Raw genomic sequence first — 66,445 nt, 5'->3', positions numbered from 1 at the left:
AGGGGGGAGGGGCGAGAGGGGGAGGGGCGAGAGGGGAGGGGGGAGGAGAGAGAGACAGAGGGAAGGAGAGAGAGAGGGTGAGTGGGTCACGGCCGCAATGGAGCCAAGCCCCGGGAACGGGCGTGAGCCGGCTTGAGGCTGTGAGAGATGGCCGGGCCTGGTTGCCGGGGTAACCCTTCCCCCCCTTCCCGAGACCCGGCCCCCGCCCTCCCGAGCCCCACTCTCCACCCTCCCGAGCCCCGCCCTCCCGAGTTGGCTTCAAAACCGCCGATTGCGGCTGGGTCTGCGCTGGATCCAAACCCCGGGAACGGGCGTGAGGCGGCTTGAGGCTGTGAGAGAGGGCCGGGCCCGGTTGCCGGGTAACCCTGCCCCCCTTCCCGCCCTCCCGAGCCCCGCCCCCCGCCCGAGCCGGCTTCAAGACAGCCGATTCACTTGCGCTCCGGGCCGACGTTGACACGCGCGCTGACTCCCGCCCCGCCTGCCTTTACAAAGATGGCGGTGATGGCTACGCTTGCCTCTGTCCTGCGCCGCCAGCCTTTAGAAAGATGGCGCCGATCGCGGGCCACTTGTTGAGCGATGGGAGGTGCGTAGCTCGGGCGTGGCTGGGTAACAGAGGCCCAGGCTTCGAGGCCTGCCTGCAAAAACGGTGAAAGGTAGGAAAATTATAGAGGTTAGAGAAAAGATTTACAAATTAATTAACTTTTTAAAAAACAATTTGTGTTTTAAAAGCAACTTTATTTTTTGCTGGAAATCTAGATTTGAAAAGAAACACGCAGAAAGTGGGAAAAAGAAATGAAGAGTTTGGAATCAAGGTGGCGGCCACTCACCTCAACTCAGAAGCATTAGGCCCGCCCACACACGCTATACAATCAAAAGTTATAGAGCGTACCTACACATATGTTATATCAAAAGAAAGCTTATGCTCAACCGTCAGGTCACTGAACTGTTGGATTGGTCAATCGTCACGTCACTCGACTCTAGGATGGCCCACCTGCACACGCAATGAACCTGCCCCATGATGCAGCAATTGGTCGACCGTCGGGTCACTCGACTGTACGATTGGTCAACCTTCACGTCACTCGATGCTAATGAGCGGATAATGAGCGGAATTTTGAACATTTTTTGGATACCGTCGGCACAATTTTTGTCCGACCAAAAAGTAAATATGCCTATGAGAGTCCCCTAATGATAAGCTTTCTTTTGATATAACATATGTGTAGGTACACTCTATAACTTTTGATTCTATAGCCGGACAGACAGAGAGACAGACAGAGAGACAGACAGACAGACAGACAGAGAGACAGACAGAGAGGCAGACAGAGAGACATACCAGTTTATATGTATAGATAAGTTGGTAAGCCCTATTAAATAGTGGTGTGATATTCATCATCTATATCAGGGCAGAGGGTCTTCATAACTAATAATAAGAAATTTATTTAATTATATAGAATGGGTGAGCAGGTGATGTGTTACTGCTGCGAAATGTGGGAGCTGGTGGACACCATTGATGCTCATGGTGATTACATTTGCAGTAAGTGTTTGATCACAACTGCTCTACACTCGGCACTGAATCACTTAGATGGTAAAGAGACCTACATCAGAATGCTGTTCATAGACTACAGCTCAGCATTCAACACTATCATCCCCAACAAGCTGGCCACCAAACTCCAAACTATTGGCCTGAACACTTCCCTCTGCAACTGGACCCTGGACTTCCTAACAAACAGACCCCAGTCTGTCAAATTAGGTAACCACACCTCCCCCCGCCTGACCCTGAACACGGGGGCCCCACAAGGATGTGTGCTGAGCCCCCTCCTCTACTCCCTCTTCACCCATGACTGTGTGGCTGTTCATGGTTCCAACACCATCATCAAGTTTGCGGATGATACTACGGCAGTAGGCCAGATCACCAACAACGATGAGTCAGCCTACAGGGAGGAGGTCCAGCATCTCGTGAAGTGGTGCGCCGATAACAACCTGGCCCTTAACATCAAGAAAACCAAAGAAATCATTGTGGACTTCAGGAAGTCTAAAGGCGGAAGTCACACCCCCATCCACATCAATGGGGCTGTGGTGGAAAGGGTGGACAGCTTTAAGTTCCTCGGAGTCCACATCACGGAAGACCTCTCCTGGTCCCTCAATACCTCCTCTCTGGTGAAGAAGGCCCAGCAGCGCCTATATTTCCTAAGGAGGCTGAAGGGATGTAACCTGTCACCCCTGATCCTCTCTAACTTTTACCGCTGCACAATAGAGAGCATCCTGACAAACTGTATCACAGTATGGTATGGCAGCTGTAGCTACTATGACCGGAAAGCCCTGCAGCGGGTAGTCAAAACTGCCCAACGCATTACCGGCACCCGGCTACCGACCATAGAGCACATATACCAGAAACGCTGTTTACGGAGGTCACGGTCCATCATCAAAGACCCTACCCACCCCAGCCACAGTCTGTTCGCCCTCCTGCCATCTGGGAGACGCTACAGATGCATTCGCACCCGTACGACCAGATTTAGGAACAGCTTCTTTCCCAGGGCTGTCATCCTACTGAACTCCACAAATAAACTCTAAAGCCTGCACATCTGCCAATGCACTTTATTATGGTTATGTTTATGTTAATGTATTACAAGCCAAATGTATGTTGAATGTTTAAATGTCTTAATCTAAATGTACACTCTCGGGAGCCGCAAGCCTACATTTTGTTGTACTGTACTTGTGCACTAACAATGACAATAAAAGTTGATTTGATTTGATTTTGATTTGATGCTAGAGGAACTCCGGCTCCGTGTTGAAGTGCTTGAGACCGAGCTTCAGATACTGCGACACATCAGGGAGGGGGAGAAGTATCTGGACTCTATGTTTCAGGAGGTAGTCACACCTGTGAAATTAATTAATTCAGATGTAGTCCGTGGTCAGGGACAGGACAGTGTGACTATGACTGAGGCAGGTACGGGGATCCAGGAGGTAGTGTTGGAGGAGCCGCAGCCCTTGCTCTTGTCAAACAGGTTTGAGGATCTTACTCCCTGTGGGGGCGGAAGCGGGGACTGCATGGAGGATGAGCAACCTGGCCACAGCACCATGGAATGGGGGGCCATTCAAGAGGGGGGAGTAAATAGAAATGTTGTAGTGGTAGGGGATAGTATCATTAGGGGGATAGATAGGGTTCTCTGCAGTCGAGAGCGGGAGCCCCGAAGGCTATGTTGCCTGCCCGGTGCCAGGGTTAAGGACATCTCTTCTGGGTTGGAGAGAAACTTGGAGTGGGAGGGGTAGGATCCAGTTGTCGTGGTCCATGTTGGTACCAATGACATAGATAGGACAAGGAAGAAGGTTCTGTTAAAGGAGTATGAGCAGCTGGGGGTCAAATTAAAAAACAGAACCTCAAGGGTAATAATCTTTGGATTATTACCTGAGCCACGAGCGAATTTGGCTAGGATAAATAAAATAAGAGAGTTAAATGCGTGGCTCAAAGACTGGTGTGGGAGAAATGGGTTTTGCTTCTTGGGACACTGGCACCAGTACTGGGGCAGGAGAGAGCTGTTCCGTTGGGACGGACTTCACTTGGCCAGTGCTGGGACTAGAGTCCTGGCGAGTCACATAACTAGGGCTGTAGAGAGAGCTTGAAACTAATTAGTTGGGTGGAGGTTTCTAGAGAGCAAATAATAAAAATGACAATGGAGAAGGTCATAGACCTAGGTAGCAGTGGGGGAATTAAAAACCAGAGAGTGTCAGGAAGGGACAGAATGTATGGAGTAAAAGGTAAAGTAGTAAAAGGGGAAAAAGCAGGAACTAAGTGTCATAAAACATATTTGAAAGTTCTTTATCTGAATGCACGTAGCATTCGTAACAAAATGGACGAGTTGACGGCACAAATAACTACATATGGGTATGATCTTGTGGCCATTACAGAAACATGACTGCAGGGTGACCATGACTGGGAATTAAACATACGAGGGTATTTAACAATCAGGAAGGACAGGCAGGAAGGAAGGGGAGGTGGGGTGGCTATGTTAATAAAGGAAGGAATCACTGCAATACAGAAAAATGATATTGGGTCAAAGGATCAGGATAGTGAAACAGTTTGGGTGGAGATAAGGAATAATAAGGGGAAAAAAACACTAGTGGGCGTAGTCTATAGGCCTCCTAACAGTTGCAACTCTGTTGGATGGAGTATTAATCAGGAAATAGTTGGGGCTTGTAATAAGGGAACAGCTATAATTATGGGGGACTTTAACCTTCATATTAACTGGACAAATCAAATTGGGCAGGGCAGCCTTGAGGAAGAGTTCATTGAGTGTATTAGGGATGGGTTCCTTGAGCAGTATGTAACTGAACCGACCAGGGGGCAAGCAACCTTAGATCTGGTCCTGTGTAATGAGACAGGATTAATTAAAAATGTCCTAGTAAAGGATCCCCTTGGAATGAGTGACCATAACATGGTTGAATTCCATATTCAATTAGAGGGTGAGAAGGTTGGATCTCAAACAAATGTACTGAGCTTGAATAAAGGAGATTTTGAAGGTATGAGAGCAGAATTGATTAGAGTGGACTGGGAAAATAGATTAAAGGGTAAGACGGTACATGATCAGTGGTGTACATTCAAGGAATTATTTTACAACTTTCAAAAAATATATTCCACTGAGGAAAAAAGGGTGTAAAAGAAAAGACAGCCATCCGTGGCTAAGTAAAGTAATAAAGGATAGTATCCGACTAAAAATAAGGGCATATGAGGTAGCCAAATCTAGTGGGAGGATAGAAGATTGGGAAGTCTTTAAAAGACAGCAAAAAATTACTGAAAGATTGATTAAGAAAGAGAAGATAGATTATGAAAGTAAATTAGCAAAAAATATAAAAACAGATAGCAAGAGTTTCTATAGTTATATAAAAAGAAAAAGGGTGGCTAAAGTAAATGTTGGTCCCTTAGAGGATGAGACCGGCAACTTAATGGTGGGAGACATGGAGATGGCAAAAACGCTGAACAAATATTTTGTATCAGGCTTTACAGTAGAGGACACTAAGAATATCCCAACACTGGACAAACAGGGGGCTCTAGGGGGGGAGGAGCTAAATACGATTAAAATCACTAATGAAGAGGTACTCGGTAAAATAATGGGACTTAAGGCGAATAAATCCCCTGGACCTGATGGCTTACATCCTAGGGTCTTGCGGGAAGTGGCTGTAGGGATTGTGGATGCATTGGTAATAATTTTCCAAAACTCCCTGGACTCAGCAAAGGTCCCAGCAGATTGGAAAACTGTTAATGTTACACCCTTATTTAAAAAGAGTAGTAGACAGAAGGCTGGAAACTATAGATCAGTTAGCCTAACATCTGTGGTTGGTAAAATTTTAGAATCCATTATTAAGGAGACAGTAACGGGACATTTGGATAAACATAATTTAATAGGACAAAGTCAGCATGGTTTTACGAAGGGGAAGTCATGTTTGACAAATTTGCTTGAGTTCTTTGAGGACGTAACATACAGGGTGGATAAAGGGGAACCAGTAGACGTAGTGTATTTAGACTTCCAAAAGGCATTTGACAAGGTGCCACACAAAAGATTATTGCTCAAGATAAAAATCACGGGATTGGGGGTAATATTCTGGCATGGGTGGAGGATTGGCTATCTAACAGAAAGCAGAGAGTTGGGATAAATGGTTCATTCTCAGACTGGCAATCAGTAACTAGTGGTGTTCCACAGGGGTCAGTGCTGGGGCCCCAACTCTTTACTATCTATATTAACGATTTGGCGGAAGGGGCCAAGTGTAACATATCAAAGTTTGTAGATGATACAAAGATGGGAGGGAAAGTAGTGAGTGAGGAGGACATAAAAAACCTGCAAAGGGACATAGACAGGCTAAGTAAGTGGGCAGAGATTTGGCAGGTTATGCACTTTGGCAGGAAAAATCATAGAGCAAGTTATTATCTTAATGGCAAGAAACTGGAAAGTACTGCAGTACAAAGGGATCTGGGGGTCCTGGTGCACGAAACTCAAAAAGTTAGTATGCAGGTGCAGCAGGTGATCAAGAAGGCCAATGGAATGTTGGCTTTTATTGCTAGGGGGATGGAATATAAAAACAGGGAGGTATTGCTGCAGTTGTACAAGGTATTGGTGAGACCACACCTGGAATACTGCATACAGTTTTGGTGTCCATACTTAAGAAAAGACATACTTGCTCTCGAGGCAATACAAAGAAGGTTCACTCGGTTAATCCCGGGGATGAGGGGGTTGACATATGAGGAGAGGTTGAGGAGATTGGGACTCTACTCATTGGAGTTCAGAAAAATGAGAGGCGATCTTATTGAAACATATAAGATAGTGAAGGGGCTTGATCGGGTGGATGCGGTGAGGATGTTCCCAATGATGGGTGAAACTAGAACTAGGGGGCATAATCTTAGAATAAGGGGCTGCTCTTTCAAAACTGAGATGAGGAGAAACTTCTTCACTCAGAGGGTGGTAGGTCTGTGGAATTTGCTGCCCCAGAGAGCTGTGGAAGCTACATCATTAAATAAATTTTAAACAGAAATAGACAGTTCCCTAGAAGTAAAGGGAATTAGGGGTTACGGGGAACGGGCAGGAAATCGGACATGAGTCTAGGTTTGGATCGGTCATGGTACTGTGGGTGGCGGAGCAGGCCCAGGGGCCGTGTAGCCTGCTCCTGCTCCTGCTTCTTGTGTTCTAATTCTGTGTTAGATTTCAGGAGATGGTTCTATTCACAGGGATTAGTGGAGACCTCGGGAACAGGCTGCCAGCTAGGAGTCCTTCAAGAGTAAATTGGGCCTGTTCCTGGCTGGGGTGGAGATCACCGCTTACAGAAGGTAAGTACTGCAGGAAATACAGGGACAGAGTGATCTCCTGGACGAGTTTCGATCGCCTAGATGGGTCGGAGAGGAATTTCCCAGATTTTTTCTCCCAAATTGGCCATTGGGTTTTTTATCTGGTTTTTCGCCTCTCCCGGGAGATCACGTGGGTTCGGGTGGGATGGAGAGTGAAAGTAGATTTGAGGTTAGGATCAGATCAGCCATGATCTTACTGAATGGCGGAGCAGGCTCGAGGGGCCAATTGGCCTACTCCTGCTCCTATTTGTTATGTTCTTATGTTCATCTGCAACACGGCAGTCCGAGACTCTCCGCATAGACACCGACTGAAGCCTGCAGGGAGAAACAAAGGTAAGTACACTTTTACTAACACTTTGCACTTACCTCAGATACTCACCTCTACATTCTTGCACCCATCACTTGCGGGTTTTGGAGCCTTCGGGAAGCCGGCACTTGTGAGGGCAAAAAGGGGATAATCCTATTTACTGCCTGTTAACAGGCAGTTAATAGGCTTTAATCCCTCCGCCACCCACAGGGCCATGACCGATCCAAACCTAGACTCATGTCCGATTTCCTGCCCGCTCCCCGTAACCCCTAATTCCCTTTACTTCTAGGAAACTGTCTATTTCTGTTTTAAATTTATTTAATGATGTAGCTTCCACAGCTCTCTGGGGCAGCAAATTCCACAGACCTACCACCCTCTGAGTGAAGAAGTTTCTCCTCATCTCAGTTTTGAAAGAGCAGCCCCTTATTTGGGGGCACCCGCTCCCAAATTCTGCTATGTTCCTGGCAGTCCCGCCTCCATGCCCGCCTCCCCAGGCCTTGTAAAATCACCCCCAAAGATTCTGCAAATGTTCTGATGAAGGGTCCCAGACCTGAAACGTTAACCCTGTTTCTCTCTCCACAGATGCTGCCTGGCCTGCTGAGTATTTCCAGCATTTTCTGTTGTTATTTCAGATTTCCAGCATCCGCAGTATTTTGCTATTATATTCTGCAAAGGGATATAGATAGGTTAAGTTAGTGGGCAAAAATTTGGCAGATGGAGTATAATGTGGGAAAATGTGAGGTTATCCACTTTGGTAGGAAGAATAGAAAAGCAAAACATTATTTAAATGTAGAGAGACTACAGAATGCTGCGGTACAGAAGGATCTGGGTGTCCTCGTACATGAAACACAAAAAGTACAGCAAGAAATTAGGAAGGCAAATGGAAAGTTGACCTTTATTGCAAGGGGGATGGAATATAAAAGTGGTGAAGTCTTGCTACAACTATACAGACCGTTGGTGAGACCACACCTAGAGTAATGTGTACAATTTTGGTCTCCTTGTTTAAGGAGGGATATACTTGCATTGGAGGCAGTTCAGAGAAGGTTCACTAGATTGATTCCTGAGATGAAAGGGTTGTCTTATGAGGGAAGGTTGAGCAGGTTGGGCCGATGCTCATTGGAATTTAGAAGAATGAGAGGTGATCTTATTGAAAAGTATAAGATTCTGAGGGGACTTGACCGGGTAGAGGCTGAGAGGATGTTTCCCCTCGTGGGTGAATCTAGAACTAGGGGGCATATTTTCAGGATAACGGGTCACTAATTTAAGACGGAGATGAGGAGGAAATTCTTCTCTCAGAGGGTCGTGAGTCTTTGGAATTCTCTACCCCAGAGAACTGTGAAGGCGGAGTCAGTGAATATATTCAAGGTGGAGATAGACAGATATTTGAGCTACAGGGGAGTCAAGGGTTATGGGGAACAGGCAGGAAAGTGGAGTTGAAGCCAAGATCAGATCAGTCCTGAGCAGGCTCGAAGGTCTGTGTGGCCTACACCTGCTCCTATTTCTTATATTCTTATTTTTACAAGTCTCTGTGGAGTTACGTGACAGCACACAATGTTACTCAGCTGGCTCTCAATTAATTGGATAAACACATTGTGGGAGAAATTCGGTATAGCCCTGTTTGGGGCGCCGCTATCGACCGTGCGCAAAATTTAGCGCCTGGCGCTAATTATCGCCTTCGACTGCAAACTTGGCTTTTAGTCGCCCCTGGAGGTGATTGGAGTACTAAATCAGGCGCTACACACCTTTCGTAAGGCGCTAAGGCCGAGGAGCGAGGCGCTACCTCAGAGGGCGGGCGCATCGCAGGTGCTGTCAGTTAGCGATTGAATACAGACACACTGGCGCCAGTCAGTTCTTAAAGGGGAGGGTCAATCTCGCTCTGCAGCCACACCCTGCTCATTGGAGCCTTGAATCTCGGCCTGGGCAGACCTGTGGCTAAATCTTGCAGCCAGGGACTATGGAGAGGGCCAGGGAGCGAGCACAGCGCTTCAGCAAGCGGGCCTTGGAGGCTCTGGTTGGCGCGGTGGAGCGCAGAAGACCTATACTGTACCCAGAGAGTGGCAGGAGGCCTTTGCCACGCGAGTACAGAAGAGTGTGGAAGGAGGTGGCTCAGAGAGTCTCCTCAAGCAGCATGGTGCCTAGGACCCATCTCCAATGTAGGAAAAAGTTCAACGACCTCACTTGGGTCGTCAGGGTGAGTGCCTTTTTTCAAAACCTCTCCATCCCTCCATCTCAACCTCACTTTATGGCCAGAGGGTCTTAAAAGCCCCAATGCCCAACACTCATCCAACACCTATGGCTCTTTCATCAAACACACATGCACATTCCACACTTTGCATACAGTAAGGGCTATTCAACCATGGGAGGCATTTCAGGCAAGACCATGGCTGTATATTTACTCAGACGCCGTCCTTTTTCAAGCTATCTCATAATAGGAGACAGCAGCAACAGACGGGCGGAGGGCGGCCTCAGCTGCAACACCTCAGCGATCTTGAGGTGCGCGTCCAGAGGATAGTGGCAAGCCGGGTGATTGGTCCCATCGCCACTGGAGACACCGACCCCGATCTGGACAGCAATGGTAAGGTCATCATCACCTTTTTGTCCTCTCTCCTTCCACTTGTTCCTCACAACACCAGCCTTTGACATTTTCAATCCAAATTACTAAATCACTGCACTCATGCCTCCCTTGCTGCCACCCTGTCCTCACGCTAAAGCCACTCTTGTACCTCCTTGCTTTCAGATGGTGATTCACCAGGTGAGGAGACGGGCCCTCAAGCTGCCAGTGGGAGTGAAGCTGAAGGCGAGGAGGAAGAGGAAGCCGGAGCATCAGCGCCACCCTCTCTCGAGGAAGCCCATGCCCACATGGGGAACACGCCTTCCCTGGAGGGGAGCAGGGGGGAATGGTCTGATGAGGGTGAAGCTCCAGGACCCAGCGGGCTGCAGCAACGCGATGGGGGTAGGGAAGCTCGGGGGCCTTCTCCCCAGAGGGAGAGTATGCTATCGAGTCCTACTGCACTGTACGCAGAGGAGGAGCGGGTCCTCGCTGAAATGAGCACCCAGACAGAGCACAGGCACACTGAGCTCATGGCTGCAGTGGCAAGGGTGCTCAAATGCATTGAACCACTGGCAAGGAGTGTGGAGCACTTCGTTGTAGCACAGGCGGCTACCACGCAAATGCTTCATGCTGCAATGCAGTCACTGGCTGCTCTCATGCAGGCTCAGATTGAGGCCACGCGAGCACTGACTGCTGCCATCCTCGGTGGTTGGGACACATTTCCCCGGGGCTCGCACTGTGCCGCAGCAGGCCAGCAATCTGTGCTCCATCAGATTGCTCCGGATGCTGAAGTGCTGCCCCATGGGAGTGCCAGTGTGTCGGTCAAGCAGGGAGTTGCTGTCCTCTCTCAAGATGACAGCATTCCTGCTGCCACCACTGTAACTTCTCCACTGCACTTGCCACTGCCTGTAGGACAGACTGCTGCCGCCCATGCAGAGTTGGTGCAGTCTGCAACCGGGCCCTCCAGGCCCAGAGCTGGTCGAGGCCATCCTTCAAGGGCATCTGCAGTCTCAGGTTGTGACAATCAGCAGTCTTCCACCAGCCTTGCTCCAGCCACTGGGGTCCTATTATGGAAGAGCTGCAGGGTGGGAAGAGGGGAATTTCGCAAGGGAAGGAGATCACCCTCGAAGGGCAAAAAGTAGGAGGTGTGACAAAATGTTGTTCATTGTTTTATTAAAGGCCGAGGTACGTGGTCAATTTTTTAAAACTGTTTTGGACCTTGTCTCCAGGTTGTGAGAGCCAGTTATGTTAATGACTGTTTTTTTGTGTTTCTTTCTATTAGTTTGTCATGCGGAAATGAGACACACAGAGTTTGTAAAATAAATAAGTTTCTGTATTCAAAATGTACATGTTTGGTCTTTGCAATCATTGTTGCCTTGACCAGCTTAGGGGTTGCGGGATGGTTTCATTCAGTTTGTTTGAATGGCAGAAGCCATTTCCTCAGAAGGGGCCTAGAAGCGATTTGCTATCAGCCGTTGACGGATGGCCCTTCCAGTTTCTACATTGTGTGCCTCCCTCCTGCCTTGGTGCTGCTGCTGATTATCCTCCTCCTCTTCCTCCTCCTCTGGTGGTGCTCCAAGGCCTGGTGGCATTGGCTGGCTCCTGAGGATTGCAAGGTTATGCAGCATGCAGCACATAACAACGGAGTGGGAGACTCGCTCAGGTGAGTACTAAAGGACTCCTCCAGAATTGTCCAGACAGCAGAACCGTTGCTTGAGCATGCCGATTGTGTGCTCAACGATGTTTCTGGTAGCTTGATGGCTCTTGTTGTATCGCAGCTCAGCAGGGGTGTTGGGCGTACGGAGCGGTGTCATCAGCCAGGTGCACAGAGGATATCCCTTGCCTGGAAAAGGTCTGCCACAGAAGTCTAGTGCAGGATGAAGGCATCGTGGCTGCTGCCAGGAAAGTGGGCATTGACAGCGAGTATCAGCCGTCTGTGGTCACAGACCAACTGAACGTTTAAGGAGTGGAAACCCTTTCAGTTGCGGAAATCCTCGTCATTCTCATGAGGTGCACGCAAAGCCACATGCGTGCAGTCAATGGCGCCCTGCACCAAGGGGAAGCCCGCTATCATCGCAAAGCCCATTGCGCGTTCTTGCTGCTTGTCCGGGGTCATGGGGAAAGAGATGTACTCTCGTCTCCTTTTAAAGAGGGTATTTGTGACCTGATGGATGCAGCAATGCACTGCGAACTGGGAGATATTGGCGATGTCCCCAGTAGCTGATTGAAATGAGCCGGTGGCATAAAAGTTGAGAGCCACTGTTATCTTCACTGCCACTGACAGAGACGTCCTGCTCCTCAGTTGAGGCTGCAGATCTGGCTGAAGCAGGTGGCAGAGCTCAGTGACCACCTCCTTGCTGAAGCGCAGCCTTCGCAAACACTGCTCCTCAGACATATTAATGTAGGAGAACTGTTGGCAAAATACCCTGGGAGGGTAAGGTCTCCTTTACAGAGGCCTGTTGGCCCTCCTCCATCTGGCCATGATTGCCACTCTCTCTCTCTGCATCTCTGTGCCCTCCGAATGTGATGGAGAAGGACGACGCCCCCATCCATTACAGCCCCCATAGTAGCTAGGCAATCAAAGTTATGAAGGTCAAAAAGCAAAGTACCTGCAAAGTTATGGTCAGAAGCCAAAACTACCTCAGACAGCGTTGACTCAATGCAGAAGTCTCTCTTTCTCTCTTTGTCTCTCTCAAAATCTCTATCTCTCTCTCAGAACAAGTGGTGCAAAAATGGCTACCACACAAAAGCCAGGAAGAGGCCCCCCTTTAAATAGCGCCCCCCCCCCCCAGCCCCACAGCGACTGGGAAGCGTTCCAGTCAACCTGTCTTTGGTTGCGCCAGGCGGAAAGGAGGGGGGCGCCACTCAATTTCCGTTCCGGGGCGTCACAAGGGCGTTGCACTCTCGAATGACATCAAGATCTGCGTGCGCAGGAGATCGGCCGATATTGTATAGGGCCACCGCAAAATGTCGGGTTAATTTCGCGAGCGGCGCAAAAATCGCTGCGCCCGGGCGCGAGTTGCTTTGCACCCCATCAGCGCCCTCTTAAGGTGCTAACGGGAGGTGCAACCAACTGAATTTTTCCCCAATTGGTTCTTAGTTTCGCTTCGTATGTTTAGTTCCTATTCACATTCAGGAACAGATTCATAGCACTAACTGGCTGGACAGTATAAATGAGCTGGTAACCAACACAACAAACACTCTTCTCGATCAACTCACCATTGAAAGTACAGTTGAAGCTGAAAAAGGAATTCAACGCGTTTTCCATCCGATCAGCATTATGAGGTAAAGATCATTGGAATTCCTCCTGTATTTAAATTTACGTGTAGACTATTGAACAATGAGCTTGTTTTCACAAATGAAGTTGCACACATTCCAAAACAGGTGAAATGCAGAGAGCTGAGATTATTTGTTCACAGTGAGGACTCAGATAAGGGTATACTGCTGCACCAAGACTGGTGATAGTCAGAAGACATGAGGCAAAGGCAGATCTGTTTATAATATTATATCAGGTAATAATTAGTTTACTCGGGCTTTGTTGAAATTACAAAGTTAAACTTGAATTTTATACTGTCGTGGACAGGCGTATTCTGTAAGTGCCCTCAGGCCGTCTGCAGAGTTTGAAGAAAGAAAATTTTATTTTGTGTTCCATGGGAATCTAGAAGGGATCTACTAATGTAAAACAGTGATTTTCAGCACTTTCATATATCCAAACTAAAGCAATCTGAACTATAAAGCAAAGGGAGAGTACAGCGTGAACTGGGATGGGGGATGAACTTATCATGAAATGCAGGAGGAGAGTGCCAGCTTAAAGTGAGTAGGAGAAGGAAAAGTGCTTACTTAAATTGAGAATGGGTGGTGGGGGGGAGAAGAGAACTCGCATGAATTGGAGGAAAAGGAGAGGTGTACCAGTTTGAACTGAGCAGTAAAGGGAGGAAAGCCACCATGAAATGGGGCAGGGGTAAGAATGACAGCTTGGATTGAGGGGGGAAGGGAGACGAGTGCCAACATGAACAAGAGGCAGGCGGAGTAGAGTGCAAGAATGAGCTGGGATAGCTGGGAGATGAAGTATATTGACGTGAAGTGGGAGATGAACACATCGCCAGATTTAGAGGAACGCAGAATTCTCGGTGGGTTTCAGGGCTGAAGGAGGTTATGGAGATAGGGAGGGTGGGGCCATGAAGAGAATTGAACACCAGGATGAGAATTTTAAATTTGTGATATTGGTGGACCGGGCCCCAATGTAGGTCAGCAAACACAAGGATGGGTGAGCAGGACTTGGTGCAGCTAGTAGATTTTTAGATGAGCTGAAGTTTATGAAGGGTAGAGGATGGGAAGCTGGCCAGGAAAGGATTGGAGTAATCAAGTCTGGTGGTGAAAAAAGCATGGATAAGGTTTCAGCAGCAGCTGGGCTGAGGCAGCGGTGAATCAGGCAGTGTTACAGAGGTGGATGCAGACGGTGTTTGCGATGGAGAGGATATATGCTCAGAAGCTCAGCACACAGCAAGTTCCCAAAAATAGCAACGAGATGAAAGACCACCCAATCTGTTTTTGGTGGTGTTGCTTGAGTGGAGAATGTTGGAAAGTACAACTCCCTGCTTTTCTTCAAATAGTGCGATAGAATCTTTAGCGTCCACCTGAACCACTGGAACAGGCAGATGCTGCCTTGGTTTAACATCTCACCTGGAGGTTGGCATGGTGGAAGGTTTTCAGCAGTGTAAGAGTCAGTTCATGAAACATGGTCTTTCAGAATCCTGAGGATACCTTTGTGATGGGCCTTCTTTTCTGCTCTAAGGATAGGTTCTCCTTCTACATGTTGGAGTGGGGAATGATCTGGCTCACAGTCAGCAGGGTCCCTGTGGAGGATCAGGTTGGTGATCCTGTTCAGCAGAGAGTTACTTGGACTGCCAATATGAGAGGGAGAGTGTTTAAAATTAGCACTGGCCTTTTTAGTGAGGGGACTCCCATTTTGGAATGGAATACAAGAATGAGAAGGAGGTGTAATGAGTGGACCAAAGGGCAGACTGAGTACTTCAATCAATGATCCTGTTCATATCATTGGGGCTGGGGGTGGTTGAGGTGTTGCTGTGCATTGGGTGAGAAGACTAAATGGCCAGGAGCTAGTACATCAGCCAGCATGAAGGAGACCGGTGTAAATTGTAAGATTATCCCAGATTAGTGGACTTTTTTAGAATATTTGTTTTAATATCTTATAATCATCAGTATCTTTTAATCATCAGTAATGCATTTATAATCATGTGTAAGAATTAAATGTAGAAGTTTGTAATCATCAATTGTATGCAATGATAACCTGTAACCCTTTTGCTTATAATTAAAAGTCTGTGAGTGAGCTGTAACCAGACAGCCTGGGGCGAGAAAAAGGATTGCTCTGGTCAAATAGGAAGCTGTGGGTGAAAGTTGGATATTCGCCAACAGTATGGATGCGACAGAGTACAACTAGTCTGGGAAACAAGGTCAGGTGTAACTGCCACTCTGCTGAAATGTTATGATGTCTGCAGTTAATTAAAATCATAGACCTTTCACAGGAACAGCAAGGATGCCATATCTCTACACTATGGAGACATTTCCTTTTATGTTGCCATAACCACCCCAGATATAAGTCTTGATGGTCAAAAACAGATGATCTAAGGGTGTCATAACAGCAGAACCTGCGTAGATAAAGGTGCATCTTTATGATTGGAGTTAGGGTTTTGGGTGTAAACCACTGATTGGTTCAGGAGGACTCCAAAGGTTTTGAAAGAGAGTAAGGGCATAGTAAGGGAATCATTACAGCCACAGTGGGTAGAAGATTTCAGAAAGAGTAGAAGAGTTCAGAAAGAGTAGAAGATTTCAGGTAGAATCAAGGAGACACCCAGGAGACGAAGAGAGATGAGAGACAAGAGACACAGGGTGCAGCTTACTCACGGTGCAGCTTCGACCCAGAGGATAACGGGGTAATATAAGTCTCAATTATTTTCTTTAAACTGCTGCTCGAATTCTGTAATGTATTAAGTTTTGCATGTGTTCAATAAAGTTAAATCACTTCCCTAATACGGGTTAACCTCGAACCATTTGGAACCAGGGTCCCTCTGGGATCTTATAAAGTACAGCCAAGATTTAGCAGACACACCCTTTGCTTTTGCATTGGTTTTTATTGTGTGAACAGAATTTTTATGGTCAATGGATCCAGAAGTCGAGAGAAGGCCTTAGTTAAACAAACCGGAGGGGAGGGCAAGTCTCAGCTAGTCTGAGATGAATTTTGATGAATTTTGTTCTCTTGCAGCAACACACAGAAGGATTTGTTGAAAGAGAAGCTCGATCAGCTTCAATGTCACTTCACGTGGGGCCCACAGAAAGAAAACATTGACTTGGACAACATGAAGCAAAGAATGCAAGATTCAATACAGGCTGGTGTGAAATATCAAGCTAAATCTTACAACCATCTCGCTTTTGTAAACTGTCTGCAAGGCAACTGTGAAGAGGCAATTCAAAACTTAAAGGAAGCTGAAAAGATTCTGAGAGAGAATCATGAACATGAATTTGAAAGAAGAAGTATCATCACCTATGGAAACTATGCCTGGGTATATTATCACATGGGACAACTGACAGAGGCCCAGTCCTACCTCGACAAGCTGGAGATGATCTGTAAACGATTTACTAATGGCTCTCGGTATACAGCACTGATAGCTGAAGTATATGGGGAGAAGGGTTGGTCACTGTTGAGTTCTGCTGCTCAATACTATGAAGAGGCAAAGGAATGTTTTGAGAAGGCTCTGGAGGAAGATCCTGATAACACTGAATGGAATGTTGGTTATGCGACTGTTCTGTTTCGTCTGGAAGGGTTTTCTGGTACCTCAGAGAGCCGTGAATGCAGTCAATCAATGAAGCAGTGGCGACGTGTGCTGGAGCTTGATCCAGATGACTCTGGAGCCATGGTGCAGTTGGCTCTAAAACTACAAGAGTTCAATCAAAAGGAGGAAGCTCTCACATTAGTTGAACAAGCATTGCAGAAGTCCCCTGGCCTTCCATATGTAACACGTTATGCTGCAAAATTTTTGAGAAGAGAAGGAAATGTGGAAAAAGCTGTGGGGCTGTTGAAGAAAGCATTAGAAATTACCCCAAACTCTACCTTCTTACACCACCAAATAGGTCTGTGTTACAGAAAAAAACTACAGCAACTGAACTACAATCCAGGCAGCAAAGACCCTCACAATCCTGCCTTTCAACAGAAAGATGAGTTGATCAATAAATGCAAATACCATTTTGGAAAGGCATTTGAGCACCGCCCACTGACATCGATTAAGCCACAACTGGATTTTGCAGAAATCTGTTCATCAAACAGTGAATATCCCCCAGCAGAGGAGATCTACAGCAATCTACTGAAATTAGAAGGTATTCGTCCAGAAAATAAGCAGGCAATTTGTTTACAGGCTGGGTTATTTGATCTGAATCACAAATTATCTGAATCAAAGGCCATCACCCATTTTCTGGAAGGACTGAAAGTCAAATATGACTCGATAGAACGGAAAAGGTGTCGCGAAAACTTGGAGAAGATAGCAGAAAAACGACTTCGCAGTAATCCAAGAGATAGTGAGGCCTTTGGCGTTCTTGGGTTCATGCACCAGCTGGATGGGAAGAAGTTCAAAGCTATTGAGTGCTTTGAAAAGGCCTTGGAGTTTGATCGTAGCAATGAAGAATATCTAAGTGCTCTTTGTGAATTACGCCTTTCTGTCTAGGCAACGCTGACTTTCCCAGCTAAAACTAAGCATTTGAAGGATGCGGTAATACTCTCTGATCTATGAGCAGATTTGGTCGGGTACTCGCTTCACTTATTATAGTCTGCTGGCACGTTCTTTCGAATGAGCATTTTACTCGTGTGTATAATTTTCAAATGATAATCTTATTGTAATTATTTTAAATTCCTGTGCTTCATTCAAGAATATTGACACCACTGGTGCACTAACCAAACACAATTTGTTATCCTTATACCTTTCCTTAGACCTTTTGCTATGTGTGGAAAGAAACAAAATAATGTGGGTTTTGTGGAATTAGAGTTAATTGAGCCAATGGGCCAGAACCACAATAGTTGTTTATGAATTACAGGAACTATTTTTAAACAATAATATACATTACATGGGCCCGGTTTTAACTCCAGATGGGTTTTGGGTGGGTGAGTGGCGAGGGGAGTGGGAAACTCACCCATTGCTGCAGATATCGGGCCCGAGGGTATTTCAATCCTGAACCTCATTATCGTGCCGCCAGTCCACTTCCCGCCCGTACGGCGTTCAGGTAGGTGCGTTGGGGGAGGTTCTGGGAGGATCCCGGGGGATGGAAGTGGGAACATGGGAAATCTGGGGCAGGGGAGGCCTAAACTTTCCATTTGGTGCCGGGCGGGGCTTTCCTGCACAAAGGAAAGTAAATCACTTACCCTTTGACATCCTGGTTCTGTTCAGAGCTGCTTCGGCCTGTTGGAAAAGCTGCAGCGGCTTCCACCGCTCAGGCCAGAGTTGACATCGCAGCCAGGGCCCGATGACATCATCAGATGTGTGTCAGTGAGGACCCCGCCCATTTTGGGCGAGCAGCTTAGCCCAGTTTCTGCCAAGTGGGTAAGTTTAAAATCACCCCCAGGATGTTCTTATGTAATCTAGTAAATTGGGTAGATAGACGGACACTGATCTCCAAATATATATGAACAATGTGTTTTATTATGATCATCATGTGTTTCGGGTCTTTTAACAGCAATGCATGCAAAACATTATAGCTGGAGATGCCATACGCTTCAGTGCACTCTGAGCATGTGATTTATACTCTTTTTATGGTAATCATGGTGTAAAAAATATACAATCCAGCCCACAGATTGTGTAATAAAACCACTCTGCCGACCTATCTTTCACTTGCTGCCTCTTCACAAAAAGCCCCCCATCAGGTGAAAGGCTTTCCATCTGTGACAGCTGAGAAAGGGCCAACGACCACTGCAGGTCTGTCAAATAGATCATCAGCTTGATTCTGCTGTTCTGAAGCTTTGCTGACAGATGATTGGACTCCCATCCAGAGCGTTCATTCGGATCTCAGCCTCTGTCACTGGGAGCCTCCCTGCCCTGTAACTTGTCAGCTGCACCAGCTCTTCATCAAACCTTCTGAGTCCCTCATTGGCCAACACAGAGCAGCTTGGACAATACCTGGGAAAGTCCATTTTCTCGAGACAGTCACCATCTTGGTGAAGGGAAACGCAGTAGAGGGAGGAAGGCTAAAGGATATAAAAATAGATTAAAATGGGTTAAAAAGAATAAAACACAATGGCTGCAGACACTGATTTTCCAAACTGAGATTTCAATTGTAATTGTAATATCATCAGAGATTGAATATTAAAATAACCAATAAATGAAACTGTGACTAAGATTTAATTTGTGTTGTTGATCTGTGCGAATGCGGACAGTTAGTGCGGTGCAGAACATGATGGGAAAAACCTGCAAGATATTTTCTGGCAGCCGGTAATGTTTATGGCAACTTGCCACCATTTGGTGAACGGCAATTCATACAATTCAACTTGGTCAACACAGAGCAGTGTGTGTAAAAGCTGAGAAGACCATTTCATGGAGACTGTCGTCATTTCAGCTAAAGGAAGGCTCAGTAGAGGGAGGAAAACTAAGAGGATAAAAGAGGTTCAAAATAATTAAAACTTTATCATTATAGAGCCAGATTTTGCCAACAGAAGTCATACACGCCAATGAGACTTGCCTCCTGGAACCCAGACTGGAATGATCCTCTGCCAATGAGGATTGTTTCCAATCCATCATTTATCTAATCAGCAATTTTTAAAGAAAAAGTAAAATTCATTGATACATTCCTCCTAGTAATAGATTCTTTGCTGCTGATGAGAAAAAGAAGTTTTAAAATATAAAAATGTAATCAATTCCCAAAGGGAAATAGGGACTAATTTGCAAAAAAGTTGAACAAAGTTTCCTTCCTCGTTCATCAAAATATTAAATGAAAATCCAATGCCCAAGCTCATAGAATCCAAATACACGAAAATTCACCAAATTAGTTGTTAAAAAACATTTTGGAGTTCTCATCTTTCTTGGGGGCTGTGTCAGATTTTTTTGAAACTTTTGGTCAGTTTTTACTAGTTCTCTAAGTTTGGGAAAGTAGGGGAAGTGCATGTGGTTGGCTGTTGAAGGAAGACAGGATTGGACATTGGTGTGGTGTCCCACATAGTCAAATACCCTGCTACAGTCGATGATCACCACATCAATAATGGACACCTGGGTGAGGCACTGGAGGGAGACCAGTGCCCATGGCACTGTACCCCACTAGGGAGTCAACACCTTTAAGGAGAGGAGGGAAGGGCAACAAATAGCCTTTCTGGTTACTGGGTGCTTCCAGGCCCCAGGATGTATTTTCTGCCACTGGACAGGCATCGTATCCACCTCTAACCCAGAGGTGACTGCTGGGATGTTCTGGGAAAACTTACACATTCACACATTCGCAATAAAGTGCAGAGCAACAGTTGGAGTGAGAGCCACAATGTGATACGATTGTTGACTTCCTCAGTAGGCCATGTATGGTTGACTGGGCAGTGTGATTGTGAGGGTGCCGGTTAGTTCCCTCAGTAACCCCTAGATAGCACCTTCACTTATTTTTTTCCCTTTGCTAATTGTTACTAGTTTCTCCTGTGTTTATTACTTAACTGCCTTTCATCTGGTTTATTGGTTTCACCTGTTTTTGCTTGTATTTAAGTTCTGTGGTTTCTTCCCTCTGTGCTTAGTCTTGACAAGCCATTTGCCTAGTGGTAGCTTGTCTTGAGCTCCTATGTTTGTAACTGTTTACCTGTGTGATTCTAGTAAAGTACTTTTATTTAAGACTGTGTACCTGCTTCTCGCCTCGTCTGTCTGCACTTGGGTCCAGAACCAGCTTCCCTCTGCCAGAGAGACTGCCCAGCTGGTTGTCCAGCATCACTTCCGCCTCCATGGCTTGCCCCTGGATGTCGTCTCTGACCATGGTCCCCAGTTCTCATCCAGGTTCTGGAAGGCTTTTTGTTCCCTCCTGGGTGCTTCCGTCAGTCTCTCCTCTGGGTTCCACCCACAGTCTAACGGCCAGACTGAGAGAACCAACCAAGATCTGGAGAGGGTGCTAAGAAGCTTTGTGTCCTCCCATCCTTCCACCTGGAGCAAGTATCTGGTCTGGGCGGAGTACGCGCACAATACCCTTCAGAGCTCCTCCACTGGCCTCTCACCTTTCAAATGTCAATATGGCTTCCAACTGCCACTCTTCCCTGAACAGGAGAGGGAGGTAGGAGTCCCGGCAGCCCAGGGGTTCGTCCAACGCTGCCGCCGTACCTGGAGGAGGGTCTGATCCGCCTTGCAGCTCGCTTCTTCTCGGCAGAAAGTGCAGGCTGACCGACACCGTCGCCCAGCTCCTCGGTTCCAGACTGGACAGAAGGTCTGGCTGTCTACCCGGAATCTTCCGCTCCATGTGGAGTCCCGCAAGTTGGCTCCCCGGTTCATCGGACCTTTTAGGATTTTGGAAAAAGTAAACCCTGTGGCCTACCGGCTCCTCCTTCCTCGGTCGATGAAGATACATCCCACGTTCCACGTCTCTCACCTCAAGCCGGTACTTACCACTCCCTTGGTTCCTGCTTCCAGACCTCCCCCACCGCCCCGCATGATTGACGGTCAGCAAGCCTACACTGTCCGTCGCCTCCTTGATAGTCGTTGGGTTAGGAGGAGCATTCAATACCTAGTCGACTGGGAGGGTTATGGTCCTGAAGAGCATTCCTGGGTTCCGGCCCGGGACATTTTGGATCCTGAACTCATCAGGGATTTTCGCCGTCGCCACCCTGATCATCCAGGAGGAACATCAGGAGCCGTTCCTAGGGGAGGGGGTCCTGTGAGGGTGCCGGTTAGTTCCCTCAGTAACCCCTAGATGGCACCTTCACTTGTTTTTTTTCCCTTTGCTAATTGTTACTAGTTTCTCCTGTGTTTATTACTTAACTGCCTTTCATCTGGTTTATTGGTTTCACCTGTTTTTGCTTGTATTTAAGTTCTGTGGTTTCTTCCCTCTGTGCTCAGTCTTGACAAGCCATTTGCCTAGTGGTAGTGTGTCTTGAGCTCCTATGTTTGTAACTGTTTACCTGTGTGATTCTAGTAAAGTACTTTCATTTAAGACTGCATACCTGCTTCTCGCCTCGTCTGTCTGCACTTGGGTCCAGAACCAGCCTCGCCCTGACAGTGATTCCCTTGTAGCAGCATTACCCCTGGAGGAAGGAGTCACATAGTCATTCAGTGGGGTCTAGCATTGCCTGCACCCCAAGAGGGAACTACACTCATTCTCAAATTCTGATCCACCATATTGTACATCCAACTAACTGAGGATATCCTACTCTTTCTCTATTACTCTTACCTTGAAGACTGACCTGTTGTTCCTCTGCTGCTACCTTAGTTTGTTGATGACTGGGGCTTTGCTTCTATCTTTACAATTCAGCAATTGGATTGCAAAGAGGCAAAGAGTTTCTGGTGAAGATCCAAACCTTCAACTGATGGAACCCCATTTTCTGGTCGTGTCCTTAGCGTGGTCAGCAGGGTAGTGCCAATGTAGTCACAGATTGTAGGTGAATGGTGCTGCTCACCATTGCTGATACCAGCTGTTCTCTACCAAACAAGGGTTCAAAATTATCATGGGCCAGAAATTCGGGTCCCCACGGGTGAGTACGTGCTGCGTAATTTATTTTAATTTATTTGCAGTTTTACTTAGGTTTTGAAGTTTTACTTAGGTTCCTGTCAAATCTATGAATGGAGATTCCCTGCTCCGATTGGCTCGCCATGGCCCACGTGATCCCAGGGGACGCTGAAAACTAACTTCACCCCTGGGATACGCGAGCACTGCACACCGGCAGCTGGAGGAGGCCCAGGAACGGAATCCCACACGGGCCCACAGCACATCGGCAGGCGCACTATGTAAGTGCAGGTCGGGGGCTTGCGCCCGCGCGAAGCCTCCTACCCGAATTTCTGGCCCGATATGTCAGTTGCCTTATATTTGTCTTGGTAGTTTGTATTATAATAAGTTTAAAATGGCAGAGTGTAGATAGGCTGTATGAGAACAGGGGTATTGTTCTGTTGATCAAGAATTAGTTAAGACAAAAAATTCCTTGGACCCAAAATGTGCAGATAGATGCAACCTGGTATACGTGTCAAAGTTCATGGGGGGGCGGGGTCGGCCACAAATAGCCTGTCTTTAGCACTGGGAGAAGTGGGGGAGGGGTCACACACCTTCAGAAGAAGATATTTAGTGTGGCACAAGTGGCCAGTTAGGGAATGGGAGCTGGACACCCTGAAAAATGTAAAAGCCACCCATGACTCCCTTTGTATGGGGCCATTTTGAAAAAAAAATCTGTTCATCTTCAGGGATGCATGCTTCAGTCTTGGCCTGAACCTGTTCTTCTTTGAAATAGTGCCATGGGGTCTTTTACACCCACCTGAGAGGGCAATCGGGGCCTCGCTTTAACATCTCATCTGAAAGACAGCAACTCGGACAGTGCAGGGATGACAACCTCTGCCTGTATCCATGGGTGTTGAAGTTAGTGGCACAGCCTGTCCAGCCTGGACTCCCTCTGTTGCTCCTCTTCACCCAGGAAGCAGAGGTAGAGTCAAACCTCTGATCAGAAACCCATTCTGTCCTGTCTGAAGGGGCCGGGGGGCATGGAGGGAAAGTTGACTGGACAAGGGCAAATAATGGGCAGGCAGATGGTAAAGTAGTTGGATGTGCAAAGCCCACCCTCCCCCAAACTTCTGTAAAGGCTTTGAAATGTGCGCTTAGCTCTCTAAATGTACCTGTGCCGAAGAATCCTGGATGCTGCTTTATGTGAGACCAATTGCTTTTGAGTGTGGAAGAGGTAGTAAGGACCGAGACTTGACAAATGACATCACCAAGGGTTCGGCATTTTAGACGTCGACAGGAGATGGTGGATAATTGGGTTCTGAAAAGTTCCAACGTAACAGATCCCGCCCCATTTACCACTCACTCTGCCCAATACCAGCCCAAAATTTCTGATCTCCTTAAACAGCAGCATGGACCAGTTGGGCCAAATGGCCTGTTTCTGTGCTGTACTTTCTATATAATTCCAAATAGTGCATTCCACAGCCTCACAACACACTGTGTAAAAAGAACTTCTCCTGCTTCCTGTCCTAAATCTCTTACATTTAACATTAGGTTTATGTCCCCTTGTTCTAGATCCCTCAACCTCTAGATACAGTCAGTTTCAATCTACTCTGTCCCACCCTTTCATAATTCTAAATTCCTCTATCAAATCACCCCGTAATACTCTAATTAATGAAAACAGGCCCAAATTTTTGGTTCATCTGTAGTGCTGACTATACATGAATAGTCTGCTCATTAACCTTTCATAAAGCACCTTCCACGACCTCAAGACATTTTGGGCGGCAGCACTAAACATACCACAGCACATCGGCACTCCGCCCAATTGTCCTCTCCATTGAAGATGGCTAAAGGTTGGCCACATGTCTGTCAATGTGCGTGCTCCTTCAACTGGTTGCACAGGATGGCACAGATCTGAACTGGATTACAGCTCAGGACATTACAAGCTCTGGACACAAGAGTATGGAGGGAATATCGAAGGTGAAGTTGAAGACCACCCCATAGCTCGGGTCTCTTCTGCCTGGTTCCTCTTTTGACACATTGCCACACAGCCATATACCCAACCACGCAAACGTCACACAGTTAATATCATGTGATGCAAAATCCCCAGCGTTAATTTTAACCTGACTTGTCAAACATCGCTGGACTCTGTAGCTTGGACTGCATTGCCTTCTTGTTCACTGAGCACCCAGGCCACTTTGTATTGAATCAGCTCCCTTTTGACATGTTCTTTCCTCCCTCCCCAATCTGTTCTTCTGCGGAAGTCTTGTAGTACAGGTAGTTCACTTACAGTTAATGTCAGTGACTTGGCTGAAAATTGGCTCTATTTAATGGTCATTGAAATAAATTACCTCTTATAACAAAATAACATGGTGCCAAAAAATACATGGAAATGTCAGATGGCCAGGTGGTGAAGGATAGAACACTAGAGCCTAGTCTTTAGTTACTCATAAGCCTTTATTTACAGACACACGATGGCCCGGAATTTGCAGTGGGTATTAATAGTGAACCCCTTTGAAACTGATGGCAACTTTTTTTTTCGTTTATGTGAAGTGGGCGTCGCTGGCAAGGCCAGCATTTATTGCCTATCTCTAGTTGCCCTTGAGAAGGTGGCGGTGAGCCGCCTCCTTGAACCGCTGCAGTCTGTGTGATGAAGGTACTCCCACAGTGCTGTCAGGGAGGGTGTTGCAGGATTATGAACCAGTGACGATGAAGGAATGGCGATGTACTTCTACGTCAGGATGGGGTGTGACTTGTAGGAGAACTTGGAGGTGGTGGTGTTCCCATGCGTCTGCTGCCCTTGTCCTTCTTGGTGGAAGAGGTCGCGGGTTTGGGAGGTGCTGCCGAAGAAACCTTGGCGAGTTGCTGCTGTGCATCTTGTAGATAGTACACGCTGCAGCCACGGTACGCCGGTGGTGGAGGGAGTGAATGTTTAAGGTGGTAGATGGGGTGCCAATCAAGCGGGCTGCTTTGTCCTGGATGGTGTCGAGCTTCTTGAGTGTTGTTGGAGCTGCACTCATCCAGGCAAGTGGAGAGTGTTCCATCACACTCTTTACTTGTGCCTTGTAGATGGTGGAAAAGCTTTGGGGAGTCAGGAGGTGAGAACTCACCGCAGAATACCAAGCCTCTGACCTGCTCTTGTTGCCATAGTATTAAGTTTCTGGTCCATGGTGACCTCCAAGATGCTGATGGTGGGGAATTGGGCGATGGTAATGCCTTTGAATGTCAAGGGGCTGTGGTTAGACTCTCGTTTGTTGGAGATAGTCATTGCCTGGCACTTCTGTGGCACGAATGTTACCTGCCACTTATCAGCCTGAGCCTGAACGTCGTCCAGGTCTTGTTGCATGCGGGCATGGACTGTTTCATTATCTGAGGAGTAGTGAATTGCACTGAACACTGCAGTCATTCATGATGTAGCGCATGATGATCCTAACACAGAAATCCTGAAGTTTCAATCAGTCGTTCAATGCTCCAACACTGGCAGTGCTGTGGAACGCCCACCCCGCTGCTCCCACACACCCCAACTCCCCCACATGCTCTCCTCCATCCCCGCCCCCCCAAACCCCCTGCACCCCCACACCCCAACCCCCCACCACAACCCAACCCTCCCTCCCCCTCCCCATCCACCCCACAGCCGGCAATCAGTGTAATCTGTCAAATTGTGGAAACTGCCACCCTCAACCCTGATCCTCTATCCACCCCCGACGATCGTATGCCCGGCTCGCGATCCTCTCCCCCGCTGAATGTCTACCCGACCCCCTGATTGCCTGCCCGACCCCCGATCCACATGCCTTCCCGATCCTCTCTCTCCACCCCCCCCCCCATGCATTTAACGGCCCGGCCCCCACGTGAACTCTCCCTTCCTCCTCTGTGCAGTTTAAGGCCTACCCACCCGCAGCCAGCCTCGCAATCTGGCCTCCCGGGTTTCCCGCCTTCCTCCACAGAATTCCGGCCTATGTGAGAGAAAAAGATTCCCCAATTAATTCCCACCACCTGAATACAATGAACGCCCAATTGCTAAACACCACTTGAATACAATGAACAATACATACACTAAAAAAGGAAAACTACTAAATATGCACTTTAAAAATAGAAACAAAAAAATGCCTAAAAAGTCATTGCTCCTTTAAGGCTCCATAATGGAGTCATTAAAGGAGCAGCGAGTTTTTCAGAAAACTCCTTTCCTGAGGACCGCCCCAAATAGGCTCACAAAGCAAATAACATGATCCAGGTGAGAGCCAATTGAAAAAGCTGGGAAATTGCACCTTTGCCCTGTTTAAATATTTTAAAGTAATATGTGGCTCTCACCGAGGCTCTCATACACTTTGTTTACGAGCAGCCTTAAGCAGTAAATTCTGAGAGCTGTGTAGGGGTCGCAAAATCCCCTCAGCCCCCGAAGATCGGGAAATATTAATCCACACCGTGGATGAAGACTTGTGTGATTTAAATTGTCTCTGGGTTGGACAATGTTTTAAAACATACCCAGAACCGAAAAAAGGCTGCGTTAAAAGCTCGTGCACTGAGCAGCGCTTGGACACTGGAATCAAGGAACTTTTTGAAAATCGCACACTTTAAGATTGTACATTTTGTTAAAAGATGTACTCTTGAGTTTTGAACTGTTGAAATTGCCCAGGGCATAAAAATGGCTGAACAGACCTCATGGAAACAGAATTTCAAAAGGCAACAGGAAAAAGGACAGACAGGCTGTTAGCATATCAGTAGTTCCGCGCTGCCCTGTAATGGAGCCCGAGCTGTCAGTCACCCTGTGGTATTGGGCGGGTCCGGTAACCTACAAGCTGTTTGTTTACACTGGGGAGTAGCCCGTTTGAATCTGCCAATCAAAGGCAGTTCGGGAAGTTCCCTCCCTGCAGAGATAATCGACGTTTGTTTACAGAAACTGCTACTTTGTGTACACAGAGGATTATCCACTTCAGACTGCGGTTTCGGGTTGACCACAGGATAATGACTTTCTGTTTACAATGCCTTCAAGGCTATTTACTCAAGCAAGCAAGGAAATGGACTCATTCAAACCACTGCAGCTTTATTCGAAAGCCCATTCACATTTAAGTAAGGCACATTTAAACTGAAAAGAAAACAGTTTAAACAAATGGATTTGGATGAATCACCCATTACTGAACAATGGGGACAGTTGGATCCCTTTTGTTTTAGCCCAGAAACCTCCGGATCTGGGCGGGAATATTTCAGCCCCAAAAATTGGGGTATAAGAGATAGCTTCTCAGAAGCATCTCTCACTCTCTAGCCTTGCCTCCGTGTGCCCTCTACAGCATGGGAGTCTGTCTGAAGAAGTAAAACACCAGCAGTTTACTTTTAAAACACTGGGGTGTTTCTTTACTTCAGGGCAGTGAAGATCTCGTAGGGCACAGAGCTGGCATTGCAGTGGTGAGCATATATTTTTCTGGCCTTCCACAAGGCAACTTAGGATAGGCATAAGGGTGGGAGTAAAGTGGGAATTTCTTTAGAATTGTGATTTTAGCCATTTTCCCTCATTGTGTCCGTTTTTCCTCCCCTATTTAAGCAATTTTACCGTGATTACTTTGATCGTGTGGTGTAGTTTCTTTAGTTAATAAAGTTTGACTTTCTTGCATCCAGACCATTTGTCCGTTTTTAATATATCATTAATTATAAGTTCCTCCAGTCAGAACTGGAAGGAGGGGTTTAGCGATTCGAAACTGCTGATTGGAATTGGTCACAGTGCAGTGGCAAAAGGCTGCCTGACCAGGTAAATTACCGTAAACCAGGTAAAGGATGCCCCCCTACAAACTGACAACCACGGTAGGACTGGAGGCAGTTTTTGATATGATAAGTGGTCTGGATCTGGAGAAAGCATCAGCTTTTGCTTTCCTTGCTTTCAGTCTGTGGGTAGCCCTGCAGAAGATGTCGGCAGCGTGTAAGCTGACCTATTATAGTACAGGTGGCTGGGTTAAGGAGGGTGAGATGAGGGTGTGGGAGGAGGTTACAGAGGCCAAGAATCGGGAGTCAGAGTTTGAAAAATGCCAGGCGGAGGTAGAACGCCTCATAAGAGAGGTGAATGAGGCCAGAGATAGTGGGATGAGGGTGTGGGAAGAAAATGCACGTCTCACACTAGAGGTCACGAAATGCCAGGCAGAGATAGAGCGCCTTGCGCAGGAAGTCACAGAGGCTAGGGACAGTGAGATGAGGCTACAGAAGGAAAAAGCACACCTCACCCAAGAAGCTAACGAGGTCAAAAGCCACACGAGGCACAAGATAGGGCTCCTAAAGTGCCAAATTACAGAAGCAAAGTGTACCGAGATGAGACTGCAGGAAGAGAATGCCCGCCTCACCTCAGAAGTAACAGAGCAGGAGGAAAAGGCTAGGGAGGTAAAGGCAGCTTATAAGCTGGCCTGCAACCAAAGGTTTAGTGGAGCAGATCATACCCCATGTAACAGAAAGATAGAGAGTTTGGGTATGGAGTTAAGAAGGACTAAAGGGATTGTATGTCTCATAAGTCCAAAGGGAAGTCCGTCGGACAGTACCAGCAGCCCAAATCAAACCACCCCACAGGCAGCACCCAGAACAGAGCTGGCTAGGGAATTAGAGATCCCAAGACCGCAGCCCACAGCTCCGAGTTTTGAGGAGCTCTGGCAGCAAGAAGGGGTGGACAATGGGGTGGTAGGAGAACGCCAGCAGGTCCCGCTAGGCAGGCGGGGACCAGGGCCAGTGTACCCCCTCCGACAATGGAGGTACGGTCCGCCCGTGAACGATAATGACCCAGGGGCTGTTCAGCATACCTATCTGGTACCCTATGATACCCAACAGCTCAGAGGCCTGGTGAAACATATTCCCCTGCTCTCCAAAAAGGGAGACCCCTCAGTGCACTTCCAAGGGATAGAACAGGCAACCTGTGTTAACGGCTGTGATGATGAAGAGAAAGTCAAAATGTTGCTTTTCTCTGTAGATAGTAAGCTCTATCAGACACTTTCAGATGAGGCTAAGAGAGGGCAGAAGGGTTTTGAGGACCTAAAGGAGGAAATACTGGAAGCCATGGGTGCGAACGACGGCAGTCCGTTCGATCGCATAGAGAAAACACTGCAGAAGGAAGGGGAGACCCCACAAGCATTTGCAGACAGGCTGTGGCCAGTCTATAACAGCGCGTGTACAGGGGAACAAGATAGGGCACACCTGAACCAGCGGCAGCGGACCCAATGCCTTCGTTGCCTGGTGTCCAATTGCCTGCCCCAGATAAGAGCAAAGGCTGATACTTGGTTTGACCACCGAGACCCCCTAGCAACCGAAGAGATTGTAATCCGGCAGCTAAAATTCTCCCTCTTTAACCTTTCACCTTTCTTTTACTATCACTGAGTATCAATTCCTCCTCATTGATGAATCATCTTGGGACATTTACTGTACCATTAAAGGCACTAAATAAATGCCAGCTCTTATCCGTTATTGTGTAAAACTACCTCAATATGGTATCTGTGTGACTCGTTCAGTGAAAATATTGGTATAACAGGGCACAAGTTAACTGTTTTAATCTGCAGTTTAAGTAAAAAGTTTCGGAGCAGGCTAGAATTACAGATGCACCATCAGAAAACTGGAAACAAAATTCCAAATGATTTACACTCGCAGAGAGACCCCTAGTGGAGAAACACATGGGCTGGATTTTCAAACATAAGAACGTAAGAAATAGGAGCAGGAGTAGGTCATTCGACCCCTCGAGCCTGCTCCGCCATTCAATAAGATCATGGCTGATCTGATCTTGTCCTCAACTCCACTTTTCTGCCTGTTCCCCATAACCCTTGATTCCCCTGTAGTTCAAAAATCTGTCTATCTCTGCCTTGAATATATTCAATGACTCCGCCTCCACAGCTCTCTGGGGTAGAGAATTCCAAAGATTCACGACCCTCTGAAAGAAGAAATTACTCCTCATCTCCATTTTAATTGGGTGACCCCTTATTCTGAAATTATGTCCTCTAGTTCTAGATTCCTCCACGAGGGGAAACATCCTCCCTGCATCTACCCTGTCAAGCCCCCTCAGAATCTTGTATGTTTCAATAAGATCACCTCTCATTTATCTAAACTCAATTGAGTATAGGCCCAACCTGCTCAACCTTTCCTCATAAAACAACCCTTTCACCTCAGCATTCAACCTAGTGAACCTTCTCTGAACTGCCTCCAATGCAAGTACATCCCTCCTTAAATAAGGAGACCAAAACTGTACACAGTACTCGAGGTGTGGCCTCACGAACGCCCTGTATAGTTGTAGCAAGACTTCCCTACTTTTATACTCCATCCTCCTTGCAATAAAGGCCAACATTCCATTTGCCTTCCTAATTTCTTGCTGTACCTGCATGCTAACTTTTTATGTTTCATGTACGAGGACACCCAGATCAGGACAGCATTCTGTAGTCTCTCTCCATTTAAATCATATTTTGCTTTTTATTCTTCTTACCAAAGTGGATAACCTCACATTTTCCCACATTTTTTGCCCACTCACTTAACCTATCTATATCCCTTTGCAGACTCTTTGGGCTGGATTTTAACTCAGGTGCGGGCTGGTGTCATGTTATCCAAATTTCGTGTTTCCCACACGAATCTAAATGGATGTGGGAGATTGATGCAATTTTAACTTATGGGCCTATTGATTTCCAATGAGTGGGAAGCCTTTGCAAATGGGTTTTTCATGACTGAAAGTCCCCTCCGATGATGTCATCATTGCTGCTGCATTTAAGGTCCACTGCAAGCCTTGCTTCTTCTGCAGACTGCCAAGCTTCTTGACTGTGCAGTGTGAGGGAGCTGCAGCAAAAATGACAAGCGGGAGGACCAGATCAGCTCCTCGCTTTGACGAGGTGGCACTGCAGGCATTAGTGGATGGGGCTAGGGCCAACAGGGAGGTGCTCTTCCCTTCATCAGGGAGGAAGAGTCCTCCCGCTCAGACCAAGGCAGTGTGGATGCAGGTGGCTGAGGAGGTCAACTCCTTGGGAGTCACCCGCAGAACCTGGATATAGTGCAGGAAAAGATTTCATGACCTTCAGCGCACTGGAAAAGTGAGTATGAATTTCCCATCACCCTCAATCTGATCCCCATTGCCTTTCCTCACCAGCACTCAGCTTTAGCAATCTCTTCCTCCACATCCCACTTGACACTGACATCCATGCACCCTTACCCATTCCCTCTCTCTCTATGCTCACTTTCACATAACTATTCCACCATGCAACCCTCACACTCCCTATCACTCTGATGCTTTGAACACAACTGACAACACACAGGGAGTGCCCTTGGTCTTGCAACCTCACTCCATCTTTGTCTCCTTCTAAGTATCTATGCTATGCAATCTCTACACTCACTCCTTCTTTCTCACTCAACCTCCACTTGTCTCCCTCATTGCAGGAAAAGAGAGCTCACAACAAAAGAGAGCGAGCCAGGACAGGAGGAGAGACAGCCTCAATAGCCCACCTGACCCCCTGGGAGGAAGCCATCCTGGAAATTATGGGCATTGAGGATGATTCACGCATGGGGGATGGACAGACGGGTGCAACACAGCAAGCTGGTGACAGAAAAGTTTCCCATCTCTCTCTTTGACACTGCATGAGTTGTTGATAATGATTGTGAAGCTGTAACAGATGGACTTATGAGCATCTGCAAAAAGCTATATGCATGTAGCTTTTGCATCACATCTCTGACTCTTTCCTTTACTCCCGCACAGGACCATCACAAGCATCCGCCCACCCTAGCCAGGAAGAAGAGGCTGAGCAGCCAGACTCCTCAGAGGAAGCTGCAACCTCTGAGGGCGCAGCGTCACCAGAATTCAGCACACCCAACATCAACGCAGACACTCACACCTCAGTGGGACTTTCGGGACATAGAGTAGTGTTGTCACCTGATGTATCACAGCTCACAAGTGAGCATCAGCAGATTGTGGAGACAGGGACAGCAGTGGAGAATCCTAGTCGAAGGGCGCAGGACTCTGCCAGCTCGGCTCAGCAGCATGTCGACCCTCTGCCTCTGGGTCCATCCATAAGATCAGAGGTGATGGAACTCCAGGCACAGATGCAGGAGTCTCTGGCAGGTTTTGTCTCTAGGGTCACTGCAAGTGTGGAGCAAATGGAGGAGTCCATAGCGAACATGAGCAGAGCCTTTGTGGAGTCATTGGCGCATGAACGCATTACCACGGAAAGGATGGCTACCACCGTCGAAAGGATTGCTAACTCTAGTAAGGCTGGCTACCATAGAGGAGAGGATGGCTACAGTAGAGGAGAGGATGATTACGGCCATGGAGGAGCTTAGTCGCCAGTGTATGGAAAACATGGTCATTGTTCAGAATAGAATGACATCTCTTGAGGAGCGATGGTCATCTATTGAACAAAGAAACCAGACTTTCATGGAAGTCCTTCTGTGTAGGACTGCCATTGCAGATACGGGTCTCCATGGTCCCCGTGATGTGCAGCAAGGTGCTATCCAGCCACTTGCAGGCGCTGAGGGGGACCTGACACATGAAAGGGAGGTTGATGGCAGACCTCAAGGAAGTGGGGGCTCCTCTCCAAGCGCTCACATGACCATGCCACTGCAGAGCCCTCGGTCAGATCCCCACCGGAATCAACACCCAAGTGAGATAGATGTCTCAACCACTGCACAGCCACAGGAGCAGCAGACTGTTGACGAGCCCTCACAGGCTCGCAACCCCAGAGGACGCCTGCCAAATACGTCGAGACAGGAGCAGCAGGAAAGTGAGCAAGGGACCACATCTGCTGCAGCCACAGGGGAGGCACCACGTAGGAACACGCGTAAGAGGAAAACTCTGTACAAATAGTCACAAGGGTATTCACTTGGGTGCAATTTTGTGTTTATTGTAAAAATGTTATCACGTCGCTATTGAACATAAAAATTCTGATGGCAAATGTTGCAGTTGTGGCGTCTGTCATTTCACTATTGGGACTTCCACATTGAGGCCTTAGGAATACTTGCAATTGTCAGTACGGTGGTCAGAGTGCTAGGAATCCTCTGGTCCTTGGCCATTGTCAAAGCTCTGGTAAGAAGCAGTGAGGCAAAAGTGTTTGATTGATTAGGCTAAGCAAATCTGGCCAGGATGAATGCGTTCCTTGCATCCCGGGCAGCAATGTTCTCGCGTAATGCTGCCACTGGTTGATGGTCCTCTGCAGGATGTTTATTTTCGCCCTCCTCCTCCTCCTCATCTGAGGAGGATATGTGAGGAGCCACTTGGTCCTCAGGAATCTGCAAGCCACGACGCTGTGCCATGTTGTGAAGTGCGCAGCAAACCACGGCGATTCTGGAGACCTTGGCTGCTGAGTACTGTAGGGCTCCACCTGATCTATCCAGGCATCTGAAGCACATCTTCAGTGAACCGATGGTTTGCACGATAATGGATCTGGTGGAAATGTAGCTGGAGTTGTAGCGCTCCTCAGCTTCGTTGGCTGGCCTCCTCAACGGCGTCATTAGCCACGTCCTCAGGGGATAGCCCTTGTCTCCAAGTAGCCATCCGTTAAGTTGGTCTAGCAGACTGAATAGCGGAGGCACACTACACTGGCACAGTATGAAGGAGTCATGGCAACTGCCAGGGTACATGGCACAAACATGCAAAATTTTCTTCTTGTGGTCACACACCAGCTGAACCTTGAGGGAGTGGAAGACCTTGCGGTTGACAAAAATACCTGGATTGCGATGGGGTGCCCTAAGGACCACATGTGTACAGTCAATGATGCCCTGCACCCTTGGAAAGCCTGCCAGATTATCTAATCCAACTGCTCGTGCTGTGACACTTGCTCGATCCTTGGTGAAATGGATGTGATTGTGCGCGAGGGCAACGAGGGCATCGGTTACCTGCATGAAGCAAGTGTGTGTGGCCGCCTGGGAGATGCCGCTGATGTCTGCTGCTGATCCCTGGAATGAGCCTGAGGCAAAAAAGTTGAGTGAAGTGGTGACTTTGATGGCCACTGGTAATGCTTGTCCACCTGGTCCTCTGGGCAGCAGGTCTTGCTGTAGCATTGCGCAGATGTCAGTCACTACCTCTCGCGAAAGCCGGAGCCGCCTTAGGCACTGCTACTCTGACATGTTGTGATAGGTGACCCTGCGTTTCTGGACCCTGTTTGGGGGTTATCTCTTGCACTGACGGGCTTCCAGGCGCTGGCCCCTTCTGGCCTGTGCAGCTTCAGGTGGGTGAGCAGCAGCCTGGTGCTCCTGCTGCTGTTGCTGGTGCTGCTGTTGTTCCTGGTTCTGCTGCTGCCATGGCTGGTGCTCGAGCTCCTCTAATGCCAAGATGGGAAGGAAATAAATGGCTCCCATGCTTCTGGTATATGCCTCCGTTGAGGAAGCGCTGAGTGAAGGTGGCGAGAGGGGTTTCCCAGGAGGTCACACTGGAGATGCATGTAAGGCTCCAGTCTTCCACAGGTGTGGTTAAGCCTTCTAAAAGTTGCCCCAGACCTGAGACCACTAAGTCCTGCCACCTGCAAATCATGGCTGATCAAATCTCTTTAATGGTTGACCTGCAGTTGATAGTCAGCAATCCAATGGTGCTCCCACCAGGTTTCACATTCGTGTTTCCCACCAGGCGTGTTTCATGTAGGAAAAGGGTTAAATTCGCAAGGGCCTTTCAAAATAGGATTATAGAGGCCATTTAGTGGTTGTTAAGGGCCTTAACGACCAGTCCCACCTGTTGGATGCAGGACGGAGTCGGGACCATCAGACACGACTGAGTTAAAATTGCTCGTAGTCGGGAACCAGGCGGGGGGGTCTCCCGCCCGCCAGTTTTTGCGATTTTAACCCACCCGCACGCCTCCAAGCCCGACTCCACGGCTCAATGAAAATCGAGGCCAGCAAGTCAGTGCCTTTAAAACACTGCAACAACTGTTGCAATTTCTTCTCACTCCTCAGTCCATTCACATTAACCGAGACCAATGTAATCATGGCTCCGAATAAGGGAAGTATGCCGGATAATCTCCCCATCATTTAATCTCTGGCCCTTCCCTCCTCTCATGCTCCTTCTCAACTTTTCGGGCAGCTATTGCTTTTTCCTGCAGCCTCCGGCTCTTTTTCACCTCCTGTTTGAAACTTCCCTGCTGTTTCAGCCTCTCCCTTGCATTAGGTTTGGGCCGAGGAGCTGCCACATTTCCCTCCCTCTGCCCCTCACTAACTTTTCCCTTTCCACATGATGCCAGCCCACCCCCCTACTTCCATGTCTCTGTCCCCCTCGGATTCCTCACTCTCGAGCTCTTCTGTGACCTTCTGTTCCTGCTCGCCATCAGATAAATAATCCTGCTCCCTATCATCTCACACAGAGAGTCTTCCTGCTATCGCGGTTTCTCCAACAGTGCCGCTCCCTTCGGCCTCATCATCCCTTGCTCTCTGATCCTTCTTTCTCTGGGACAATGGCACACCAATATTGCTCCCTTCTGGTGTCTTTGTCCTCCGGACCCCTCAGCAACCATCTGGCTGCTGTTTATGGGCCAAAAAGGCCTTAAAACCTGCAACAACAAAAAACACCACAAACTTTTTACAAGCTCACTCCAAATCCCTGCAGTAACTAGGCAACCAGCAGCACCTGCTCATTCCTAGCCCCTCCCACCTAGAAAGTGCTACCAACTGAGCCACAGCTGACACAGAAACAGTAAAGGCACAAAATAAATGTAAAACTCCCTCAATATGGTATCTGTGTGACTCGTTCAATGGAAATTTTGGTGTAAAAGGGCACAAATAAACTATTTTAATCTACAGTTTAAATAAAAAGTTAGGGAGCAGGCTAGAAATACAGATGCACCATCAGGAAACTGGAAACAAAATTCCAAATGATTTACACTCGCAGAGAGACCCCTAGTGGAGAAACACATGGGCTGGATTTTCAAACAAATGTGGCAACAAATACTGAAAGTTCATTTTAAAATGTAAAAACAAGAAGAACTGTAACAATAAATGTGAAACACAGGACTCTGGTTTACTGGATATACCATGTGCTGCCATGAGATCTCATCGGTAAGTGGAAGAATAATATTATCAGATCACAGTTCAGCCTATAAAGCACAGGACAAATATGTGAACAGTTAGAACATAAACAATAGATTTATAGTAAATGTAGACTTTATTCTTCCTCTGGGAATCAAAACAAGAAGGAATCTTCTCCTGCGATCTTGACATTAAATTTGCCCTTGACACACTTGCTCTATTTCATACATACCACAGAGTTCTCTCAATAGTCCTGTATTTCTACTGGCTTCAGAATGGGCAGGTGGCCAAACACAAGCCTTCGCTCACAAACCCTGCAGATTCTGACACGGGGCTTATACTCGGTCACCTGCACTCAGCTCAACAGTCAGCCTGAAGTCAGCAGAGATACAGAGCTGTCCATCAACGGTCTACGAAGATCCATGGCCGAGACCCTCTCACACCTGGCTCAAGTGCTCGATACAAATGTGATTGTCAGTCAAACATATTACTTCAGAAATATCCTCCAGAATATCGATTACAGAGGAGGTCTGAATTGAATGGAAGGACTCATCTCATCGACCTGTACCAAACAAGGGGAATAATCAATGGTACGATAGCAAAATACTGCAGATGCTGGAAATCTGAAATAAGAACAGAAAATGCTGGAAAAACTCAGCAGGCCAGGAGAGAAATTAGATTTGACGTTTCGGGTCCAACCCTTTTTCAAAACTGGAAAGGAAATGAAATAGATCGAAAGGCAGGGCTGGGAGAGAACAAAAGAAGTGAAGAGACATTAAGAGGTATTCAAAACGAGACGAGATGGTGATAGGACAGTGGAGACAAAAGACGGCTCAGATTAGGTGTGAAATGTTCTGGCAGAATGAGAGACAGCTGCCGTGTGGGAGAGAGAAAATAAAAAGGAAAGTGGGGGGAGGGAAAAACCAAAACAAAGGGGTGGATAAAAAATATAAGTAAAAATGTAATAGGGGGCGAGGTTATGATCTGAAACTGTTGAACACGATATTGAGTCCGGAAGGCTGCAAAGTGCGAAGACTTCTCCGTCTCCATCTCTGGGGATAGGTTATTGACCAATATTCACTACAAGCCCACTGACTCCCACAGCTACCTGGACTACACTTCCTCCCACCCCGCCTCCTGTAAGGACTCTATTCCATTCTCCCAGTTTCTCCGTCTCCGCCGTATCTGCTCCGACGATGCCACCTTCCACACCAGTGCTTCCGACATGTCTTCCTTTTTCCTCAACCGAGGATTCCCCTCTACCGTGGTTGACATGGTCCTCGACCGTGTCTGTTCTATCTCCCGCACTTCTGCCCTCACCCCTGCCCCTCCCTCCCGGAACCACGATAGGGGTCCACTTGTCCTCACCTTTCACCTCACCAGCCTCCACATTCAACGGATCATCCTCTGCCATTTCCGCTACCTCCAAAGTGAACCCACCGCCAAACGCATCTTCCCCTCCCCTTTCAGCATTCCGTAGGGACCGCTCCCTCCAAGACACCCTAGTCCACTCCTCTATCAACCCCAGCACCCCTTCCCTTTCGCCTGGCACCTTCCCGTGCAAGTGCAGGAGATGTAACACCTGCCCCGATACCTCCACCCTTCCCACTGTCCAGGGCCCCAAACACCCCTTCCAGGTGAAACAGCGATTTACTTGTAATTCTTGTAATCTAGTATACTGTATTCGCTGCTCACGATGCGGTCTTCTCTACATTGGGGAGACCAAACGCAGATTGGGTGACCGCTTTGCGGAACACCTCCATTCAGTCCGTAAGGGTGACCCCAAGCTTCCGGTCGCCTGTCATTTTAATTCACCGCCACATTCCCACTCGGACCTCACTGTCCTTGGCCTCTTGCATTGTTCCACGGAAGCTCAACGTAAACTCGAGGGACAGCACCTCATCTTCCGATTAGGCACTTTGCAGCCTTCCGGACTCAATATCGAGTTCAACAATTTCAGATCATAACCTCGGCCCCTATTACATTTTTACTTATATTTTTTATCCACCCCTTTGTTTTGGTTTTTCCCTCCCCCACCTTTCCTTTTTTTTTCTCTTTCCCACATGGCAGCTGTCTCTCATTCTGCCAGAGCAGCGGCGGCAGGCAGCGAGAGGCGGGACCTGTGGGAGACTCGGCGGCGGCGGCGGCAATAAAAGCGGCAGCGAGGCCAGGAGAGGCCTCAGAGCAGCGGCGGCAGGCAGCGAGAGGCGGGACCTGTGGGAGACTCGGCGGCAATAAAAGCGGCAGCGAGGCCAGGAGAGGCCTCAGAGCAGCGGCGGCAGGCAGCGAGAGGCGGGACCTGTGGGAGACTCGGCGGCGGCGGCGGCAATAAAAGCGGCAGCGAGGCCAGGAGAGGCCTCAGAGCAGCGGCGGCAGGCAGCGAGAGGCGGGAACTGTGGGAGACTCGGCGGCGGCGGCGGCAATAAAAGCGGCAGCGAGGCCAGGAGAGGCCTCAGAGCAGCGGCGGCAGGCAGCGAGAGGCGGGACCTGTGGGAGACTCGGCGGTGGCGGCGGCAATAAAAGCGGCAGCGAGGCCAGGAGAGGCATACCAAACTCCAGTCTGTGAGCTCGGTAGTTGCAGGGAGGTAAAAAGTAATCGGGGTGTGACGTCACCAGGGAGCAGGTAAGTGATTGGTTGGTGAGTATTTCTCTCTTTTCATTACAAGCTTGAATTCTGTGGTGTTAAATTTCTAGGGGCTCTGTTGTGGTGAGGACAGTTGGTAAATAAAGCGCCCTAGAGTATACCTGTAACTGGGGTATTGAATAAATTTTTAGATTAATTAAAGGAGTAAGTCATGGCAGGAGAGCTCAGACCCGTGTTCTGCTCCTCCTGCTCTATGTGGGAAATCAGGGATGCTGCCAGTGTCCCTGGCGACCATGTGTGCGGGAAATGCATCCAGCTGCAGCTACTTGTAGACCGCATTGTGGCGCTCGAGCTGCGGGTGGATGAATTTTGGAGCATACGCGATGCTGAGAGGCTCGTGGATAGCACGTTTAGCGAGTTGTTCACGCCTCAGGGTAGGGCAGCACAGGGGGTGACCATCAGGCGGAGCAACAAAGGCAGGCAGGTAGTGCAGGGAACCCCTGTGGACATCCCCCTTTCAAACAAGTATACCGCTTTGGATACTGTTGAGGGGGATGACTCACCAGGGGAAGGCAGCAGCAGCCAACTTCCTGGCACTGGCGGTGCTCCTGCTGCCCAGGAAGGGGGGAAAAAGAGTGGGAGAGCAATAGTGGTAGGGGATTCTATAGTAAGGGGAACAGATAGGCGTTCCTGTGGCCGTAGACGTGAATCCAGGATGGTTTGTTGCCTCCCTGGTGCCAGGGTCAAGGATGTCACTGAGCGGCTGCAGGGCATTCTGGAGGGGGAGGGTGAACAGCCAGTGGTCGTGGTCCACATTGGTACCAACGACATAGGTAAAAAGAGGGATGAGGTTCTGCAGCAAGAATTTAGGGAGCTAGGTGAAGGATTAAAGAGCAGGACCTCAAGGGTTGTAATCTCTGGATTACTCCCGGTGCCACATGCTAGTAAGTATAGGAATAGGAAGATAGAACAGATGAATGCGTGGCTAAAGGGATGGTGCAGGGGGGAGGGCTTTAGTTTCCTGGATCACTGGGTCTGCTTCTGGGAAAGGTGGGACTTGTACAAGTCGGACGGTTTACACCTGAACCAGAGGGGAACCAATATCCTTGCGGGGAGGTTTGCTAGCACTGCTGGGGGGGGTTTAAACTAACTTGGCAGGGGGATGGGGTACAGAGTGGAGCTATAGTAGGGGGTGATTTACAGCCAAATACAGAGGGAAAAACAAGTCAGCTGGGAAGGCAAAGCAAATATGTGAAGGCAAAAGAGAATATGGCAGGGCTGGAAGGCATTTATTTTAATGCAAGGAGTCTTGCAAATAAGGTGGATGAACTGAAGTTGTTGTTGAACACATGGGAGTACGATATTGTTGCTATCACGGAGACATGGTTGAGGGAGGGTCAGGACTGGCAGCTCAATATTCCGGGGTATAGAATCTTCAGGCGAGACAGAGGGGGGTGTAAAAGGGGAGGGGGTGTTGCAATATTAATTAAGGAGTCAATTACTGCTGTAAGGAGGGATGATATATTAGCGGGTTCCTCTAATGAGGCCATATGGGTAGAACTTAAAAACAAAAAGGGGGCAAGCACTTTGCTGGGAGTGTACTATAGGCCCCCAAACAGTCAGGGGGAGATAGAGGAACAGATATGTAGGCAAATCTCAGAAAAGTGCGAAAATAATAGGGTAATAATAGTGGGGGATTTCAACTTCCCCAATATAAATTGGGATAGTCAGAGTGTGAAAGGCTTAGAGGGTGCAGAATTCTTAAAGTGCATCCAGGAGAGCTTTTTGAGCCAACATGTAGAAAGTCCTACAAGAGAGGGGGCGGTACTGGACCTAATTCTGGGGAATGTAGCCGGGCAAGTGGTGGAAGTGTCAGTAGGAGAGCATTTTGGCGACAGTGACCACAATTCGGTGAGATTTAAGGTGGTCATGGAAAAAGACAAAGACGGCCCGGAAATAAGGGTTCTAAATTGGGGGAAGGCCGATTTTAATATGATAAGGCAGGATCTGGCCAAATTGGACTGGGAGCAGCTACTTATAGGAAAATCCGCATCAAAACAGTGGGAGACTTTCAGAAGGGAAATGGAGAGAGTACAACGCCAACATGTTCCTGTAAAGGTCAAGGGTGGGACCAACAAGCAAAGGGAACCTTGGATGACAAGGGATATACAAAAATGCATTAGAAATAAAAGGGGGGCTTTTGGCAGTTACAAAAGACTAAAGACGGAAGAAGCCCTAGAGGAGTATAAAAAATGCAGGGGCATACTTAAAAAAGAAATTAGGAGGGTGAGGAGGGGCCATGAAATAACACTGGCGAGCAAAATAAAGGAAAATCCTAAGATGTTTTATAAGTATATTAAGGGCAAGAGGATAACCAGGGAAAGGGTAGGGCCCATTAGGGACCAAAGTGGCAATCTGTGTGTAGAGCCAGATGATGTAGGCGGGGTTTTAAATGAATTTTTTGCATCTGTGTTCACTATGGAGAAAGACGATGCAGACATAGAAATCGGGCAAGGGGGCTGTGACATACTTGAACATATTAGCATCGAGAGGGAGGAGGTGCTAGCGGTTTTAGCAGGCCAAAAAGTGGATAAATCCCCAGGCCCAGACGAGATGTATCCCAGGCTGCTGTGGGAGGCAAAGGAGGAGATTGCAGGGGCTCTGACACAAATTTTCAGAACCTCTCTGGCCACAGGGGATGTACCAGAGGACTGGAGAACAGCTAACGTAGTACCATTATTCAAGAAGGGTAGCAGGGATAAACCAGGGAATTACAGGCCAGTGAGCCTAACATCTGTGGTAGGGAAATTATTGGAAAAAATTCTGAGGGACAAAATTAGTCTCCACTTGGAGAGGCAAGGATTAATCGGGGATAGTCAGCATGGCTTTGTCAAGGGTAAATCATGTCTGACAAATCTGATTGAATTTTTCGAGGGGGTGACTAGGGGGGTGGATGAGGGAAATGCTGTGGATGTGGTTTACATGGACTTCAGTAAAGCTTTTGACAAAGTCCCGCATAGGAGACTGGTCAAGAAGGTAAGAGCCCATGGGATCCAGGGTGCCTTGGCGCGTTGGATCATAAACTGGCTGAGTGGCAGGAGGCAGAGGGTGATGGTCGAAGGTTGCTTTTGTGACTGGAAGCCTGTGTCCAGTGGGGTACCTCAGGGATCGGTGCTGGGTCCCTTGTTGTTTGTGATCTACATAAATGATTTGGATGAGAATGTAAAAGGTATGATCAGTAAGTTCGCAGATGACACGAAAATTGGTGGGGTGGTAAATTGTGAGGAGGAAAGCCTCAGGCTACAGGACGATATAAACGGGTTGGTCAGATGGGCGGAAAAGTGGCAAATGGAATTTAACCCTGAAAAGTGCGAGGTGATGCATTTTGGACGGACAAATAAGGCAAGGGAATACACAATGAGTGGTAGGACCCTAGGAAGTACAGAGGGTCAGAGGGACCTTGGTGTACATGTACATAGATCCCTGAAGGCAGCGGAACAGGTAGATAAGGTGGTTAAAAAGGCATATGGGATACTTGCCTTCATTAGCCGAGGCATAGAATATAAGAGCAGGGAGGTTATGATGGAGCTGTACAAAACGCTGGTGAGGCCACAGCTGGAGTACTGTGTGCAGTTCTGGTCGCCTCACTATAGGAAGGATGTGATTGCTTTGGAGAGGGTGCAGAGAAGATTCACCAGGATGTTACCTGGGATGGAGCGCCTCAGCTATGAAGAGAGGCTGGACAGGCTGGGGTTGTTTTCCTTGGAGCAAAGAAGGCTGAGGGGGGACCTGATTGAGGTGTACAAAATGATGAGGGGCATAGATAGGGTAGACAAAGAGGAACTTTTCCCCTTAGTAGGGGGGTCAATAACAAGGGGGCATAGATTCAGGGTAAGGGGCAGGAGATTTAGAGGGGATTTGAGGAGGAACTTTTTCACCCAGAGGGTGGTTGGAATGTGGAACTCAATGCCTGAAAGGGTGGTAGAGGCAGGAACCCTCACAACATTCAAGAAGCATTTGGATGAGCACTTGAAATGCCATTGCATACAAGGCTATGGACCAAATGCTGGAAAATGGGATTAGACTGGACAGGGATGGATGGGCGGCGCAGACACGATGGGCCGAAGGGCCTCTTTCTGTGCTGTAAAACTCTATGACTCTATGACTCTATGACTCTATAACATTTCACACCTAATCTGAGCCGTCTTTTGTCTCCACTAGTCCTATCACCATCTCGTCCCGTTTTGAATGCCTCTTAATGTCTCTTCACTTCTTTTGTTCTCTCCCAGCCCTGCCTTTCGATCTATTTCATTTCCTTTCCAGTTTTGAAAAAGGATTAGACCCGAAACGTCGACTCTAATTTCTCTCCACGGATGTTGTCTGGCCTGCTGAGGTTTTCCAGCATTTTCTGTTGTTATAAGGGGAATAATCAATCCTTTTGTATTTTTACATCTAACATCATGCTTGATCTATGTAATTTACTGGTTCAGATAGGATCATAGCACAGTACAAGCTTTTCTACTTCATTCCAACATTTATCTATTATTATAGTGAGATAGAAATTTGGCACTGTCACGCCCGATTTCTCATCACTGCAGTGCGCACTCTTCTGGTGCGGGCCGCGCTGGACGCCATTTTGGTGAGGGTGGAAGTGCGGGCGTTAGGAGCGTGCGCCGGGAGTGTGCAGAGTGCGCAGATCATGCTGCCAATCAGCATGCAATGCTGATTTGAAGCCAGTGCTGCCATTTTCATCCTCAATGCTGGAGCTAACGCCCTGTCTCAGCCTCGCACAGCGCAACATGCGTTCAGCAGCAGCAAGGACCCCCCACCAAAGTTATTTAAAGGGATCATCACCTGCTTTCAGGTTAGTTGCTGATTGATTTCTACTGGCTCTGTGTAAGTTTGTAGAAGTCTTTGGTGCTTTCCAGAGTTCTTTAAAGTTGGTGAGGTGACAGGGAGTGGTGCTGCAAGTGTAGAGGGCCTTGTTTGTCCTTTTTGTGGTATATATCAATGATCTTGACTTGAATATAGGGGGTAGGCTTAAGAAGTTTGCAGATGATACTAAAGTCGGCTATGTGGCTGATACTGAAGAAGGAAGCTGTAGAGTGCAGGAAGATACCAATAAATTGGTCAGGTGGGCAGAACAGTGGCAAATGGAATTCAGTCCAGAGAAGTGTGAGGTAATGCATTTGGGGAAGGCTAAAAAGGAAAGGGAATACACATTAAATGGTAGGACACTGAGTAGTGTAGAGGAACAAAGGGACCTTGGCGTGCATGTCCACAGATCCCTGAAGGTAGCAGGCCAAGTAGATGAGGTGGTTAAGAAGGCATTCGGAATGCTTGCCTTTATTAGCCGTGGTGTAAGGGGGGTGGCGGGTGTGGCACGTGCGCCCAGTCAGTTATGCCCCTGACTGTTTGTGAGCAGTTCGAATCACTCCCACGCCCCTTGGGTTCTAGACACTGGACTTAGGTACAGGCGGCGATACAGAAAGACTCGAGTAGACAGGTGGTTTGGATGCAAGAAAACCAAGATTTTATTAAAACAGAGAATAACACAGCCTTATGAGAAATTACTAGCATAAAATACAGGCAAATACAAAATAACTATACTTATACAGGGAATGGGGAACACACGGCACATCGAGGGAAAGCAAACTATATTAACAATCCCCTTATCCTTATTCCACCCCCTATACCTAACTAGATTAAGCTATGAAGGGCCAGAATTCATGCTCACCAATCCAAAGCAAGGCCAACTGTTAACGAAATGCAGGTTTTGAGGTTTGGTCTTTTGCCCTCTTAGGTACCCCGTCGCCACGTGGTCTTCAGGGGCGCGGTGCGGGAGCTGCTACTGCGACGCACCTTCTTCTCCTCCGCTACCGTCGTTGTCTCGTCTCGATGGGTTCTCCTCTTCTTCTCCCTCGGGCAGTCGTCAGCGGTAACGTTATGTTTATCGGACAGTTAACAGCCTTTGTCGTTTAGATTTTGCTACCCATGCGTCAAACACCAGTATATTCATTGTGGCATAGACACCTGCGTTGTCACAGTGTTCAACAAGATGTTCGTCTTCATAAGCGCCAGCTTATAACTCGGCGCTTGGTCTTTATCGATACGTTTTTCGCTGCCCTGCTCTGCCCTTATCGAGTTTTTATCGTCTTCTTCGCCTCGTCTCAGGCTACCTGCTCAAATTTGTCTCGCCCCTATTTGCGTTCTGGGCGTCCCAGATGACGAGGGACTCGGGTCTCGTTCCCCTCCCCGGCTGTTGGTATGGTGTCCTTTACTGCTGAAAACTCACCGCGGGGAGCAAGGAGAGACCCACCACAAGACCAGGGCATGAGTGAGCCAGGAACCAAGAGCGAGGGCCAAGTGCAAGAGAGAGCAGGGAGAGATTGCTACCCGGGGCCTGCAGTTATACCCGTTGTTTCATCCCCTATCTGCGCGCCAAATCAGGTTAGTTCATTGTTCCAGTTTTGGTGGGCTGTTTTAAATAATTATACCAATCTAAACTAACTGTTTTTAGATGGCTGTTTATCGCAACTAATGGCCTGATGTCCGGGCTGTATTGTTATTAATGCATTCTAATCGGCCTGTCCAGCCTCGATGGCTTCCTTAAGCTGTTTCCGATTATTTATGCAGACAACTTGATGGCCTCAAGTATAGGCCTAACTAGTTCTGATCTGTCTGCGATCTGGCTTAATGCATATTCAATGTTTGCTGTCTGCTTTTCCAAAACACAAAGTCCTTTTCACAGAAACTGCATTTTAGGTTTTAATTTCCCCAAAAGCTGCTTGTGCTGCCACAGAGTCCAAGCTTTGAAAATCTTGCAGGCTTTTGGCCACGAGATGCGGACGCCATCTTTTGGGCACCCCTTTTAAAATGTCCATGCAGGGTCCCTTTTTATTAATAGCCTTGGGGGAAATGTGGGAATTTTGCAAATCTCACACTCCCCACTGTGATACTAAAACTTGCTTGAAGTATCATCCTTACAAGGTGAGCAAAATTTTCTGACACTCCATAGTCAACCTTCCCCTGTAATTACCTATCTAATACACCCACGACACATGCACTTCCCATTCCGTGAAAATATAGCATACATAAGCATACATAGGATAAATTACAGACTTTTACACACATCCAAGCATGGAGGGGGTCCAACACCCCTGCACCACTTGGTACACCTACATCTTTATTAAACGCGTCGCAAAAAAAGAAGAAAAAAACTTTATTAAAAACAGCAAACACAAAAAAAACCCACAATCTTTAATCGAAATACAAGGAAAAGACATAAACAGGCATATCTCCCTCCACCTTCACATAATGTTCTTTCCAGATCTTCTGGTTTTGGAACTCTAACAACTGCCCTTTTCCCTTATATTGAATACAAACTAGATACAACGCTATCCCTAACTGGCAAACCACAAGAATGTGGGAAGCCAGTCTGATCCATGAAGGGATCTCTATGTTATTGAAAATGTCCCACTAGTGTGGAATCGCAATATCCAATATCTTAGTCCCTATCGCTACTGTTTTCTGCTCTAGAGTGTAAAAATGCTTCTGCGAAACTATAACGGCTTTGAGTATTTTGGTAAGGTGTTCTGGGAGAGGAGGAATTTCGTAGCCAAAATGCGCTACGTACATTTGCAAATTCGTAAATTTCTCCTTCACAGTGAGGTGAACAGTGGAGCGTTTAGGAATGGGGACAATTCGCTCCTGGGCCACTTGAACTTCTGCCTCGGATTTAAAACAGAAGCTGCTGTCACTAACCGGACACCAGCTATGCTGTCCATGCTGGTAGTGGGACACGCCAGTGGTGACACAATATGTCCCACCTCCTATATATGCTACCTGTGGGGGAACATGGCCTTGTGCCATGCCCCCATGGTACAATTTATAGGCTTCGCGCCAACAGCTCTGAACCCACACTGCGGTTTTGAATAGGCATTCAAGTGCTGGGGACACAGGATTATGTGTGCTCCCCGGCTCCGGCACCCTGAAAGGTCAGTACCTGTCATAGCGTGCTCCCACTTTATGACGTAAGGTGGGACCGCTGTGAAACGAATGTGTGCACCCCCTTGAATGACTCCAATGTTCTCTACCCTGTATACCGGCGCAGGTCGGTCTGTCTTTCCCATGACCGGCATCCTAAGTACTACTCCCATGATCGTGTGGTTGGACCGCCCACAATCCACGGGGACTGGGTAGGTTTCGGAAGCTAGCCGGAGTTGGCCCGGGCTTAATGCATTCTCAAATGGGTGGAGGGCTGTGAGGTGTTTGTTGCTGATCCAGGAGGAGCCTAAACCCTGTTTTAAATCCTCCAGATTACTGCGGCCCTTGCCCAGTAACCACGCCCCGTATAGCACGCACACCTCATTCTGCGCAGCCTGGTCAGAAGCATTTCTGTCCTCCCTTATGAGAGCATTTACCGTCTTTGCATGCTTTTCCAACTCCGCTATGATCTCCTTTAAATGGACCGTCATGGCCTGGTCCTCATGCAACTCCGAGCCCACTACCTTGTTCTCATCCAGTAATATCTTCTTTAACTGTGTTTTTAAACCGTTTATCTGTGTCTGTAGCTGTATGTCATCCAAACTGTTGATGACAGAGGACCCAGTATTAAACGCAGTAAAAACATAATTCCATACACCCCTCCTTTGTCTCCCTGCATTACCCAAAAATTCTCGGTATGTGGTGTACAGTTCGGTTTTGTCAACATGGGTGAAATCGAACTCATAAAACTTCTTGAACATGTCCTTTAATAGGGCCTGGTACAGCTGCTCTGTTTCTTTGGGGCACCACTCCGGTAAATGTACCTCGGTGAGATTTAAAATCACGCAGGCTACCGCGTAGTGTACCCCCTGGTACAGCACCTGATCGGTAGGGACTAGTATCAACTCATTCCCTGGTCCCTTGGTGGTGGTGACGCAACCTTCCCTGGATATCTTTGCTGCCTGTGCTGTGGGCAAGGGCTTACGGGGCCGGGTTACAAGCTCAGTGGCATTGACTGGGGTCAGGGAAAATGGGACTGCGCACACCTTCCGGCTGGTATCCCACTTCATCCCCTCCCCGGTGTCTTGGCACTGCCAGTGGAAAATGATGGATATGCCTGCGGGGCAGACCCTCTCTGACCCCCACATACAGATATATATCCCTTGATCCGGTTCCCACCACTTGTCCCAACACACACTTAATCCTCCGTGAGTCCCTGTAATCGTCCGGTGGGTATTGTTCCCCAACTGTTCCCACTCGACTTCGGGATTCCTCTTATCTTTGCTCAGCTTCCTGAGCCACCACCACCTATCCAGAGGAATGTGTCCTTTACACGTTAAACATATACGCTTTCCAATGGTGATGCTGACCCTTGTGGTAACCACCCGTACCCTGGGGCACAGAAGGGAGGCCTCCCCGTACGTGAATCTGGTTTGGCTGGAGTACTGAGATGAATTGGACCCCAGCCATCCTGACCACCTTCCCTCGTGGACGTAGATGGCGGTCTCCTCCGCATCCCATTCACCGCTTCCGTCTGTCGCTATAGGCGCCCTGTCTCCCGAGCACCCGTAGATGTGGGAATCTTGCACATTGCCTCGCCTTCCGATGCTCATCCCAATCAGGGCGAATAGGACTACGATCCCCTTCATCCTGAAAGTCTTTCTGCAAAAAGATACAAAAACATGCAGCCAGGTCCTCAAGAGATTCTCTGGCTTGGTGAAGCATGGTCGGGTCCTGCGACCTCGACTCAAAATACATACACTCTTAGCAGATTACTTACTTAACTAAAACTACCCATCACCTTATTTAACTTAAGCTAAAACACCCAAACTTAAGCTAAATATTTATCTTAATAATAACCAAAACTTAAACTACCTAAACTATGTACAACCGCCGCCCATCTCCGGGCGGCCAGGCTAATTCCTGGTTGGGTGCGGCTCACCGCTACTTCCGGTGTGGTCGCACCATCCTGCACCATTGGTCCCTCGCAGCTCGTGGCTGCTGGCTGAGGACCTCTGTCCTTTGACTTCCCCCTAACTCGAGGGGCGGCCCTTGGCACCTGGAGAGCTGGTGACCATGGCTTTCTCGGCTGGGGCGTCCATGGGGACCTTCTGGGGCCCTTGGCAGGTGGGGCTTTCTTGGCCGATGAGCCTTTAACCCGGACCACTGCTTCCCCAGGCTTGACCTCTCCCGAACCTGGGCTAGGGGCAGGTAACTCTTCGCAGCCTGTTGCTGCGAGCTGAGAGTCTCTGCCCCCAGGTCCCATGGCTGGGTCTGGGGCGGGGTTTTTGACCTCAGGTCCCTCCCTCTCTACACCTGGGTTAGGGGTGGGGTTTTCGCCCTCAGATCCCTCCCCCTCGTCTGGATCCCAGAAGAGTGGGGGGGTGTCCCAATCGATGGGCGGGATGGCCCCTCCCTTTAAGCAAGCCACAGCGCCTGCTTGTGCAGTCTGTGAACTCACTCCTGCTGCAGGCTGAGGATCTTTCTCCTCGGACCTTACCCCAACTGGCTGCTTTCCCCCTTCAGGTCTGAACAGCTTACACTGGTTGATATGAAACCATTTTGTACGCCGGGGCATCTTCACGGCGTACACCATAGAGCTGGCTTTATCTACAATGCTGTAGGGCCCCATGTACAATGGTTCCAAACTTCCTACTCGGGCATAGTTTCTTACCATAACCTGATCTCCTACCTCCCACTCGTGGTGCTTTCTGGGTTCGAGCAGCAATCGGTTACTCCGATGCTGCCTTCCCATGTTCCCAGCCGCCTGCTCGTGGACCTGCTTCAGGTGCTCAAAGAGGTTTCGGGCGAACCTGTCCCGGTTTACCTCTCTGAGCTGACCCTCTGTGAGCACCGGGGCTAGTACATGGGTGGGGGTCCGCATAACCCTGCCAGTCATCAGCTCGTACGGGGAGTACCCCATGCTTTTAGACTGGCTGGCCTGGATCCCCATCAAAACCAATGGTAGGACCTCGGCCCATTTATGGGGCGAGTCCACCGTCTCCTTCCTCAACCTTTCCTTCAGGGTCTGATTCATACGTTCCACAATCCCTGATGACTGGGGGTTGTGGGCTACGTGCCATTTCCCCTCAATGCCTAACAGCATAAGGGTGTTCTGCATCACCTGTCCGGTGGAGTGACTCCCTTGGTCGGACTCCACATACTGTGGTAGTCGCCACCTCAAGAACACTTCCAATACCAGGATCCTGGCAGTATCCAGAGCTGTGGCTGTTCTACCGGGAAAGGCCTTTACCCACATGGTGAACACGTCCACCAGGACTAGGCAGTACTTATAGCCTCCCTGGGCGGTGGGCAGGGGCCCGATGTAGTCGACCTGTATCGACTGCCATGCTCCCTCTACCCTCCTGACATGTCCCATAGGTAGCTTCCTTTTGTGGGGGTCGGGGTTATTTGCAGCGCCCACAAGACAGCCTGCACAGAACTCGCGGACATCTTCCCTGAATCCTGGCCACCATCCCGCCTGTTCCACCCGTTGCCAGGTGGTCTCAGGCCCGGGGTGTCCCGCTCCTGGACCCTCATGGGCCAGTTGAAGGAATTCCCTCCAGTGCTGTTGTGGCACAACCCACTGTTCCCCCCGGAACAGCATACCCTCTTTGACAGAGAGGGTTGCTGTGCAGTATGGACCCTCTACTCCTTTTCCCTCAGTGACTGCACCGAGGACTGCTTTGAGGGCGGGGTCTTGGGCTTGGACCTTCTTAAGGTCCGGGGCTAACGCTACCCCTGCACTCCCTTGGGTCCCGTCCCTACCTCTGATCGCCACCATTGGTCTGGACCCAAATGGGTCCCAGAAAGTGCCTGTGCGGGCACCCTCCTTGGCGAGCAAGTCAGCCTGCTGGTTGCCTTGGCCGCGGGGTTCTGTGGAAGAATCGGCTTTCACCTTGTGGATGAAAACCTCCCCTTCCTCCCCCACTGCTGCTAGGATCTTTTCCAGCAGGGGTTTTACTGTGAGGGGCCTCCCGTCGGCGGAGGTGTATCCACGGCGGGACCAGATGGCCAGGTACTCCATACACGAATTGCACGTGAACATGCTGTCTGAGCAAATCGTGTAGGGGGTGGGGAAAATTTCGGGGTGTGTAACGGCGTACACTACCGCGGACAGTTCAGCCTGCTGGGCGCTCATGGTGCTGGGGAGCTTAATCGCCAGGGCAATGTTTGCCGCTGGGTTGTAAACTCCACACCCCGTGAGACGCTCACCAGCAGATACCGTGCTGGAACCGTCTACATAGATCTCGCGGCCTGTGGGATGTATCCCGGCCTGTAAACCTATGTTTACTTCCCAAACCCCTTCCAGGATATACCAGGTTGGCTGCGAGCTTTGGCTCACAGAGACCCTTCACCTTAAGATCCATCTGTGAGAGGAGCAAGGTCCAGCGAGCAATGCGGGCACTGCTTACTGTTCCATCCTTGATCCTCCCATCCAGAAGCACCTGGGTGGGTGTGTGATGGGTGAGGAGGGTGATGGGAGAGCTGCCTGTGAAGATCAATGATCTTTTCACAGCCCAATGTGTGGCCAAGAGGTGCCGCTCACAGTTGGAGTAGCTCCTCTCCACATCCATGAGTATCCGGGAGGAGTAGACCACCGGCCTCAGCCGGCCGTGCCGCTCTTGGAGCAGCACAGCACTCAGGCTGTTCCCGGTGGCTGCTACCTCCAGGAAAAACTCTTTCCCCCCATCTATGGCCCCTAGAGCTGGTGCGGTCTGCAAGTTCTTCTTGAGCCTGACAAATGCTGCCTGGCAACCCTCATCCCAAAGCCACTCCACTCCCTTGTGTAGGAGTCGGAGCAGAGGGGCTGCGGTGGCTGCATAGTCCTCAATAAAGTCTCTGCAGTACCCGGTTAGCCCTAGAAATGACCTCACACCCGTTACTGTGTTGGGGACCGGTAGCTGTTGTACCACCTCCCTCCTAGCCTTATCTATGGCCCTTTCTCCAGCGTGCACGGTCAGGCCGAGGAATTTCACCTCCTGCTGGCCGATCTGAGCTTTCTTGGGGTTTACCTTGAAACGCTTCTGCCCTAGCAGCTCCAGCAGTTCGGCCAATAGCGGGCCATGCTCCTCTTTCGAATCAGTGAACAGGAGCAGGTCATCCACATATTGGACCAACTGTCTGGGCTGGCTAAAATCCTTCAAACTGTTTGCCATACACTGATGGAAAATGCTGGGGCTGTTGTGGAAGCCCTGAGGCAAGCAGTTCCACGTGTACTGTTGCCCTTTAAACGTAAAGGCAAACTTGTACTGATCCTCTCTTCTTAGAGGGATGGACCAAAACCCATTGGAAATATCCAGCACCGTGAAAGTTGTCGCGGATGCTAGAATACTTCCTATCAGGTCGGCAACGGCTGCTACTGTGGGTGCACAGGCTGGGATGTTACTATTGAGCACCCGATAGTCCACCGTGGCCCTCCAAGAATTGTCCAGCTTTCTGACCGGCCATAATGGAGAATTCACGTGGGTAGCTATCAGTCTCAGAACTCCCTGCAGCACTAACGAGGACATGGCTGCTTCCATGTCTGGCCTGCTTCCCTGGGGAAGTTATACTGTTTCTGTGGTCGGGCCACGGGGTTCCCATCTACGCTGACCTCAAACCCGTTGACCCTCCCGCAGTCATGCTTGTGTGTGGCAAATGTGGCCCGGTGGGCCTGCACAAATGCCTGGAACTCTGGTGGGGTATTGCTGACCATAAGCTCGAGGTTATAATTCTCTTTGGGCTTCATGGTGCAGAGGGTCCCCTTTGTGGTGTATGTAACCGTTCCACCTTTAAGAGAACTATTTTAAGAGTTGCACTACTTTATCTTGGCTGCTGTATACTGTAATACCGGTGGTGACCACACCGGTATATAAGTGCTGTGTAATGATTTATTGGGCAGTTCCGCCCTGACCTTCGACTAGTAAAGACCTGTTAAAAGTTACTCTTGTGGTCTGTGTAGTAATTCTCATTATAACACACAGGCTTAACAGTGGCGACGAGTACGATCTTACCCTGCGGCAGAGATACATCCAAGGCAGTTTAACGGGCATTGAGAGGAGGCATCCACCCTCATCATTCTGCTGAGAAAAGACTCGGGTCTGCAGAGCAAAGGAAGAATTCTGACACGAAGCCTTCCAGCAGCAACAGGCAGTGATCATCCCTTCTATCACGGTGGTGGGTAAGCCGATCAGCGACGAGCAGCAAGTCGGCCACGTTGGCTGTGAAGTAGGGGAGGGAAAAACGGAGGATATAAGGGCGGAGAACTCGACCATGGCCGGGGAAAAGAGCCGGACAGAAGTCGGGGCCAGAGGCGCTGAGACTGGGGCAGCGTAAGGCACGGGAGCCGCGGTGAATGCAAACGCAGCCGATGTAAAAGGCCGGGCTGCAGGCGGGCTGGGAGACGCAACAGCGTCGAGAGAGAGCTCAACCGCGACCGGGGAAAAAGGCCGGGCAGCTACCGAGGCCGCGAGGTGCAGCGACCGGGTCAGCGTAAGGCGCGGGAGAGAATTAAAAAAAAAAACCTCGGAGAACTCAGCCGCAGCCGGAGGAAAAGACCGGACTGCAAGAGGGGCTGGGAGGCACGATTTGAAAACCGCTGGGGAGGGCGAACGCAGCAATACAGCAATCGCCATTACAGCCAGCGGGGGAGAAAGGCAAACACGGGAAGCCGCCATTTTCGTAGGCGGGGGAAGAAGACAAGTGTGGGAAACCGCCATTTTGAAAAAAAAAATAAAAGAAAAATTTCTTTTTGTTTCTCAAGAAGGTTGCGAAGATGCCTAAGCGTGGTAACATCAACGATTTCGATTCCGATGTTGAAGATTGGGCCACGTATGTAGAACGCATAGAGATATATTGTAAGGCAAATAAAATATCAGATGAAGATAAAGCACTAACCTTACTAAACTCAATGGGTGCGAAGACATACGGGCTATTGAAGCATCTTCTATCACCAGCTAAACCGGCGGATCAGACTTTCGCTAAAATTGTTGCTGTCCTGAAAAATCATTTGAACCCCACACCGCTGATGTTAGCGGAACGATTTAAATTTTATGCGAGAACGCAACTGAAAGAGGAAAGCAACGTGGAGTATTTAATTGAACTACGTAAGCTAGCGAAATACTGCCAGTTTGGGGAAAGCCTAACAGAGGCACTGAGAGACAAATTCGTGTGTGGGTTGTCGAAAGAAGGAACACAAAAGCGGCTGCTTGAAAAGAATGATCTTACATTTGATAAGGCTGTCTCTATTGCAGCATCGCACGAAGCCGCAGCGAGAGGCACTGCGGAAATGCAGCTGAAGGCAGCGGTACTCAGCATAGATCAAATGGCTTCGGGTACAACGAAATGTTATCGTTGTGGGAAGACAACACACGATCAGAACCAATGCTGGTTTAAAAACCAGGAATGTAGAAAATGTGGCAAGCTTGGTCACATAGCTAAAGTATGCCGGTCAGGAAAGAAGACCAGCAACAAAAAGTCACCGCAGGAAAAGTGCAGAAAGGTACATAAGGTGGCTGAGAAGAGTTCGGATGAACAGAATTCGGATTCAGACTCCAACAGCAAGGAACTGGGTAGTCTGAGAATTCACAATGTGAGTAAGGAAGCTGACTGACAAACTATCTGGGTCACACTGCAGATAGCAGGAGTCCAAATGAAGATGGAATTGGACACCGGATCGGCGTTGACGGTCATGAATAAGCAAGATTACAAAAGGTTATTCAAACATATTCCCCTACGAGATACGAAGATAGTATTGCAGACATACACGGGGCAAAGAGTATACCCCATCGGAAAGATAAAAGTCAAGGTGGTACACAAGGGCAAAGAACACCAAGGAATGGACATATATGTACTACCTGAGGGAGGTCCACCACTTCTGGGACGGGAGTGGATCAGGAAAATAAATATGGACTGGCACTCCCTAAACGCAATAACGGTAGATTCCGGAAAAAAAGATGTCAAACCTGAACGATTGTCCAGAATATTGGATGAGGCTAAAGAGGTGTTCCAACAGGGACTGGGAACACTGAGAGGAATTAAGGCAAAAATCAAGATTGCAGAACATGCAAACCCAAAATTTTTCAAAGCCTTATGCGATACGACCTGCTGTGGAAGCTGAGCTGGAAGGGCTAGAACATTCAGGAGTACTGTCTAAGGTGTACTGGAGTAAGTGGGCCACGCCCATTGTTCCCGTCATGAAGCGTTCATCGAGTAACAAGCCAGGGGAACCGGGGAAGGTCCGCATCTGTGGAGACTTCAAGATCACAGTTAATCCGGTCCTTCACACGGTGCAATATCCGCTTCCGCGGATTGAGGATATCTTTGCTTCATTGTCTGGCGGGAAACGCTTCACCAAGATAGACCTGGCGCAAGCGTACTTACAGATGGAAGTTGAGGAAGAGTCGCACCAGTATCTCACAATCAACACGCACAGAGGCTTGTATCGATATAATAGACTGGTTTTTGGAGTGGCTTCGGCTCCAGCAATTTGGCAGAGGGCCATGGAGCAGATATTACAGGGAATTCCAAGCACTCAATGTTACTTGGACAATATCCTGATTACAGGAGATGACGATGAGGAACACCTTGCAAATTTGAAACTGGTGCTCACCAGGTTGAAGGAATATGGCCTTCGAGTTAATCGCCAGAAATGTGAGTTCTTTCAGAAACGGATCTCGTACTGTGGTCATGTCATTGACCAGGAGGGGCTGCACAAGTCACCTGACAAGATCGAAGCTGTTGTGAAGGCTCCCGCTCCAGAAAATGTATCCCAGTTGAGGTCGTTCCTAGGGTTGATTAACTATTACCATAAGTTTCTGCCAAATCTATCCATGGTGCTGCACCCGCTGAATGCTCTTTTGCAGAAAGAAGTACCATGGAAGTGGAGCGAGGACTGTAAGAAGGCCTTTCGCAAAAGCAAGGCATTGATCACCTCAGAGGAAGTGTTGGCTCACTTCAACCCAACACTACCTATTCGTTTAGCTTGTGATGCTTCTCCTTATGGTATTGGAGCAGTACTCTCACACAAGTGGCCAAATGTCTCGGAAAGGCCAGTCGCATTTGCATCCAGATCATTGACCTTCGCTGAGCACAACTATGCTCAGATAGATAGGGAGGCTCTCAGCCTGGTGTGAGGAGTAAAGAAGTTTAATCATTACCTGCAGGGCCAGAAGTTTACACTGCTGACAGACCACCAGCCGTTGGTATCCATATTCAACCCTAAAAAGGGCGTTTCCATTATGACAGCGCAAAGGCTACAGAGGTGGTCCCTTTTCCTAGGGTCACACCAATATGACTTAGAATACAAAGGATCAAAACAGCATGGGAATGCTGACGGTTTATCGCGCCTACCGTTGCCAACGGTAGAAGAGGTGCCTACAGTGGACCCAGTGGAGATGTTCCACTCAACCATAGTGGAATGTCTACCAGTAACAAATTCTACCATTGAAAAAGAAACGAGAAATGACCCGACTCTCTCACGAGTCTACGATTTAACGGTGAAGGGATGGCCAGCACATGGCGAACCACTGTTGCCAGCATTCTCGCAAAGAAGAGAACAGCTGTCAGTGTGCCGAGGAACCTTGATGTGTGGATCCAGAGTGGTGATTCCACCCAAACTCCAGAGTAAAGTGCTAAAGGAGCTTCACGAGGGGCATCTGGGTGGAGTGAAAATGAAGAACCTAGCCAGAGCATTTGTGTGGTGGCCAGGTATTGATGGAGACATCGAAGAAATGACCAAGAGCTGTCTAGGATGCCAGAAGGTCCAAAACGGCCCACCACAAGCCCCTCTACATCCATGGGAGTGGCCCTCATCTCCATGGCAAAGGGTACATATCGACTTTGCTGGTCCATTTATGGACTCAATGTTCTTAATCGCGGTGGATGCACACTCCAAGTGGCCGGAGGTAATAAAGATGTCCTCCACCACCACGGAAAAAACCATCACAGTATTAAGGACCATATTTGCCAGGAATGGGCTGCCGGAACAGATCTGTTCTGATAATGGACCGCAATTCGTGTCCGAAGAATTCAGGAAGTTCTTAAAAAACAATGGGGTTAAGCACTACACGTCCGCCCCATACCATCCCGCCACCAATGGATTAGCTGAAAGGTTTGTCCAGACCTTCAAGAAGGCCATAAAGGCCATGGGTAAGGAAGACATAAATCTACAACATAAGGTGGATAACTTCTTGTTGGCGTACAGGAATGCAACACATGCGGTCACAAACCAAACTCCCGCCATGATGTTTTTCAATAGAAGACTAAGATGCCGGCTGGATTTGATCAAGCCAAACATCAGAAGGGACGTAGAGAACCGGCAATTTCAAGGCATGAATGAAAGGCCAACTAGAACCTTCCAGATAGGTCAACAAGTTTTGGCCCGGGATTACCGTACCGAGAAATGGCAGCCTGGAACTATTTGCACACGACTAGGACCGCTGATGTATACCGTGGACATTGGTGAAAGCATAATAAGGCGCCATGTTGACCAGATCATAGAGTCATCCGAAAAGGGACAACCTACTCCACAACTCTATACGCCTAATGATGAAGCAGAGATACCCATGGTATCTACCTCCGATCCGGTGATACTGGAATCAGATGAACCCGACACTGGCATTCAAGCCGAATCGACCTTGCCAAAAGAACCTACTACACCACCGAAAACTACTACACCACCGAGGCGTTATCCGGACCGAGTCAGGAAGCCTCCAGAGAGACTGAATCTGTGAACTGTTGTACATGAGGTTGTGTATATATGTTATTATGTTATGTTAATGGGGAATATATACTGTTAAGCTAAAAAGGGAGGATTGTGGTGTATGTAACCGTTCCACCTTTAAGAGAACTATTTTAAGAGTTGCACTACTTTATCTTGGCTGCTGTATACTGTAATACCGGTGGTGACCACACCGGTATATAAGTGCTGTGTAATGATTTATTGGGCAGTTCCGCCCTGACCTTCGACTAGTAAAGACCTGTTAAAAGTTACTCTTGTGGTCTGTGTAGTAATTCTCATTATAACACACAGACTTAACACCCTTCCCTTCCTTTCCTGGGATTACTACTACCTCTCCATTCTTTACTTTACCTGCCCCCCAAAGGCAATGATTTCTCAAATCCACTAGGAACCCATGGCCTGCAATAAAGTCGGCCCCCAGGACCCCTCTTCCACCCTCCACGTCCCACTTCATCAGGACACAGGTCCACTTGGAGCGGAGCGGTCCTAACCGAATGGCGAGTGGGATGGAAAATGAGCCAGCCTGTTCTTTACCCGTGAACCCCGACAGGCTGTATGGGACCCCATTAGAGAGAGGTGAGGTGGCGGGGTTAGCTGAGTAGACCACGGTGCATGATGCCCCCGTGTCCAACAGATAGGTCCCCGTCACCTTTTCTACCTCCATCTCCAAGAGGGGTCTTTTCCACTCATCGTATCGGAGAGAGCACAGGTAACCAGGCTGCGCTGGCTCTAGTCACAGCTGTGGGTTGGATAGGGCTGATGGGGTGAGAGCACCGGTGGCGGCTGCTACTCTCCCCTGGCCAGTCAATAAGGACCTCATGGTGTCCAAAAGTGACTTGACCTCTGCGGAAGGGATCCCTGCCCCCGCCTTTTGGGCTGGGGCTGTGGAATGCTTTCCCTTGTTATCTTTCCAAGGGTTTTTGCACTCCTTCCGCCAGTGACCATCCTTCCCACACCCGTAACAATTGGTCTTTGGGTTGGAGGGGTTACTCCCTTCCTGGTGCCACTCTTTCCTACCCGGTCCGGGTTTTACCTCATGCACCTTTACCTTGGGTGGGTGTGCATCGGCTCCCCTACCGTTTTTGTAGGCCAGTGTTAGCTGCCTAATCACCGTAAGCTCGGTGGTCTGGGGATTTTTGGGGTCGAACCAGACTTCTGCCTTGGCCCGGACCTGTGGCAAGCTGTTCGCCACCAGGCAATGGAGCCAATGGGCCAGGAGATCCCCGTTCAGGAACGCCCGGTCCGGCATCCCCAGACAGGCCCTCCGGTACACCGGCCACAGCCAGTCCGCAAAAGCCTGCGGGGTCTCCCCTGGGAGCTGGATCGTCTTCTCCACACGGGAGAAAGGACTTCCCTCATTCATCCCCATGGCCTCCAGAACCGCATCTCTAAGCTCCTCGTACCCGCTCTGCCCCCTTTTACACTCATCAGAGAGGGATTGGAGGAGACTACTCTCCAGGGAGAATAGCAGCATCTTGGCCTTCTCAGTGTCATCGCAGTCGTTGACGCTGGCTGCCTGCTCTACTTCCCTGAAGTGGATCGAGGTTTCTCCCTTTTCGGAGAGCTTTGGGATATGGTTGACCATAGCCCTAAGCTGTTGGGTAATATGAACTGGTTTTGGAGGGGTCCCTCATCATCGCCATTGGCGGGTGGGCCGAACTTCCGATGCCGTGCTGGGCACATCGGTCCCGGCTCCGACTTCTCTGGTGGGGGTCACTCTACTTCCGCTTCCACCTCGGGCTCCACCCCTGGTTCCACCCCCCCCCTTGCTGCCAAACCTCGCTGAAACTTGACGCTATGGGTGGTGGTCGTGAAGTCTCCTCTCTCTCAACCGGGTCATCCCTAGACACTACCGGTGACACTACGGCTGGTGGTCGTGAAGTCTCCTCTCTCTCAACCGGGTCATCCCTAGACACTACCGGTGACGCTGGAACTGTCCTCCCCTCGTTCCCCATAAAATCCGCCTGACCTGCCTTTGGGCTTATGAGGCATACCATGCCTTTTGCCTTCCGGAGGGCCCGGCTCAGATTTTCTATCCTCTCTTTACAGGGGCCGTGGTCTGCCTCCTCAAACGCCTGTTCGCTCGCTAGCTTGTAAGCGGCCTTTACCTCCTGTACTTTCTCTTCCTGTTCCCTAATCTGCCTTGCCAAGCTGGTGTTCTTCTCCCGCAACCTTAACTCATTTCCCTTGGCCTCGGTGACTTGGCACCGTAGGTATTCCAACTGGGCCTTGTGTTCTCCCATTAAATGCACTCTCTCCTGATTCAAGGCTTGCAAAGCTACTAATAACTTTTCCCCTGCTAGAGCCTTATCCTGGATCTCCAGGGCTGACTCCCTTAATTCGACTGCCTGTGCTGCAACGAGCCAGTCCAAAAGCTGGGCCTGCTTTTTAAAACACATCAGCCAAACTGCCTTCTCTAAGGACCTCCTGTGTTCCTTTCCCTCTGTCTACTTAACTGCTGCATCTACCGGACGCCTAGCCCTTAACAGAGTGGTGATCCACTTCTTTGTGATACTCACCTTGCTAAACACATAATCAGAAATCCTTTCCTCCATCATGGTTTGCTCATCCGAACCATTGTCTACTGTATCGCAACCCTGTTGCCAGTGTCCTGCCGCGGTCACCATTCTGTAAGGGGGGGTGGTGGGTGTGGCGCATGCGCCCAGTCAGCTATGCCCCTGACTGTTTGTGAGCGGTTCGAATCACTCCCACGCCCCTTGGGTTCTAGACACTGGACTTAGGTACAGGTGGCAATACAGAAAGACTCGAGTAGACAGGTGATTTGGATACAAGTAAACCAAGATTTTATTAAAACAGAGAATAACACAGTCTTATGAGAAATTACTAGCATAAAATACAGGCAAATACAAAATAACTATACTTATACAGATGTAAGAAATCACACAACACCAGGTTATAGTCCAACAGCTTTATTTGAAGTCACAAGCTTTCGGAGCGCTGCTCCTTCGTCAGGTGAAGTGGAGAGATGCATTAAAACACAGCTTATATAGTCAGAGAATAATGTCAGATGTTTACAAGTAATCTTTCTAACTGCCATTTATCACACTTCGGCAGCGAGATAATCACAGCAATCAAAGTTGTAAATGGTGTCCAAACAGGTTAGTCAGGAAAACATTACATCAAAGAACAATGAGGTGGGGTCACAAGGGGTCAAATGTTGCAGATGCTGGGGTCTGTATGAAAAACAAAAAAACAGACAAAAAACATTTTTTTTGCTTGAAATCACAGCAGGTCCGGCCGCATCTGTGTGGAGAGAACAAGCCAACGACGACTCGAGTCTGGATGACCCTACGTCACGTGGGGTTACATGTAGCGTGACATGAACCCAAGATCCCGGTTCAGGCCGTCCTCATGGGTGCAAACTTGGCTATCAGTTTCTGCTCGATGATTTCGCGTTGTCGTGTGTCTCGAAGGCCGCCTTGGAGAATGCTTACCCGAAGATCGGAGGCTGAATGTCCTTGACTGCTGAAGTGTTCCCCGACTGGGAGGGAACACTCCTGCCTGGCGATTGTTGCGCGGTGTCCGTTCATCCATTGTCGCAGTGTCTGCATGGTCTCGCCGATCTACCATGCTCCGGGGCATCCTTTCCTGCAACATATGAGGTAGACAACATTGGCCGAGTCACATGAGTATGTACCATGTACCTGGTGGGTGGTGTCCTCACGTGTGATGATGGTATCTGTGTTGATGATCTGGCATGTCTTGCAGAGGTTGCTGTGGCAGGGTTGTGTGGTGTCGTGGTCGCTGTTCTCCTGAAAGCTGGGTAATTTGCTGCGAACGATGGTCTGTTTGAGGTTAGGCGGCTGTTTGAAGGCGAGTAGTGGAGGCGTGGGGATGGCCTTAGTGAGGTGTTTGTCGTCATCGATGACATGTTGAAGACTGCGAAGAACATGGCGTAGTTTCTCCGCTCCGGGGAAGTACTGGACGACAAAGGGTACTCTGTTGGTTGTGTCCCGTGTTTGTCTTCTGAGGAGGTCTATGTGATTTTTCGCTGTGGCCCGTTGGAACTGTCGATCGACGAGTCGAGCGTCATATCTGTGGTGTATGTAACCTGTTCCACCTTAAGAGAACTACCTTAAGAGATGTACTACTTTCTCTTGGCTGCTGTATACTGTAATACCGGTGGTGACCACACCGGTATATAAACGTTGTGTAGTGATTTGCTGGGCAGTTCAGCCCTGACCTCCGAATAGTAAAGACCTGTTAAAGTTAATCTTGTTGTCTGTGTCCAGTGATTTATAATAAGCATAACTGGGACACACAGACTCAACAGTGGCGACGAGTCCGATCTTACCCTGCGGCAGTTTTATATCCAAGGCAGCTTTGTCCTCAGAACGGGCGTCGAGAAGAGGCATCCGCCCTCATCATCCTGCTGAGCACCACATCGCACGGGAGGCATCGAGAACCCGGGTTAAAAAGAACAATTCTGACCACGAAGCCCTCCATCAGTGACAGGCAGTGATCATCCCTTCTACCACGGTGGTGGGTAAGCCGATCAGCGACACGAGCAGAAAGTCGGCCGCGTTGGCTGTGGAGTAGGGGAGGGAAAACGGAGGAAAAAGGGCGGAGAACTCGACCGCGGCCGGTGAAAAGGGCCGGGCTGCAATCGGGGCCGAGAGGCGCAGCGACTGGGGCAGCGTTAAGGCCACGAGAACCACGGAGAACTCAACCGCAGCCGGTGTAAAGGACCGGCCTGCAAGCGGGGCTGAGAGGCGCAACAGCAGGGGAAGCGTGGATGCCCACGGGAACCGCGGGGGAGCAAAAGCAGCGTCGGGGAATTGAGAACCGCTGGGGAGGCGAGAACGGCAGCAGCACGGCAATCGCCATTGCAGCCAGCGGGGGAAGAAGGCAAACGCGGGAAGCTGCCATTGTAGTCGGCGGGGGAAGAGGACAAGCGCGGGAAGCCGCCATTTTAGGAAAAAGAAAATTTAAAGAAACTTGCAAGGATGCCTAAACATGGTAACATCAATGCTTTTGATAGCGATGTCGAAGATTGGGCCACGTATGTAGAACGCATGGAAGTTTATTGTAAAGCAAATGAGGTACCAGATGATAAGAAAGCACTAACCTTATTAAACTCAATGGGTGCGAAGACGTACGGGCTATTGAAGCACCTTGTATCACCAGATAAACCGGCGGATCAGACTTTCGCGAATATTGTTACTGTCCTGAAAAATCATTTAAACCCCACGCCACTGCTGATAGTGGAACGATTTAAATTTTACAGAAGAACGCAGCTGAAAGAAGAAAGCAACGCTGAATTCTTAATTGAACTGCGTAAGCTATCGAAGTACTGTCAGTTTGGAACAGGACTAGCAGATGCGCTGAGAGATAAATTTGTGTGTGGATTGTTAAAAGAAGGAACACAAAAGCGACTGCTAGAGGAGAATGATCTTACGCTTGATAAAGCTGTCACTATTGCAGCATCGCACGAAGCCGCAGCGAGAGGCACTGCGGAAATGCAGCTAAGGTCATCGGAACTCAGCACCAATCAAATGGCCTTGGGTGCAGTAAAGTGTTATTGTTGTGGAAAGACAACGCACGATCAGAACCAATGCTGGTTCAAAAATCAGGAATGCAGAAAATGTGGCAGGCTTGATCACATAGCTAAAGTATGCCGGTCAGGAAAGAAGACCAGCAACAAAAAGTCACTGCAGGAAAAGTGCAGAAAGGTACACAAGGTGACAGAGAACAGTTCGGATGAACAGAAGTCAGATTCAGACTCCAGCAGTAAGGAACTGGGTTGTCTAAGAGTACACAATGTGGGTAATAAAGCAGACCTCCAAACTATCTGGGTCACACTTCAGATAGCAGGAGTCCAAGTGAAGATGTAATTGGACACTGGATCGGCATTGACGGTCATGAATAAGCAAGATTACAAAAGGTTATTCCCACATATTCCCCTACGGGATACGGAGATTGTATTGAAAACATACACGGGGCAAAGAGTATACCCCATCGGAAAGATAAAGGTAAAGGTGGTCCACAAGGGCAAAGAAAGCCGAGGAATGGACTTATATGTGCTGCCTGAGGGAGGTCCACCACTTCTGGGACGGGAGTGGATCAGGAGAATAAATATGGACTGGCATTCCTTAAAAGCACTAACGGTAGATTCCGGTAAAAAAGAAGATGTCAAACCTAAATGATTGTCCAGAATATTGGACGATGCTAAAGAGGTGTTCCAACAGGGACTGGGAACACTGAGAGGAATTACGGCAAACATCAAGGTTGAAGAACATGCAAACCCGAAATTTTTCAAAGCCAGACCGGTACCTTATGCGATACGACCTGCTGTGGAAGCTGAGCTGGAAGGGCTAGAACGTTCAGGAATACTGTCCAAGGTGGACTGGAGTGAGTGGGCCACACCCATTGTTCCCGTCATGAAGCGTTCATCGAGCAACAAGCCGGGGGAACCGGGGAAGGTGCGCATCTGTGGAGATTTCAAGATCACTGTTAATCCGGTGCTTCACACGGTGCAATATCCGCTTCCGTGGATTGAGGATATCTTCGCTTCGTTGTCTGGCGGGAAACACTTCACCAAGATAGACCTGGCGCAGGCGTACTTACAGATGGAAGTTGAGGAAGAGTCACGCCAGTATCTCACGATCAACACGCATAGAGGCTTGTATCGGTATAATAGACTGGTTTTTGGAGTGGCATCGGCTCCAGCAATTTGGCAGAGGGCCATGGAGCAGGTATTACAGGGAACTCCAGGCACACAATGTTACCTGGACGATATTCTGATTACAGGAGAGGATGATGAGGAACACCTTGCAAATTTGGAACTGGTGCTCACCAGATTGAAAGAATATGGACTTCGAGTTAATCACCAGAAATGTGAGTTCTTTCAGAAGCGGATCTCGTACTGTGGTCATGTCATTGACCAGGAGGGGCTTCATAAGTCTCCTGACAAGATCAAAGCTGTTGTGAAGGCTCCCGCTCCGGATAATGTATCCCAGTTGAGGTCGTTCCTAGGGTTGATTAACTATTACCATAAGTTTCTGCCAAATTTATCCACGGTGCTGCACCCGCTGAACGCTCTTTTGCACAAGGGAGTACCATGGAAGTGGAGCGAGGACTGTAAGAGGGCCTTTCGCAAAAGCAAGGCATTGATCACCTCAGAGGAAGTGTTGGCTCACTTCAACCCAACGCTGCCTATTCGTTTGGCTTGTGATGCTTCTCCATATGGTATTGGGGCAGTACTCTCACACAAGTTGCCAAATGGCCAGGAGAGGCCAGTCGCGTTCGCATCCAGATCATTGACCTCCGCTGAGCGCAACTATGCTCAGATAGAGAGGGGGGCTCTCAGCCTTGTGTGGGGAGTAAAGAAGTTTAATCATTACCTGCAGGGCCAAAAGTTTACGCTACTGACAGACCACCATCCGTTGGTATCCATTTTTAACCCTAAGAAGGGTGTTTTGGTGATGACAGCACAGAGGCTCCAGAGATGGTCCCTTTTCCTAGGGGCACATCAATATCAGATCGAATTCAAAGGTACAAAGCAGCATGGTAATGCTGATGGGCTGTCGCGCCTGCCACTACCTACAGCGGAGGAGGCACCGACGGATGACCCTGTTGAGTTATTTCACTCGACCATCATCGAATGTTTACCAGTCACCGATGCAAGTATTGAAAGAGAAACCAGGAACGACCCGACACTGTCCCGCGTCTACGAATTGACAGTGAAGGGATGGCCAGCACATAGTGATCCACTGTTACCGGCATTCTCAGCAAGACGAGAACAGCTGTCCGTCTGTCAAGGAACATTGATGTATGGAACAAGGGTGATTATTCCTCCTAAGTTAAGAGAGAGAGTTCTAAAGGAACTGCATGAAGGTCATCTGGGGGGAGTCAAGATGAAAAGCCTTGCTAGGGCTTATGTGTGGTGGCCAGGTATCGACCAACAGATAGAGGATCTGACGAAAAGCTGCTCAGGGTGCCAAAAAGTTCAAAATGCACCTCCGATTGCACCGCTGCATCCATGGGAGTGGCCTTCAACCCCATGGCAACGTGTACATATTGACTTTGCTGGTCCATTCATGGACTCCATGTTTTTAATTGCGGTGGACGCACATTCTAAATGGCCAGAAGAGATTAAGATGACTACCACTGCCTCGGAAAAGACGATCGCGGTGCTAAGAACGATATTTGCAAGAAATGGATTGCCAGAACAAATATGTTCAGACAACAGACCGCAGTTCGTGTCAGAAGAATTCCAGAAATTCATGAAGAAGAATGGGGTGAAACATTATACCTCTGCCCCATATCATCCGGCTACAAACGGGTTGGCCGAGAGATTTGTACAAACGTTCAAAAAAGCAATAAAGGCCATGAGCGAAGACCAGATTCCACTACAACACAAGGTGGACAATTTCCTACTGGCATATCGAAACGCCACTCATGCAGTGACAAACCAAAGTCCTGCCATGATGTTCTATAACAGGAGGTTGCGGTCCAGGTTGGAATTGTTAAAACCAAATGTGCGGAGAGAAGTCGAAAACAAACAGTTCCAGCATATAAATAACAAGACCACTCCGAGTTTCGAAATAGGACAACCAGTGTTAGCCCGGGACTATAAAAATGAGAAATGGCAATCTGGAACAATTCGGGCCAGACAAGGACCCCTGATGTACACGGTAGATATTGGTGAAAATGTAATACGACGTCATGCTGACCAACTGGTAGAATCGAGAACAAGGGTCGAACCCATGGTTACGGCAGAGACAACCGTGGAAGAAGTTAGTGAACCTGAAGCATCTACCTCAGAAGTGAATGTACCTGATGATGATGTCCAATCCATAAGAGATCAACTAGATGAGTCACCCCAGCAACGAGAATCAGAGACCCCTGAAAGGCGTTAT

The 66,445-nt window shown here is 48.7% G+C and overlaps 1 protein-coding gene across 2 annotated transcripts; it reads left to right on the top strand.

Moving 5' to 3' along the window:
• Window positions 1-12,834: 12,834 nt before the first annotated feature.
• Window positions 12,835-21,856, top strand: LOC147113596 (interferon-induced protein with tetratricopeptide repeats 5-like). 2 transcript variants are annotated; one of them, XM_085994841.1, is made up of 3 exons: window positions 12,835-12,972; window positions 15,027-15,161; window positions 15,971-21,856. In XM_085994841.1, the coding sequence occupies exon 3, from the start codon at window positions 16,065-16,067 to the stop codon at window positions 17,421-17,423; it is 1,359 nt and encodes a 452-aa protein (XP_085850967.1). In that variant the 5' UTR covers window positions 12,835-12,972; window positions 15,027-15,161; window positions 15,971-16,064; the 3' UTR covers window positions 17,424-21,856. The 2 variants fall into 2 exon arrangements, with proteins under 2 accessions (XP_085850967.1, XP_085850966.1); XM_085994840.1 differs by lacking the exon at window positions 15,027-15,161.
• Window positions 21,857-66,445: the final 44,589 nt, after the last annotated feature.

The sequence above is a fragment of the Somniosus microcephalus genome, chromosome 8 (assembly GCF_052327205.1).
Source record: "Somniosus microcephalus isolate GS21.2 chromosome 8, FLI_Smic_1.0, whole genome shotgun sequence".
Taxonomy (NCBI): domain Eukaryota; kingdom Metazoa; phylum Chordata; class Chondrichthyes; order Squaliformes; family Somniosidae; genus Somniosus; species Somniosus microcephalus.
This window is presented reverse-complemented; position numbering and strand designations above follow the sequence as displayed.